General features: G+C 38.1%; 1 protein-coding gene across 3 annotated transcripts; it reads right to left on the minus strand.

Moving 5' to 3' along the window:
* Positions 1–21,574: 21,574 nt before the first annotated feature.
* Positions 21,575–37,998, minus strand: LOC104229041 (uncharacterized). 3 transcript variants are annotated; one of them, XR_011407504.1, is made up of 22 exons: positions 37,757–37,998; positions 35,114–35,212; positions 34,830–34,981; positions 32,367–32,439; positions 31,731–31,853; positions 31,213–31,321; positions 30,745–30,824; positions 30,537–30,618; positions 29,240–29,379; positions 29,011–29,121; positions 28,760–28,873; positions 28,533–28,622; positions 28,144–28,197; positions 27,890–27,964; positions 27,645–27,720; positions 27,353–27,452; positions 25,615–25,684; positions 24,574–24,644; positions 24,100–24,212; positions 23,697–23,939; positions 22,741–23,173; positions 21,575–21,672 (listed from the first exon to the last, which is right to left on the minus strand). XR_011407504.1 is itself a non-coding variant. In XM_009781612.2 (21 exons), the coding sequence occupies exons 1-21, from the start codon at positions 37,880–37,882 to the stop codon at positions 22,812–22,814; spliced, it is 2,457 nt and encodes an 818-aa protein (XP_009779914.1). In that variant the 5' UTR covers positions 37,883–37,998; the 3' UTR covers positions 22,593–22,811. The 3 variants fall into 3 exon arrangements, 2 of the variants coding, with proteins under 2 accessions (XP_009779914.1, XP_009779913.1); XM_009781612.2 differs by lacking the exon at positions 21,575–21,672 and having other exon boundaries at positions 22,593–23,167; XM_009781611.2 differs by lacking the exon at positions 21,575–21,672 and having other exon boundaries at positions 22,593–23,173.
* Between the last annotated feature and the right edge of the window lie 34,091 nt (positions 37,999–72,089).

Genomic DNA, 72,089 nt, shown 5'->3' on the forward strand with positions numbered 1-72,089 from the left:
TATAAAGATAGTGGAAAGAGTTTTGGGAGGTTTTGTCGATCTGTTGAATATCAAGCCAAGGACAGATATCATCGAGGCTCTAATACCGTTCTGGGACCCAACACGCAACGTGTTTCGTTTTGCTGACTTTGAACTTTCACCTACACTAGAGGAAGTCGCCGGATATGCGGGGTTGAATGGGAAACTAAGAGGGCAGTATTTACTTTCACCAAGACCAGTATCTCCGCACGCGTTCTTGGATTTACTAAGCATTAGTCGGAAGGTACAGAATGATGATTTGTCGAAGGGATGTTGTACTCTCCAATTCTTGTATCAACGGTACGGAATTCCTCAGGGTTTGGAAGAACCAAACCTCGGATTAACTCACACTGGGAACAGAATCAGGTGGGAAGCAAGACGTACTTTGGCATTTATCACAGCATTTCTGGGAATTGTGGTCTGTCCCCGCAAAGATAAAAAAATAGAGATAGGCCTTGTAGGGATGGCCGATGTTGCAATCAAAAGAACCGACAGTACTGTGGTTCCTTTGATTTTGTCTGAAATCTACCGAGCTTTAACTATATGCCGAGAAGGAGGCAAGTTCTTTCAGGGATGCAATCTGTTACTCCAGTTGTGGATGCAAGAACACCTCCATCACCGAGTGGGATACATGAACCACGGGTTGACTGAGAAAAACTGCATTAGCGGCTTTGAGAAACGAATGACAGGCGTCATATTTCCCGAAGGCGTCGAAGCATGGCTTGCACAATTGAGGTCAATAACAGCCGACCAAGTTGAATGGGCATTTGGGTGGTTGAATGATACTGAGGTAATATACATGGCGGCCGAGGAATGTCATGTTCTTTTGATGGGACTTCGTAGCATCCAACCATATGCTCCTCATCGGGTACTGCGCCAACTAGGAAGATTTCAGGTAATTCCCACTGATGAGGATCTAAGCAAGCACGCCATTGAGTTGAGTCCAGGAGTCGTGTTCCCCGAAGGAAAAATTAGAAAGTTGTGGCACGAATGTAGATTCCTTGAACCCAAGACTATGGTTCGAGAGCTGGCTAAGGGTGAGGTAGACCCAAAATACGATGTTTGGTTCGGGAAAAGGTTCCAGATTCGTCAGAGGCCTGCCAAAAGAGCTCACGTCCAACAATTTACGGATGATTCGCAGGAACAGTGGGGCTGGTTAGAGAGAGAGGAAGGCTACCGGGTTGAAATCCGGAAGCTGAAGCGACAAATTGAAAGACTTATGTTTGAAAACAACGTTCAGGTAGCCTCAGAGCAGGGTGAGAAGAACAAATTAGCCAAAGAAAACCAGGCACTGAAAGCCCGAATTCGCCAAGTCAGTAAGAGTGATAGCGACCGACAGAAACGTCGATCTGATGAAAGGTTGATAGCGGAATTGAGAAATCAAGTCAGCCAAAGCCGAGAAGACTTGGAGAGATCCCAGGCTTGTATAACAAGAATGCGGGTCAGGTGGGCTACAGTTACAACATCACGGAGAGAGCACCTATGGAAAGTAAAAAGGGACTATGAAATGAGTGTCGCGACATTGAGAGAGATAAACTCCATTCTCAATAATCGGGTCCTCAAACAAGCCCAGGATGCTAGAACATATAGAGAACACTACCATGAGTCGATAGCCCGGATGGAAGAACAAATGGAGAGGTTCCAAGAGCAGCTCATTGACAATACTCGAATATTGGGACTAAAGAATCAACGGATAGAACAGCTGTGCATAGAGAGGGATAGAATCAGGGGTAGGATCAATGATATAGGGCGCTATATCACCACAAAGTGCCTAACATGTGAAGAGATGCCTCGTGATGTCCTATTTGCCTCAATCATGGGTTATGTCCATCAGATCATGGAGGAACTAAAAAGCTTGCAAAGAAGCCTGGCCCCCAAGCCCGCGGAAAGGCCGAATGATGCCTCGCGGGCACCAAAATTCAAAGCTTTAATGTATCCCTAGTTCAATCTTGCACTTGTTTGTTTTTCGAGTCTGTTGTCTACCCATATGTTTTTTCCTTTTCTTCAAACATTCTCAAAAAAAAAAAAAAAAAAAAAAAAAATATATATATATATATATATATATATATATATATATATATATATATATATATAAAGTCTGTATTTTTTGTTTTTTCTGTGATGGCTTGTAATAGCATTATTTTTGAGTAATATAAAAAAAAATATATATATATATATTTGGTCTTATGGCACGAACTACGCTTGGTCTGATTCGTGCGGGGTCACGATACGTAGGCAATCTCTATAGGATTCGACCGTAATTAAAAAGAAAAAAAAAGAAGAAAAAAAAAAAAAAGAGGAAGAATATATATTTGTCAGAGCAAAAATAAGCCGGGATGATGCATGCGGATCGGAGCAAAAGCATGTTAGAAATGATTAACTGCCTAGGAGCATTGCATCCCCCTAACGTGCAATTACAATATCTGTTAAGACTCTACCACTGACAAGTTTGTTGTTTTTTCATACCAATATCAGTTAGTTGTTAGAGCGTACTGGCACCGTACCATTATCAGACAAGATCAAAAGGTCCTATACCAGAAAGTATGACTGGGTCAGACAACAGCGTTGAGTCAGAAAAAACGGCCAATCAGATGCTGAAAGAAGCCCTGGAGAAAATGGAAAAAATGAGGCTAGAAATGAATGAAATGCAGATAGCCTTAGCTAGAGCCCAGAAGGGGCAAGAATTACCCGTTACTCCTACCCTCCAACCAACACACACGCCGGAATACCCTTCTCCCGGTCCTTCAACAAGTTTCCCAAGCCATCATTATTATCAGGGAAGAGAGGCTTATGATTCCCAAGCTCCACCACCCACTCAAAACCCTCCTCCACCAAATGTTCCCGTCTTTGTGGCACCTCCCCCAGCCCCATTGCACAGATCATCTAGTGAGCCATTGTTTCAGGCTCACGATACACAATACTACCCCCCTGAACTCACATTCAAAGCACCCGAGCCACATACCTATAATCCCCACTTTGAGGTCCCGGCGGAGATTGAAAAGCCGGCTAAGAGCCCAGAGCAGGACGAGGTGATGCGGAAATTTAAAAGCCTGGAGCAATCCTTCAGGAACATACACGGGTTAGGTAACCAAGTCAGCGTGGCTTACAAGGATCTATGCCCTTTCCCTGACGTTCAATTACCAGCAGGGTTCAAAATGCCCAAGTTCGATTTATACGAAGGGCATGGTGATCCTATGGCACATCTACGAGGTTTTTGTAGCAAAATGAGGGGAGCAGGGGGCAAAGATGAGCTATTAATAGCTTACTTTGGCCAGAGTTTGAGCGGGTCGGCGTTAGAGTGGTATACAAGACAAGATCCGAGCAGGTGGTACACCTGGGATGACTTGGCACAGGCTTTCGCAGGACATTTCCAATACAACCTTGAGATAGTCCCAGACCGTCTCACATTGCTAAAGCTCGAGAAGAAACCCGGAGAGAGCTTCCGAGAATTTGGGTTCCGATGGAGAGAACAGGCAGCCAGAGTTGATCCCCCAATGAGAGAAGGAGAAATGGTGGATTACTTCTTACAAACTCTCGAGCCAACTTACTTTGGTCACTTGGTGACGTCAGTTGGCAAATCATTTAATGAAGTTGTGAAAATGGGAGGTATGATAGAAGAGGGACTTAAGTCTAATAAAATCCTGAGTTATTCGGCAATTAAGGCAACAACTCAGGCCATTCAGAGCGGCACGGGAGGTGCGCTAGGGAAGAAAAGGAGAGAGGAGGTCACGACATTAGAGGCCGACAATTGGTCCAGATCTAGAGGTCCTTCCCCTCATTACCAACCCAGACCCCATCGTCTAAACTACCCACACATTCCAAATTACCCTCCACAACCCTACTACCAACCACAAGAACAACATTTCACCGTCCATCAAGCCCAGACATACACCCAACCTCCGGTTCGCCCACAATGGCGCACGCCGGTTCCCCACAATACATACCCACCTCCACATAACACATACCCACCACCACAAAACACCTATCCACCACCAAGAGCCTACAGGAACCCTCCAGGGATGGGTTTCAGGGGAAATCCGGCCGCCAGAAATGAAAGATTGCAGAGGCAAAGAACTTTTACTGAGTTGGGGGAAACTTATATTGCCTTGTTCCACAAATTGAGGCAGTTGGGTTTATTAAATCCTGTTGAGCCTAGATTACCAAATCCCTTACCCCAAAATATGGATCACTCGGTAAGATGTGAATATTGTTCGGGAGCTCCCGGACATGATACCGAGAAATGTTGGAGGCTGAAACATGCAATACAAGATCTTATTGATACCAACAAGATCGAGGTACAGGCACCGGAGGCACCTAACATTAACCAGAACCCATTGCCAAAGCACCCTGAAGCCCACATGATCGAGCTTGTGCACGAAGTAGGGGAGCCGAAGAAACCCCCACAGACAGTGATGATGATCCGTGCCACTCCAAAAGAAAAATCGATCAATGAGGAAGCAGGGGTAAAGTTGAAAGGGGAAGATGTCAAGCCAGTGGTGATATTGGGGAAGAATCCATCTGCCGCTACAAGGAAACCAGAACCAGCCAAGTTGGTAATAACGGGAGCATCATCTACACCCGTGGTTGTTGTGAAAGGGGTCTGCAGGGAACTGGTCATCATAAAACCAGTAGTCCAAACACCAATGATTGATAGCAAGGCTGTGCCTTGGAAGTATGAAAAGGCAGTGGTGATGTACAAGGGACAACAAGTGGAGGAGAATAGTTGTGAGGCGCAGGGACTGACTCGATCAGGACGGTGTTTTGCTCCGGCGGAATTGAGAAGACCCAATCCAGCTGCAATAAAGAAACCTGTGTCAGAAGAAGAAGCTGAGGATTTCTTAAAGAAGATGAAAGTGCAGGATTACTCCGTGGTCGAACAGTTGAAGAAAACACCGGCCCAGATCTCACTGCTATCATTATTAATCCATTCGGATGAACATCGTCGGGCCCTGATGAAGATACTGAATGAAGCTCATGTGCCCAATGAAATTTCTGTAAATCACCTGGAAACGATTGCCAACAAAATTTTCGAGGTGAACAGGGTAACATTTTCAGATGATGATCTGCCAGTGGAGGGCACGGAGCATAATAAAGCTCTCTACCTAACTGTCAAATGTGAAGATTCGGCAGTTACTCGGGCATTAGTGGATAACGGCTCAAGTGCCAATATTTGTCCATTATCCACCCTGAACCAATTGAAGATCGACCACGGAAGAATCCAAAAGAATAGCATTTGCGTCCGAGGATTTGACGGAAATGGAACAGCCACCGTGGGGGATATTATACTTGAGTTGACCATCGGTCCAGTCCAGTTTACCATGGAATTCCAGGTATTAGATGCTACGGTATCTTATAACTTTCTGTTGGGACGTCCGTGGATCCATGCAGCCAAAGCAGTGCCATCCACCTTGCATCAGATGGTCAAGTTCGAGTGGGATAGACAAGAGGTCGTATTGCACGGCGAGGACACTGCGTGCACCGTAGGAGGCGCCATTGTACCCTTCATAGAGACTAATGATGACAAAGGTCCCTGGGTCTACCAGATTTTTGATGCAGTGTCGGCAAACAAGATCCCCGAGGGTGAAATCATTCAGCATCCTAGGATAGCTTCCGCAACGGTTATGATGGTTTCAGAAATGCTAGGTAATGGGTTTATGCCAGGAAAAGGCTTGGGAGCTGAACTTCAGGGAATTGTTCAACCTGTTTCCTTGCCCAAGAATTTGGAGACCTTTGGGTTGGGGTTCAAACCGACTGCGGCAGATGTAAAACGAGCTCGGAAAATGAAGAAGAAAGTTTGGTTTCTTCCCAAACCTGTGCCACGTCTCTCAAGATCTTTTGTTAGAGCAAGCGCCAAGGGGTCACCAGTCCCGAAAGTTCTCGGGCGATTGATTGGGATTGACGGGGATCTGAATCAGAGTTTCGAAAGATTGTTCACTAATGTCAATATGGTAGAAGTCGGAGAGGGTTCCAGTGGAACAGACATACAGTTTATGGGGCCTGAAGCCAAAACCAACAATTGGACGGTTACTCCTCTTCCTACTCGGGGAGAGTCCTGGTAGTAGGCTTTGATTTTTGCTTTTTTATTTTTCGGATTATTCAGGGTGTAATCCAAATCTCATTTTATCTTGTAAAAGTGTGAACCCTGTTATCCCGCATTTTAATAAAACTCTTTTCTTGTCTCATTTTAATTTTGTTTTATTCTTTTCTCTTTCTGAACAGTTCTCTTTTTACTGGTTCTAATGACATGGCATGCACGACGGATCTTCGACCTAGTCTAATAAATCAATCTGACTCTGATTTAATGATACAAGAGATCGATTATGAGTCTGAATATGATGAGGATAAAGCCTTCGAGGAAATAAACCGAGAACTATGCCAATTTGAAGAGAAACCCAAGCCTAATCTGAATGACACCGAGGCTGTAAATCTAGGGGATGCGGATAATGTCCGAGAAACCAAAATCAGCATCCACATTGAGCCTGGCATCAGGGAAGAATTAATCAAAGCACTCATTGAGTTTAAAGATATTTTTGCATGGTCATATGACGACATGCCGGGTTTAAGCACCAAGCTAGTGGTTCACAAATTGCCCATTGACCCGGCCTGTCTTCCTGTCAAGCAGAAACTGAGGAAGTTCAAAACAGATATGAGTGTGAAGATTAAAGAAGAAGTAACCAAGCAGCTGCAAGCAAAGGTTATTCGGGTCTCTCGATATCCTGATTGGTTGGCTAATGTAGTGCCAGTACCAAAGAAAGATGGGAAGATCAGGGTATGCGTCGACTACCGTAATCTGAACAGGGCAAGCCCAAAGGATAACTTTCCATTGCCCAATATCCATATCTTGATCGACAATTGCGCCGGGAAAGAAATCGGCTCCTTTGTGGATTGCTACGCTGGGTATCATCAGATTTTGATGGATGAAGAAGATGCAGAGAAAACAGCTTTCATTACGCCATGGGGGACTTATTGTTATCGGGTAATGCCATTCGGTTTGAAGAACGCTGGGGCAACGTACATGAGAGCAATGACTACTGTGTTCCATGATATGATACATAAAGAAATCGAAGTGTACGTAGATGATGTGATCATCAAATCCAAGCGTCAGGAAGACCACGTAGCAGACCTTAGGAAGTTTTTCCAAAGACTTCGAAGGTACGACATTAAGCTCAACCCAGCCAAATGTGCATTTGGTGTTCCATCTGGAAAGCTGTTAGGATTTATCGTCAGTCGGCGAGGCATTGAGTTGGATCCGTCAAAGATCAAATCCATCCAGGAATTGCCGCCACCGAGGAACAAAACAGAAGTAATGAGTCTGTTGGGAAGGTTGAACTATATCAGCAGATTCATCGCTCAGCTCACAACAACTTGTGAACCCATCTTTCGATTGTTGAGGAAAGATGCCGCGATAGAATGGACGGCAGAATGTCAGAAGGCATTTGACCAGATCAAAGGTTATTTATCTAATCCACCTGTATTGGTTCCACCTGAGTCGGGGAGGCCATTAATCCTTTATCTAACGGTCCTGGATCATTCGTTTGGTTGCGTGTTGGGTCAACACGACATCACAGGAAGAAAAGAGCAAGCCATCTATTATCTCAGCAAGAAGTTTACAGTCTATGAGAATAAGTACACTCAACTTGAGAAAACATGTTGTGCTCTAACTTGGGTAGCACAGAAGTTTAAGCATTATCTGTCGTCACATACTACATACCTTATTTCACGTCTGGATCCATTAAAGTATATTTTCCAGAAGCCTATGCCCACAGGAAGATTGGCAAAATGGCAGATATTACTCACAGAGTTCGACATTGTCTATGTGACGAGGACGGCCATGAAAGCTCAAGCATTGGCCGATCACTTAGCTGAGAATCCTATTGATGAAGAATACGAGCCTTTGAGGACGTATTTTCCTGATGAAGAAGTGATACATATAGAGGAGTTAGAACTGAATGAGGAGCCAGGGTGGAAGCTTTTCTTTGATGGGGCTGCTAATGCGAAAGGAGTTGGAGTAGGAGCAGTACTTATTTCAGAAACAGGACATCACTATCCTGTTACAGCTCAGCTACGTTTCTATTGTACTAACAACATGGCTGAATATGAGGCATGTATTTTGGGCCTACGATTGGCTGCAGACATGGATGTTCAGGACGTCTTGGTCTTGGGAGACTCGGACCTCCTAGTACATCAGATCCAGGGTGAATGGGAAACACGGGATTTGAAGCTTATACCATACCGACAATGTTTGCACGATTTGAGCAAGCGATTTCGATCAGTGGAGTTCAGACACATCCCGAGAGTTCACAATGAGGTTGCCGATGCTTTGGCCACTTTAGCATCGATGTTGCACCATCCAGACAAAATCCATGTTGACCCATTGTATATTCAGGTTCGTGATCAGCATGCCTACTGCAACATAATAGAAGAAGAAATGGATGGCGAGCCATGGTTTTATGATATCAAGGAATACCTCAGGATAGGAATATACCCGGAGCAGGCAACCGGAGATCAAAAGAGAGCCATTCGACGACTGGCAAATGGATTTTTCCTCAGTGGAGGAATGTTGTACAAAAGAACCCCAGATCTGGGATTGCTGAGATGTATTGATGCAGGTCAAGCCACGATAGTGATGACAGAGGTACATGCTGGAATCTGTGGGCCCCATATGAGCGGATATGTGTTGGCAAAGAAGATTCTGCGAGCGGGATATTATTGGCTCACTATGGAGCATGATTGTATCAGTTTCGTACGAAAATGCCATCAGTGTCAGATACACGGAGATCTGATTCATTCTCCACCAACGGAATTGCATACAATGTCCGCACCATGGCCATTTGTAGCATGGGGCATGGATGTCATTGGGCCTATCGAGCCGGCAGCTTCGAACGGTCACAGGTTCATTCTGGTAGCCATCGATTATTTCACTAAGTGGGTTGAAGCCAAAACTTTTAAGTCTGTAACCAAGAAGGCAGTGGTGGATTTCGTCCATTCCCATATCATTTGTAGATTTGGGATCCCAAATATAATAATCACGGACAATGGTGCTAATCTTAACAGCAACTTGATGAGAGAAGTATGTGAACAGTTTAAGATTACACACCGTAATTCCACTCCGTATCGGCCCAAGGCGAATGGAGCAGTTGAGGCAGCCAACAAAAATATAAAAAAGATATTGAGGAAAATGATTGAAGGATCCAGACAATGGCATGAAAAGCTACCATTTGCGTTGTTAGGATACCGCACTACTGTTCGTACTTCAATAGGTGCGACTCCTTATTTGTTGGTATACGGAACCGAAGCAGTAATACCAGCAGAAGTTGAAATTCCTTCCCTTCGAATTATCGCTGAGGCCGGGATTGACGATGATGAATGGGTCAAAACCCGACTAGAGCAGCTGAGTTTAATGGATGAAAAAAGATTGGCAGCAGTATGTCATGGCCAGTTGTATCAAAAGAGAATGGCAAGAGCATACAATAAGAAGGTGCGCCCCAGAAAATTTGAAGTAGGGCAACAAGTATTGAAACGGATCCTCCCACATCAGATTGAGGCAAAAGGCAAGTTCGCCCCGAATTGGCAAGGGCCGTATATTGTGACCAGAGTATTATCCAATGGCGCTTTACGTCTGATGGATGTTGAAGGAAGATGCGTCGACATGGCTATCAATTCTGATGCAGTCAAAAGATATTATGTGTAATTTCTTTTGTTGTTTATTTGTTTGTTTGTACTTAGTGCTTATCGGATAATGAAATGACGGAGGCAATTCTTTCTTCTATCCAAACACTTTTAACCTTTGCTTTACCCCTTTGAGCCATACTTATCTTTTTATACCCCTCTCTTGGAATCATTAATGAAAAATGTATGAAAAAAAAAACTTTTTGAAGGTCGCAAGAAAACAAAGGAGTCAGTGAACTACGTTCGACCTGATTCCTCAAAGAGGATACGTAGGCGCCTCACGGCTCGGTCATAAGGTAATAAAATAAAAAAAAAAATAAAAAAAAAAATCAAAAGAAAAATCCCCAAGTAAGAAAACTGGGGCAGAAATTATGTTTCTAAATTTTGAAAAAAAAAAAGTTTGATTCCAAGAGTTGTAATACTTTACCCATCAAAGTTATTTTGAATTTTATATCCTTTTCTTCTAAAACCTATATTGATATCCAAAAAAGACCTCCCGATCAGTATCCGAGAGGTGTTAAGATAGGCAAATGAAAACCAAGAATAAAACATCGGTCCCTGACTGAATGAGGATCATGAATTGAAAGAATTTATAGCCAAAAGAATTCCCGGCAGAGATAAATCTTATCGGCAACACTCCAATCCCAAGCTGAGAAAATAAGATGAGAGAGTCTTATCGGCGAAAACCTTCACAGGCGCCATAAGGCGACGTAAGCTGAGAAATACAAAATGAGAGAGTCTTATCGGTGAAAACCTTCACAGGCACCATAAGGCGACGGGAGTTGTGAGAAATGAGAGAGCCTTGTTAGTGAAAACCCCGCGAAGGGCACTATAAGGCGACAAGATAGATTGACGGAAAAGATCCGTATTTTGCGAAGAATTGGGCACCTATTTATCCCCAGCAAGTGAAGACATCAGAAAGTTTGATCGACACAAATAGACTGGGTTGATTAATCCGGAATGCACAACATGATCATTGGAATCGGTTGTATCACCCAGATAAGTTCATTTTTTTTGTTCAGAAAGATTTTCTCATTTTTCTATCTTTTCATTTCGTTGTTTAAAAGAATTTTTCTAGAAATTTATGTTTTAAGGAAGGTCTTTCAGAGCTTACTACCAGTTGCCAAAATGGTACAACATAAAAAGTGAAAAGGTCAGGCAAGAGACAAGGCAATAAGGCAAAAGACGTGGGTTGCTAGGCCGAATAATACTGTCCTAAAATGGCAAGGAAAGTACGGGGAAGAGCCGAAAAAAAAAATGTTGAGGAAATTGTAAGCCTAGTTCCAAGACGATCCCCAGAGTACTCCGACCGAATATCGACCAAGCTACGAGGTGGTCGGACAACACAGAAGGGGAAGGGAAGAAGGGAAAATTCATCTTCGGCAAAATAACCTCCAGAAATTTTTGAGATACAAAATGGTGAAGGGATAAATGGAAAAACCATCCCCAGCAGAATGTTATCCCCAGCAAATAACATCATCCCCAACAAGTTTTGAGAACGCCGAACAAGAATAAGGGAAAGGGAACAATCATCCCCATCAGGAGTGACATGACCATTCGCCATATTTCAAAAAAAAAAAAAAAAAAAAAAAAAAAACTAACTAAATTTTCTTTGATTTGAACAGGAAAATAAAGTGTTGATGATGGCCTAAAAATACGCCATAAGAGAGATCGCCAGAATTGGGGCATAAAATTTTCTGCCACAAGTGGAAATTTTCTCGGAGAATAGAGGAAACAAATTCAAATTATTCTTTTTCAGTTCTAGGTCGCCCACCAGTAAAATGCGGGAATACTTTCTGTTCTAGGTCGCCCACCAGTAAAATGCGGGAATACATTTCAGTTCTAGGTCGCCCACCAGTAAAATGCGGGAATACATTTCAGTTCTAGGTCGCCCACCAGTATAATGCGGGAATACTTTTAAGTTCTAGGTCACCCACCAGTATAATGCGGGAATACTTTTCTGTTCTAGGTCGCCCACCAGTATAATGCGGGCATACATTTCAGTTTTCCATTTCTAGGTCACCCACCAGTATAATGCGGGTATACATTTATGTTTTCATTTCATGTTCTAGGTCACCCACCAGTATAATGCGGGAATACTTTTCTGTTCTAGGTCGCCCACCAGTAAAATGCGGGAATACATTTCAGTTCTAGGTCGTCCACCAGTATAATGCGGGCATACATTTCATAATTTTGCATTGAAGCAACTTTTTAGTCTTGTATTACAGAGTTTGGAATCAGTAACCCCACCAGAAGGCGGAAGGTTACAACAGGAATCCCCAGCAATAAACAATAAAATTCCCCAGCACCGGGAAGCAGAAGGTTGCAACAAGGGGTCCCAGCATAAACTCAAGTCCATGTGTCAAAAGGAAGAAAAGCATCGGAAGAAAAGCACCGAAAGAAATGCAAGCAGACAAGGAAGCAAGGCAACAAAAATAAATTGTACTCTAGCCTAGCTTCTTGTTTTTTTAAGCACGGTGTAACAAGGAGATCGGTAAGCAATAATAATAGCATGCAACAACAGTAACATTGCAGTCCAACGGTAGTCCCAGCTACCAAAATTTCCCGAACTACATTGACCTGATTCCTGTTTAGCCCAGGATATGTAGGAAACCTTTGAAGCAAAGGTTCGGTCAAATCTTTTTCAAAAAAAATGCTTCAACGGAGTACGCGAATGGGCAAAAATCGCTCGCTTTATCTTTGCACGAAAACCCTTCGTGTATCCGGGCAAAGAGGGGCAGCTGTAAGCACGTGATTTTTGCCCTATATGAGAATTACTCCCAAAAAATTCAAAAATAAAATGATTTTTCTTGGTGTGCCATTTTGTGATATTTTGTGACATTTTGAATAATTATTTGTATTTGTCTGTGCGTGTTTATTTGATAAATTAATAAAAAATACAAAAATATGTCGCATTTTGCATGTAGGATTTAATTCTATAGTTGTTAGTAATTAAATTTGTTTTACAAAAATTTAAAAATTACAAAAATAAGCATCGTTTGCATTTTTAGCATTTAATGTCCAAATATACAATTTTATGCTTAATTAATACTTAATTGTGCGTTAATTGTTATTGGGAGTTAATTTGCGCTTTTATAACTTAATTTAATTCTTAATAATAGTTTAAGTATTTTTATAATTTAGTTTTAGAGAAATAAAAGAAGAAAAGAAAGCAAAAATATAAAGAAAGTCGGAATTAGGCCTCTTCTTCAATTTCAAGCCACAAGCCCAAAAAATGGCCCAATCTTCCCTACGACCCAGTCCATTTCGAACTGGGTCGACCCAGTCCATAACCCAAAAGACTCAAACCCCATTTGTCTTTCATTTTTACAAAACAAAAACAAAACAAAAAAAAAATAAGAGAAGAAAACCCTAAAAGACCTAAGTCATCCGCCCCCCCCCCACCTTTGCTTCTTCTTCTCCAAGTTTCTCCCTAGCATCAATGGCTTCCCTTCCATCCTCCTCACTGCACACACACACATGTCGTCTCCAAGCTGCCCTCCCATGAACGACCTCAAAAACCACCAACGCGACTTCATCCTTCTCGCCGTGTCGCGTCGTTTTTTTACTGTTGCTGCACCCTTTTCTCGACACATCTGCTGCTTCAGTGATTGCCATGGCCGTGCTTTAGTTCCTGGACAACTACGCAGTCGATGCCTTGTCGCCGCTACAGCTCCGCTCGTTGCCATGGCTGCTGTCGCGACTGCGTCTTCTCTTCGTCGCCGGTTGTCGCAGCTACTCCCTCCATCGTGCTGCTGTCGATGCTGCTGCTTCTGTTTCAATCAAATGACCAAACGAACACAGCCATGGACGAGCTTCGACGTCGACCATGTCGTCGTCCATGGCTGTCCGCGACGTGTTGCTGCCTTCGCTGCCGGATTGCTGCTGCCGATGCCGTGTTGCCGCTGCTGCTGCCACTGCTGCCCGTTTTCTTCTTCGCAGCTGCTCCATCGCGGCTGACCATGGACGAGCTTGCTCGTCGCTGCTGCGTTTTCTTCATCTTTCACTGATGCTTGTTGCTTCGTCGTCTTCAAGTCCGTTTATGTCCAAGTTTCGTTGGTTTCGTTTAGAGTTCGTTCGATGTTCGTCATTGGTCATTTACGGTTAGTTGTTCTAAGTTTATTTTCATCCATAATTTGTTTGATATTTTCAGATTTGAAATTAGTATAAGTTTGTTTCATTTTTCATATTTATTTTTAGATAAAAATGGTTAGTTTAATTATATTGTTGATAGATTTGAATTGAAGATTCAATTAAATTATTTTTTCAGTTTGAGAAGATTTAGTTTTAATATAGAAAAGTGTTAGCTTAAATCGTTTAAATCCGTTGATTGTTGTTAATATAGATTTAATTCGTGTTTCATCTTGTTTGAAGTTCGTTTTTAATTCAGTGATTTAATGTGAAGTTATGTTTTGGTTTTAATTTTTGGATCATGCATATTTGTTATAATTTTGTTGGATTTAATTTAAAAAAGATTAATTGATTATTTGAAGATTAGTAATTTGAATATGTTTATTTGTTTTGTTTAAGTTTAATTCGAAGTTGAATAAAGCTTGTTTGTTATTGTTGTTAAAGTAGATTCATTCATGTTCCTACTTTGTTTGGATGATCTTGAATCCGAATTTTATATAGTTTGATTTCTTGTTTACCATTTATGATTATTGCTTGAATTGTTCTCATAATCTTGTTTAAAGTTTAATATAAGAATTGTTTGTTGTAATGTTGTTAGAGTTGATGTTAAGTTCAATATTATTGAATTTAAGAATCTGAATATACTTGTTTGATTGTTGTTGTTGTTTAAATCCGAAAAATAGGTTTGTTGTTGCCAAAAATATTGTTCAATCAAATTTTGGTTGTTCTTGGTTGTTCAATTTATGTTCATATGATTTGTTGTTGAAATGTTGTTAAAATCATGTTCATGTGATATTGTTGTTATGATGTTCATCCATGTTCATATTGTTGTTTGAACATTGTTAGAAATTGATCATATTGACTATATTTTGGTTATGTTTGATTAAATGATGTGTTATAGCTGATGGGTAGTTTGGTAAATTTGTAATACGATCAGGGGTAGTTTGGTAATTTCAGTAAGGTTGGAAGGGGTAGTTTAGGAATTGTACATTTTGAAATTGTTTATTTGAAGCATGGGGGACAAAATGAAATGGGGTGGGTTGTGATATGATTATTTAATATAAAGGGGGGACAAGATTTAAATTAAAGGGGAATCTTGCATTATTTTAAATAAAGCATGGGGGACAAAATATAATGGGGTGGTGTGATATATTTATTTAATGTAATGGGGATGAGTGGGAAGATAATGGGTTTGGTAGAGAAAGGGATTGATTTGAATTGATTTATGGGATGGGATATATATATGTGAAGTCTTGAACATAAGAAAGAGGACAGACAGAAAAAAAGAGATTGACAAAAAAAAGGCTGAACATTTATTCCGAAAAAAAAAAACATTGAAACTCTCAAGAAAAGAAAAAACATACAAAGAAAAAAAAATTTGAAAATTAGAAGAGAAAGTAGTACACACCTGAGAAATATTCTGGTATACAGGTGTAGAAATTAAGGGTTGAAGATTAACTAGCCTTTCAAAAATCTGAAAATTTCCTTTGGTTTCTGTCCATTATTTTCGGCATTCCTGGATTTTATTTTGAATTTTTCAAAGCTGTCACTGGGATTTTCGTTGACTGGTTATTGCTGGTTATTGTTGCTGTTGCTGTGTTACGTATTACGTTGCTGACTTTCTTCTTCTTATATTGACAATATCAGGTACACAACTGTAATTTTGGCATTTTGTAAGCTGAAATGAAGAATGGAGTGTTAAATTTTTAATTTAGTTTAATTTAATTTTTGTATTGTATTTAGGTTATTCATGTATTATTATTCTGTAAATCACTGTCATCGGCATAACTAGGCATATTATAGCGACATATTAAATAACGCCTTTACCAGATTATTAGGAAATATATTTAAGCCTGATTATTAATTAAAACTGTTTAATAAAAAAAATAGAAGAAATAACGTAAAAATGGCGTTATTGAATCAGTTTGGCAAAAAATTAACTAAGTTCCTTATGCAGAAGGTTTTTCATCAACGATAAGTTAATCCGAATCATGTAGTTAATTTCAGTTATAACATGAATTAGTTTGCAAACAAGTATTAGGACATGATGAATTAAAACAAAGTTAGTTAATGTTAAATTGTTTAAATTTTTAGAAATATGATTTAGTACTCAAGTTTTTATTTTTATTTCTTTCAATTTTCAGTATTTGCAAATAATTAGTTTCAATAAGCTTAAGTCTTACTAATAATTTGAATTTTAATCCAACTATGGGATAATTAGTTTTTTTTATTTTTTTTTTATTTTTTTACTTTCCGATAATTCCATGTTGTATCTATGATTATAATTTTATTATTTTCTGCTAATATTTGTTTTTCCCTTCTATTTAATATGTCATTTTCAAGAATGTAGATATTGATTTTATATTTATAAAAAACTTAGTAATAATAAAAAGGTAGTCATTAGGGATACTATTAAAGGAGTTCGCTAAAAATAAATAGATGTAAATAATACAAATGTATAGGATTCTCCATTCTCATTTATTTATTTAATTATTAAAAAAAAAATTACTTAGAATTAGGGATGGATTGTTTAGTGAATTTCACTTCCTTCCCCAAAGATGATGACGCGTTAGACTCTTTAGGCGCGATTTAATTAATTTTACCTTCTTAAACTCGGATGCGCATTTCATGCGACCCAAATCTAAATCCTAAAACATCAAATAAAATATGTTTCGTATTGTGGGTGCATTTCATGTGACACAATCCAAAGATATGTTTTAAGCGATGTTCACATTCCTAAAAAAAATAATAATTATAATAATAAAGCGGTAAAAAGATAAAATTTGCACATGGTTCATAATTGTATTAAAAATCAGATAAATAAGCCGAATATAACAGTTGAGCGACCGTGCTAGAACCACGGAACTCGGGAATGCCTAACACCTTCTCCCGGGTTAACAGAATTCCTTATCCGGATTTCTGGTACGCAGACTGTAATATAGAGTCATTCTTTTCCTCGATTCGGGATTAAAATTGGTGACTTGGGACACCCTAAATCTCCCAAGTGGCGACTCTGAAATAATTAAACCAATCCCGTTTCGACTGTCCTTTAATTGGAAAAAACTCCCTACGCCCTTCGCGGGGTCGGAAAAAGAGGTGTGACACCAAATAGAAGGATGTGAACATGGCTTTGATGTGATATTAGATGACTCTGAGATTGGAATATTAGGATCTGGGTTTGCTGAAGATATGAAGGATTTGAGAGCAGGAGTTGAAGGTGTATCAGGCACTTTGACAGGTGGTGGTATCTTGGCAGGTTGAAGTATGTAAAGTCCATCCTTCTCCTTACTAATCCCCCTTACCCTGCCATTGTAGAGGTCCTGAAAAATGCATAATTCAGGAAAGAATAATGCACAACACTTCAGTTCTTTAGTTAGCTTTGAGACAGATAACAAGTTGTATTTGAAGTTAGGAACATAAAGGACATTATAAAGTTCTAGGTCATTAGAAAGAGTTAATGATCCTGTGTGAGTTACAGAAATAGTGTTACCATTAGGCAAATATACTTTACTAGAATTAGAGGCAATAGAGTGGGATTCAGTTAAGATGTCCAAGCTAGAAACCGTATGATTCGAAGCTCCGGTATCGATAACCCAGGAATTAGTTTCAGAACCTACAAATAGGCATGTATTAAGGAGATCAACTATACCTGTCATGTTTGCTTTTGCATCTGTTGTTGAAGGTTCTTTGTCAATTAGCTTCAGCAGTTGGTGATACTGTTCTGGAGTGAAAAATGGTATGTTGATGGGCCCTCCTGATAAACCATCTACTGAACTAGTTCCTTCAGATTCAGCAATGCAACTCACATTATTAGCTGTAGGTCCCCTGCTTCCTCCTGAATTTTCCTTGTCAAAAGTTCTCCTTTTGTTAAACTTGTTGTTAGATGGATCCTACCAGCTTATAACAATTTTCTTTTTGTGACCCCTCATATGACAATAGTCACATTACAATGCACTATTTCCATTATTTTTTCTGAACCTGTTACTTTGAATAGAGGCTAATGTTGTAGAATCATTCAAATCAAGTTGTTGCAAGGCTGGTGCTACCTGAGATATCATGTTTGATTGCACTCTGTGACTTTTATTCTGCATTATCATATTGTATGCCTGATTGAGAGTGAGAACATGGGCAGTTAATAGAACTTGACTCCTTGCCTGTGCATATATCTCATTTAAGCCCATCAGAAATTGTACTAGTCTTTGATGCTCCATGTGTTCAGCATATTCCTTATGCTTGGTACTGTCACATGGCAATGGTACCATTGACCAATACCCATCCCATACACATTTCAGTTTTGAGTAATATTCTGAAACTGATAAACTTCCTTGATTGGTGGTAAAAATTTCTCAGAGAAGTTGATAAACTCTAGTTAGATTTTTCTTATCAAACCTTTCCTTTAAATCTGTCCAAACACTACAGGCATTGGTTGAGTACATTATACCATTGGCTAGCTCTTTAGACACTGAATTGGTTATCCAGGATAACACAAAAGCATTGCACCTCTCCCATTCATGCTCTAAATCACCACTATACTGTTCTTTCCGATACTTTCCATCTATAAACCCTAGCTTATTTTTGGCTAATAAAGCTACTCGCATAGAATTGCTCCAAGCTATATAGTTTTCTATTCCTGTTAGTTATTGAGGAATAAGTACGCTACCTGGACTGTCTGAGGGATGCAAGTACAAAGGATGCCTGGGATGAATGTCCGTGAATTTTTCTCCATCGTCCTTCCCGGTCTCAGTAGTTGTGTTCGTCATCGTCTAGGCTTGAATCAGTGATTTGAAGGTTGAATCTGCATCAATCTTCAAGGAAAACTTTTCACTTTCTCGGAATTCACAAGTTCTGAAATCAATCGTAAAACCTAGGTAGATTCCCCAAATTTCCGACGAATACTCTTAAATTTTCACTTCTCTGACAATATTGAGTGAATTTATCTATACTAATCTTAGATTCTTCAAAGGATCGGATCAAAAAACGTCATAGATCTATGACTCTGATACCATGTTGAAAGGAGAATAGGATCTGATCCTTGAGCTAAGATGGGAAGAACAGAGAATAGAGAAAGAGAGAGAGAGTGGAAAGTTCTAGAGAAGTTTTCTGTTATTGCCTCATACCAAACGTGTGACCTTTTACATTTAAATATCTTTTATTCTAACTAACTCTAACACATGTATAATTAACTATCAACACTAAGCTAACACTAATCAACTATGTACAAACATCATTGCTTATGTACAACTCTACACTTCACATACTAATTTCAACATATATGTTCTCTATAATAGTACTTCACTATAACAGTCAAAGTATCGGAAATAAACGAGGTTGTCGTTGTAGAGAAGTTTGATTGTATTTTACTTTTTCTATTTTCATTCTGAATATGCCTATAGTTTTCTAGCTTTCCTTCGTCTTGTTTTATGCTTAAATATACATAAATACTGCGATTTGGACATTTGCTGTTTAATGCAAAATGATTTGTCAGGTAATTAGTGATTTATTATCTGATAAACTTGCCTTAAATTAGCTGCTTCACTTAAGACCCCTTTTTATTAGTTGACAGTAGCCTCATGGCATCTCTGTCCTATACTAAAAACATTTTGGTTTGATTTTCATCTGTGTCTATAAAATGAATAAGGTTGTTTTAGTTTTTTAAACGATTCACTTATCGGACGAAAGAAAATCAATACTAATTTTTTAAGAGTTAAGTTGTGTGCGCTGAAAGTATATAAGTTTCTTACATCATCATGTTAAGTTGAGCAATAACAACGTAACATGTCAACTGAATATTAAAAAAAGGGTTAAATTATTGATTGTAGTGTAATTTATTTTTTTTTGCGCCGTTAATATACATACCTTAAACCCAATATGAATAGGTGTCTATTCATCTACCTCTATAAATGATTTGATTTCCTAGTATATAAAAGTAGGTGTTTTGGGTACATTAGTGTATCAAGATCAGAAATTTCATGGATTTGGTTTATTAGGATGATAAAATGCATTAGCATTCAAATATTACGACTTGGCATGTTACAGATATTGATATCAAATCGGATATTGATCTCCCTAATTGTTTAACGATTTGGACAACCAATTTTTTTCCTTTTCTATTTAGCTAGCTCTTTCTTTTTTCACTTTGTTCTCGTTGGATTTTTGATTCACTTGGATTAGTTTTGATTTAATGGGTGCATGTGATTCATACACTTCACTTGTGTGTAATATTTGAGAGAACTCCAAAAATATGCAAAATGCATATATGAAGAACGACTTACATCTGTTCTAAAATGCGACTTATAAATCATGTTAGGAATGAGACTTATTATTGTTATTATTATTATGCATAATGGGAGTAGGAATGCTAATGCATATGAAAATTGTATACACACTATGAATGAGACTTATACCTGAATGTGATTTATAGATCACATCAAGTATGCGACTTATAAGTCTCGTTCTGCGAGTTATAAGTCGCATTTTACTTGTTGATGGTACTTCTGAAATTCCGACACTTATTAAGCTCAGCCAAAGAAACTCCTGCACATTATATTTGAACTTGGGATTCGACTTCATTAGTATTTTAAACCAAAAAATCCTCAGTGATTTTTAAAAAGTTAATAATTTTGTGCCTGTATCAGAGTTTAAAGATATTCCAAACTCGAATTAATGAGTAAGTTTATCTACATATTACTATTACCTCAATCAAATATATGCATTTCGAACTCTGTGAACTGCTAATAATGAACACACTGAGAATGAAATGAACAGATGCATGGAAGAGGCTAAAATTTCCATGCTTAAGCATTTGAAACACTCGGGAGGATGTCAACAGACGCCATGCGCGGAGTTCGGGAAAAGGCCGGACCACAAGGGTGTATTGTACGCTTAAAAATTAGAACCTTCTTAACTAATATTTGTGAGGACAAATGGGGGTAAATTGGTTTTGTGACTTTTTATAAACTTGTTTTTAGTTTTATGACCTTACTTCTTTTATTTACACATGGGAGATTTACTTTTATATATAAGAGATATGTCATTACACATAAAAGATTTGAAAAGATCATATCTTTAATTTTAAAATCATAAAGGGGCATGATATACAAATAGCTCGGAAAATTGGTTGTAAAGATTATACGTGCTTTTGGCTTAAAAAGTAAACAAACAATAAACCAACAACAGACAAACATGTGAAAGGCAACAGGTACTCGCTAGAATAATTAAGATGCATGCGAGTTAAGGGCGAGGAAGGGCCGCATTGTAAGAGGTGTGATATAGGCAGCCTACTTTGATGGTGATTGGTTTCATGGTTCGAACACGTACCTATAGGCAGGGGCGAAGCCACCTTTTATTGACCACCCTTCACCAAAATATTACAAAAAATTACACTATATATAAGTAAAATATTGATTTTAGATATATAAAATATATATTAAACACCCTTAGTCAGGAATTTTTTTTTAGTTCTTTCAAGTCTTAACACCCTTGGAAACATTTCTGGCTTCGCCACTGCCTATAGGTCACACAGAGACATCTTTTCCGTTACTCCAAAATTCCCATCGTCACTATTATGAAAAAATAAAAAATAAAAAGGACTAGAAGAGTTCAAGAAACAAGTGTGAATTTCACCAGTCATTCAAACATAAGTCTTATTTTGCATTCAAGGCTCAAAAAAAAAGTTTATTTCAATGATGGTGGCTGTGTTCATCAAATCCAAGACACTGAATGAAGATAGAACAGAAATAGCCGACTAGCAAACAAGGGCAGCAACAACATGCCACTAAGGGATCATCATCTGGCCTGTTTCCTTTAGCTCTGTAGGGAAGATTGTAATTATAACCACCCATCTTCTTGTTCCCCCTGAATAAACAAAAGAACTATTGATTATTCATTATTCTACGAGTTTAGTTATATGTTGTAAGAAATTTTTACACTATCACGTTACCTTACGGGTAACATCTTTTGTTTTCAATATTTTAAATTTCACATTTTAAGAAGATTTACCAGTAGATATTTTTTGAATAATTAGATAGTATAAAAAATTCCTTACACTGACCAATATATATAACTTAAACTCATAATTATCATCAATGAACAAAAGATCAAAGAAATCAACAAATGAGCATATAACATACCTTGTGATATGAGCTTCCTCTTTCTTTGCCTAATTTCTTTGGAAATCTTACTCTATTTAAATAAAGCAAAGATTGAGAATTACCTATGGGGGGGGGGGGGGGGGCAGTTATCAAATGCTTAGCTGGTAGGAATATTGTTCCTAGTTGAACTGCAAAATAAAATGTGAGACTTGTTCTTTTGCAAGTAGTAGTTGAGCTATTTTAACATTTTGCAATTTTGGCTAGCCTGGTTTTTTTTTTATCCGTTAAAAACAGTCTATTCCAATTGGACTAAATAATAAGAATAGCATTCACATGGGTGGTTGAGTTTGAATTGGAAATTAAAAATTGCAATAAGCTTTGGTTAGTAGAATACATCGTTCATTCACACTTAAAGTTTTAGCAGCCATTTTGTCAATACATGGTTGAAGTTGAAAAAGGGAATATTTTAAGTTGGAATTGATAAAAAAATATGTAGAAGTTGACGCATTGTTTACATCCTTTTCTTCCCCTGTCTAAACCCTAAAGTCTAACTTTTCAGAAAGTTCATATTTACTGAATGTACAATGAGCACCCCAACTTAAGGTACTTTAACATTTAGTTGATAACTTGATATTGTTCGAGTATATTGTTAATACACTCTTACTTTACGTTGCAACTGATAAAAAAATACAAAATTTTGCTAATTCAAATTGAAATCGCATGTAATGACTTCCGCGAGCTACAATGAATTTGCGTAAAAAATACAGTGTTCAAACTAAGGGAAAAAATAAATACAACTCTCAATTATATTTCAGTTACAACTTTTACTCACCTGATGAGGGTAAAATTTACAGGACTCGTGAACTCTTCATTCAGTGTTGAGCCTAGTTTTGATTTTGTAATCTACATTCCAGATGATGTTCGGTTTATTCTTTGGGCACCCAATTTAGGAACCGTAGGTTTGTTTCCTCGGCCTCGGCCAATTGAAGGTCTGGCTTTAGCAGTTGGTACAGGAGCTGCAATAGCAGCCCAAGGATCATTATCATCAAGTGCTCCGCCTTTTTTCACATTCAAAGGCTTCGATGAAGGAGCTGGGGCAGCTATGGCACCCCACGGGTCATCATCATCAACTGGTCTACTTGCTCTAGAGCTTGATGGCTGAGAACTAGTTCTTGGAGCAGGAGCAGAAGCAGGTACAGATCCCCACAGGTCATCGTCTTCATTTTTGGTTACCTTTGGTGTGATGCTTCCTCGCAAACCTGTAACTGAAATATCATAAAGACTCAGGAAAGAAAAACAATATAGAAATTAGACCGATCTAATAGCCGCATAAGTAATTTGTTTCAAGTTTTTTCCTAGTTTTGTTACTTGTAATGGATTGCCATTTTTTTGAAGGGGAAAAGAGGATTTCGAGATTTAGTTAAATGTGAGTCTCTGATGGGCATTATCACTGATGATACAATGAAGACTTCTAGCAGTGATAGAATCTCCTTGTTCATCACCCTTATCCAATTTGAATTTACTTTGTATATGTGTGTGATCTTCCTGAGCCGAAGGTCTATTGGAAACAGTCTTTCTGCCCCATCGGGGTAGGGGTAAGGTCTGCGTACATACTACCTTCCCCAGACCCCACTTTGTGAGATTTTAGTGGGTCGTTGTTGTTGTTGTTGTTTGTATATGTGTGTGTATCTTTCAGTTATACATGTAAATGAACCGTGACTTCCCTGCTTACTGTCCAGGAACGTAAGCGTCTACTGGAACACATAGTTTAATAGACATCGTCATTACCTTGCGATTTTGGTTGAGAGACGGGACGTCTTTGAGCGGCTTGGATATTTGCTAGAGAGGGAGACGGTTTTGGCTCTTCGTGGGGCTCGATGTCATCCCAACCATCTTTATCATTGTCATGACCTTCATGAATTCCATTTTCAAGTTCTCCCCATCCATCAGTTGATGTTGGGGATAATGGCACAGGCTGATCTGTCATATCGTTGCTAGAATTTACATGAATTGGTGTTATACCCGAACTATCTGCAAATGTTTATTATTTGGAGAAAACGAATATCAAGTTGGAGATGAGTTCATCCTCGTAGGCATATGATTAATATTTGAACAAAGCAACACTTAATCATTCATTATCAACCAACTCCCGAAGCAAAATGCAAAATAAATGAATTTGTAAGATGCGTACTTGAGCTAGCATCGGGGGCTGCAGAAGTAAGAGGCACAGTTGAACTAGCTGGAGCATTTGGACTCTGCTCAGAGGATTTACCGCCTTTAAGAGTCAACGAGCTCATAGCCCAACTGCAATATGAGATTCAGGCCATATTATTGAAAACTTACAGGAATTTGAAAAACTGAAGAATGAAAAGGGTAAACGATATAGCTCCCCAATGTATGCATACTTCAACAATTCTTCACAATATTCTTTAGTATTAGTTCAAAGATGGCAATATTTTAATGCTTTTTAACACCCTCTAAATTTTCACATCATGACAAGTTAACGGAAATTCTGAGATAACAAATTCAGATAAAGCTTAGCGAACGAATGGAACTGACGATAAAAATGATTATGTTGCAGCTGCTTGCCGAAATGCAACATATAGCAATTATTTTACAATAGCAGCAAAATGACCACATAAAAATTGCTCAAATCTTTATATACCCTAGCAAACTCGCATTTCCAGGCATTGAAGAAGTTCCCATGCTTGCGGTGCTGGTATCTCCAGTGCTAGTCTAGAGAGGACAAAACACAAATGAGAGCAGAACATGCACAGGGGGAGAGAAAAAGAGCACAACTAAGAGCACACGTCATACTTATTCATACTTATAAGTTATAGGTATGACATGACATGCCGAATACCACAAAATTTTAAGGAAACGTTTGGTATGTAAATACATTTTATCTGTCTCAACAATCTTTCTTATATATACATATATATAAAAGAGGGTGAGCACCCAGTTGTGAACTATGAACAGAAAAAGTACATGCTCCCTCCGGCCTATGTTCCATTTTATATGATGCTTTCTTTTTTGGTCTGTTCTGAAAAGATTGACACATTTCCACAATTGGGTACTCTTTAATTTTTTATGTTTCCATTTTACCCTTAAAGGCATGCTCTTATATGAATGACGTGGCATGCTGAAAGCCAGAAAATTGTATGAGAACTTTTGGAATGTTAATATATTTACGTGACAAAAGTATATCCTTCATTCTTAATGGCTCCAATATCAGTCCATCACTACATTTTATACAAAATACAGCGAAGGGCGTAAATGTTCATTTCTAATCCGACATAAAAATATGCGTGTTGAGTATTCCGAAATACGAAAAAATTCATGAGAAGCTACTTAATTATAAAGTTAATAAGCCGGGAAGGGCACCCAAGAAGTGGCAGAACTCTACTTCCTGCTCATCAGTTTATGGTCATTAACAAGAAAGAAAGACACAGCTTCTTTTAACAGGACTAGAGTATAGTCATGCCACATATCATCCAAGTTTTATAATGTCAAAGTGGAAAAGAAGCTTCTTCTTTTTTCCTTCTCTTTTCAGTTATGCCAAATAATCCCCAAGTTTTATGAAAAGGTGAAAACAATTTTTCTCAAGCTGCAACACAACATCACAAAAATCAAGCTTTTCAACTCAAGGCTAAATCTGGAACATCTAATGTGCAAGTGAATATTTTTTAAAAGAATACATTAATACCTTCTCATGGTGCTGCTTGACTAATTGCAAAAACTGATCAACTGCTTGGAATGCGTTTGATTGAACATCACTGTTCATTGAAAAGAAACAAGTGATGAAAGAGCATATATGCGCAGAGATAATCAGAACAACTTTTCCAACCAAGCATAACAACTAATCCGCTACAAACAACAAAGCGACTCAAACACAAAAGCACAGAAACTAAGAACAAAACCCAGCCAAACAAACAAAATGCATTATCTTGGATTCCATTTTGGAAGGGGAAAGATTCCAAACAAACAGTACAAATGGCAGATATGTGGATTACCACGGTCTTCTATCTGTAAATTGAGTTTGACATTCGCACTATGACGAGCAATAGGCTCCACAAAATAATGAAACCTAAAGTTTCTAACAACTACAAACATTCTTACTTTTTGAAAGATTTAAAGATTTAGAAATGCAAATAAATTATCCAGACAGCGAAGGAACTCATAATATTTGAAACCATTAACATGCAATGCTTGATAGCTGAATCTGTCAGCCTAGCATCCATCGAACTAACAACCATGAGGATTCCGGCACTCATAGCTGTCCGATAGCCTAAACTGAGGCCTACTATTACCAATCAAAAAAAAATAAGGCCTACTACTAACACGAAAGTTCAATTCATCTAAATCACAGAGGACCAACGGCATGGAGTCCAAGTGCATTGACGCTAATCTATTTGCTAATGCAAGCTCCTTAACTGTGATTGTATCAGTAACAGCAAAGCTTAAAAACTTCTTAATTTTTATAAGAGCTAAAGTAATCCCAGAAAGTGGCACTTTCTGAATATTGGAAAGAAACGAGTTCAAACGCAGCAAAATGGATAGTGACGATTCATATAGCTGACCCCAACTAGTGATTGAGGCATAGTTGTAAAGTAATCCCGGAAAGAAATGTTCTCAAAACTAGCATAAACTGATTCCATGTGAAATCAGATATCCTACGTCCTTGTCAAGGACAAGTCAGTGTTATCAAAGGTGAAAAGCGCAAAAAAGCTCTAAGGTCCGTTGGGGCTTTAAGCGCAAAGCTCAACTAAAGCGTGGGCTTTAACGAAAAAAGGCGCAACTGGAGAAAAGTAAAAATTATATATATGTAGTCCAAGACCAATAACTATAAGCATGAATAACACATATACAAACAGAAAAATTGAAAAAGAATTACGATAAAATGAAATATCAATTGTCCAGTGTTGCCTTTTCAAGATGCACTCATTGGCAAGAAAAAGTATGCCTTAAGAGCCTTGATGCGACACTGAAGCGCCCTCAAAGCAAGGCGAAGCGTTCAACATGTTTTGAGCCTCGCTTCAAGGCTTAAGCGTGCTTTAAGCGCGCCTTTGACAACACTGGATTTGATAAGTATCTTTGTAGCCCTAGAGCATTTTAGTCAATGGGTGAAGTAGTTCAAGATCTTTGTAAATTCATCTAAGGGTCTTTATATACCAATGTGAGATTTGATATTATATAACAGTTTCCTGCAAGTATAACTCGACCTAGTTTCAAGTATGGACTTTAATGGGGACTTGAGGGTGTAAAAGCATGAATAACAAAAGTTGACTATGATACTATATGAAAGAACCTGAGCATCTAATGGAAGAGCTTAAAGCGCAATATGTGGAGTAACCAAGACTTTTATGAACCCATTTGGATGTCCTTATAAATCTAGTGTGGAACATAACCACACAGCAGTAAATGCAACTTTAAGAAAAGAATACCTGTCGGGATCAATGGTAAGTACAACTATATTGGGTAAAATGCGGGTTGCAATCTCAGTCACATCATAGTAAGAGCTGGTAGCACACAAAGCCATGACACCTGCCACAATATTAAAATTTACATCCATCATTACTGAGAGAGGAACAAGGATTAAAAAGGGAAGAGAAAGCAGAGACAACCAAAGGAATCTGGAAAAGATCAATAAAGAATCTCTGGAAAAAATTAAACTCAAAAATATTATCATTAGCTTGTCAAAGAAAAAGGTTGAATGCAAAGCATATATGGTGCTACCTGCTGCTCGGGCAGGTGAAAATGTATCGCGCAAGGCACGAACAGTGAACGCATTTATTAGCACCCTTTTCCTTGTCTGCAGGCAGAAAATTCCATTAAAATTATCATGTTAGAAGTAAAACACATCTTGGGATGGATAAGATCTATTTTAAACTCCTTCATCAGTAAAAAGCCAGTAGGCATTTGAAATATTGTCACTTATTTAAATTCTGGAGCGGTATGAGAATCAAGACACAGTTCCTTACTCCCTCATTAAGGTAACTGGCAATATTTCCAAGCAATATAGTAGTGTTTGTTCTAATTGCCGCTTCTTCATCAACCTACATACACCACATATAGAAGAGCAAAAACTAAGAAGCAAATAAATAAGCCTGGACAAGAAGAATAAACTTTGCATTATGACACATGCCTGTTGCTTGAACAGATATTTCAAACACTATGAAGCAACGAATTAAAGCACAAAAAGGAAGACTAGCAGTTTTCCCTGTACGCTTCACACCTGTAGTTTAGAGAGATATTTCAACAAAGATCCCGATATCGTGCGATGTGAGAGCTGCAATAAATTTTGGAAATACATTAGTTAGCGTGATACTAGGAATTAACAGTAACACTATATGGAACTACTCAACCACTATGAAGCACGATATTGTTCACAGATGACCAATCTAAGAAACAATAAGCACTATAGCATAACATGTAAATGCTAAGAAATTTATCAGTGCATATAGAACATCAGTAATCAGACTTCCAGAAAGTCAAAACATAAGTACAGTGGCATGTTCTAGTTCAAGTATACAGTTAAGCGCAGCACAGCTAGGTCAACTTACTGGATATTTGTGCTTATATGCTAGAACAAAAGTGCAAGACCTATATGCAGGATGTACACACCTTAGGAGCCAAAACAAGCATAGATTTGAGTGTCAACTCCCGAAGAAAAGCAGATGTGTCAGAGAACCCAGTAGCCACATGAGCATAAACCTGATTAAAAGCTTTGTCAGGAAATTTGACCATCAAAGTGCAAAGAATTTCTTACTTATTAAGGGTGTCCCTTCAAGTAAGAATAATTCTGCTCTTGGAAAAAAAAATAAGCCATAATTCATCTAATACTTCCACACCTGCTCAACAACTTGTGCAGATAATGACTCCCCATATTGATCAATGTGCTGCAGAAGACCAACTCGGATAGCCCGATCATTGGAGGCAAAAAGTTTTATGATCGTAGGCAGTACCTATTATAGATGCACACGGTTCAAATTATAAGTTAAAACAGAAACGTAACACCAAAAAGATGGGATCACTGTGCTGGATGTAAAAAGTACATAATGTTGGGAAAAGGGAAAAGGGAAGAGCGAGAAAAAAGTTCAACCTTGACACTGAACTCATCTGTTGAAAGCCAAGAACCCATTTTCAACAGCGCCGTTAAAGCAGGAGCAGCAGCTGAACCAAATTCTAATGCAGAAGCCAGCAGAGGAAGTAACTGCAAAGAGAAGATATTATATTTCCTCTATTAATTAATTCATTTATTTATTTTGAGTAAATTTTTCTATTTGCTTTATTTAACAAACTCGAATTTTTTATGGAAGAAAAAAGGTCACCTTCTTCAGCACGATTTCTCGAGGAAGTTGCTCTGCTAGATTTGGAAGCTTACGGAAGAAAGTGTCCTTTTCTACACTATCCTTAAGATTAAGTATTTCCATGAATTGAATGGTCTCCACCAACTTATTGTGGAAATATTCTGCCAATGCATGATTAGCACCTTTAGTGGAGATCCAGTAAGTGAAAGATACATTGGACAGAGTAGAAATACTACCGCTTCAAGTCAGGTAAAAAGAGAAGAAACAAGACTAGATAATCCAGGGTGATAAACTGATAATTAGAAAACCCTAGAAGAGTAAAAGCAAGAATATGCCATGAAAAATGAGCAATGGAAGCACCACCAGATTAATAAGAGGGACTCAAGCATTAGCTCCACATAATGAATTCCACAAAGTGAGGTCAAAATGGCTTGATCTGATTCAGATAGATTAAAGTTCATAGAAGACATACAACCCTATGGAGGGTACAGAAAACTAGGGAACGTAAGATATACACAAGGATATATATATATATATAAAATTATATATATGTATGACGAATGTCTAAGTTATAATTCAACTTTCATTTAGTTCTGCCAAAAGGCTACCTGTTTGATTCATCCTGATTCACCAAGCAAGAGGTGCATCAATATAAATTAATAAACTAGCATGCAACCAGGTATAAGATAAAGTTATAGAAGGCAAAGCCTTTGTGAGGGGTAAATATACCAAATTAGACTAGACCAGAAATTACAAAAGCAAAATACAGAAAATTGACATGATTATCTTCATTGGAGTAGACATCAATTGGAGGCTAAGACTGTCATGATTAGCATGTTACAGAATCCCGAATCATTCTGACATACGAATATATCACAATAAATAAAACTGGTTCATAAAAGCAACGAGAGATAATGACCTCTTCTTGTTCATGGGTTGTAGGAAGATAAGGAGGAAAAAGAAAATCGTAAAATAGTACAAAAAACACATTAAAAAAGCTTTGCCTGAATTATCCTAGATGAGCAATGATTAGCTATTTGTGGAGAGTAAAACCCACTTCAGCATCGAGTCCTTCGATTGAAACATGGACCACAGGCAGATGGTGATAAAATACATTTTCAAACATACATTGAGCTCATATCTGCTACTAGAAGACTAGAACTTATTGAAATTAATACCCACAATCACTAAATTCAATGAGAAAACAACAGTTTAACAGTAGAATATGAGATGAGTATTAATCATATGATGTACGGAGCTTGGACAGCTTGAGAACATAAATAAGATACAAAAAATAAAATTGAACAAGAAATATTACCACTATTTTCAAGAAGCTTTGATGAATTCAACCTGCGAGCAGGCATAGAGCTCAAGAGACGCTGATAATCTGGAAGTAGAGACTGTGAGACAGGAAAATAAGCCAATTGCAAATGAAATGAATTTTTCAAAATGCACTGGAAGATAAGAAGAGTATAACCAGACAGGTGCTAAAGAGAAGAAATCAATCAATGAATTTTGCAGCACACCTTTGGAATAGAAGCAGTATTGCGCAGCTCCTCTGTTTTGCTCAACTTGGTACCAGAAAACAGTTCATAGATAAGACAGCCTAGCAATTTCACAGCATCAAAAGATTAATTTGCAGTTGAAAAAGAACATTTAAGAACTCTGGAGCATTTGATAGATAAGCGAAAAGCTCTCTTGTCCATTTTGCATCCAGAAAATGGTGACTCCATAATAAATACTCAAGCATCAGAACAATGATAATATCTAAGAAAGGTACAGCAGAAGCAATCATGTCATGAGCCGAGGAAATGCTGAATGTTTAAAGCATTTTAGTTTTTTCTACGCTCTTGGTAGCATGGTAAGGTTCATAACTGCAACCTATATTCCAATATCAGAAAAGTGGAACCTCAGAAAGTAGAGAGCCAAAACTTTTTAGTTTTATCATTCTATTACCATTCAATAATAATGACAATTAATCAGAAAATACTTGCCCAAACCCCAAGAATCTGTGGCCCAAGGTGGAGATTTTCTGATTGTCGTCCAATCAGACTTCAGCAGTTCCATTGATTTGTATTGTGCACCAATAAGCCAATCATATTGCTGCACACAAATAAACACAGAATGAACTTGAATTGCTGTGTGACAACGGAAAAAATGAAAACAACAGTGAAGAATGAGATACTGAAGAATAGCATCAACCAATCAATCAACTGCACCTCAATCCCAAATCAGTTGACTCGACTGTATGAATCCTCTAAGGAAAATACAGTTATGCTAAAAGAGGAATTAAAAGAAAAACTTTCAAGGATAATTAGTTCATCATGTGGTATGCTTGAAGAAACAGAAATTAGGTTTCTATTTATCCTATCTTTTCTTTCAATGCTATATGCAGAGATCCAATAAAATTTTTGAGTTGCCCACCCTGTGATTAAGAGTTAAAGACGAGGTTTGGTATGGCATAAAAAGTGAAAGGAATGTTGCAGTGAGTTAATTCAGAATCACAGTTTACCAGCATTGGTCCAACAGAAGATTCATTGTGTCCATCAAACTCAGAAAGTACATCAAAGGCGTGCAACTTCCAGTCCAGAGTTTGTGTGACAACAACACTAGCCAGACAAACATTCCCATGAACCTGCACTAGTAAAAATGCAACTCAAAATAATCCATCAAATATTCAAGTGATCCAGTAAAGTTTGCAAGCAGAAGATTAATTAAATGACCTCAAAAGCTACCAGTAAGAAAAAAGAAACAGATACATCAAATAAACACAATTAATATCGCCTAATCACTATGTCCAAAGGATCAAATCCAAGTCTAGTTTAATTAGATGAAGCTTTCACCACGGATGAAAGAATAATATTTCAGGCTTCATGAGGCCTTGAAGAGCTCTTCAGCATTTGGATGCATCAAGGAATGTATAATAAAGCTAAGGATCCAACTTGTATCATAACCTCAATGTACAGCGTAAATACTCAACATGGCTCAAGCATTTAGATATTCATAAGAAGCATCAATAAACAGATCCCTGCTGTAATATTTTACCTTTATCCTAATATCAGAACTTCCACTTTCTCAGAAAGTAGCTCCCATAGATGCACTCCTTCGATATAGGGAACGAATGAAATTTAATCAAAAGCATACTTACAAGTTTGCAATCGTTATTTAAGAAGCTCACAGCTTTGGCTATTCGATGCAACCCCCAGGCATAATATTCGTCCCTGCCGTCATCAAATAAGGTATAAATTAAAACATAAGTTCTGAAAACTACAGCATAGCTTCAAAGACAGGACGCTAAAGTAATATCTAGATACACCAAGGAATTGCAAAAGGAAGGAGAGCCCAGTAATTCAATTTGAGATATAGAAGAAATGACATTGATTGGAACTTTTAATGAATGTTTAATTTGTCATTGCCTCATTGTATCTTTTCTCTCCTACCATATTACTATTATGCCATGCCTAGGCCCAATCATCTCCCTTACTCATGCTACATAGTTCACAAACTGGATAGTAAATAATGGATGGTTTTCTGGGGAAAGGGCTAGATCTTATGGAGTAAGCCGGTGGAAGGGAGAGGTTAATCATATAATTCTGGCTTGAAAGACTCTTTCTACTTTCTAGACCTCAAATTGCAAGGTTCTTCTGAAGCCTTTTTTTTATATTTTAGTTTGTGATTTTGCATCAGTTTTCTCTTCCTGCCGACCAGGTAATGTTAAGCTCAATTTTCTTAGTTGCCTAGTACCTTCAGCCTTCAAGAGCTGAAATTTTGTGACAATGGTTTAATTATTTGGCAAGATTCTGGTCGTGAATTACTAGAATTTGGTTTTTGAAACCAACAGTGTACCCACCCTTTCAACGTGTCCCTTCAAAAGAAAATAAGCAGAGCAAAAACAAGATAGATCAACATGATATGACATGGTAAAGAGATGCCCTTTCTTGAAAGAACCAATTTTCGAGGGGAGTGAGGAGAACTAAATAACTAGGTCTAATCTCCAATTTTCTATTGAAATATTCCTTCTATGGCTGAAAGAGAGTTGATTCCGGTTTATTTCTGCCCCTTCTTCCTCCTCCTTGGTTTTGGACTAACTCCCTCCCTCCCTCCCTCTCTTGCAGATGCTGTTTGGTTCAGCTCCAGATAAAACTGAGACACTTGCATCATGGACCATTGACGAAAGAGTTAACGAGTGTGTCTCACTTAGCTGTCTTTAAAGGTATTCTTCTTCTATACCACAGAAGCTTAGGAGTAATAAGAACCTTGTGGAAATGTTGCTTAATCAATATGACAATGACCAACAAGCCCTAACAATAAACGGAAAACAACAAATCTAGGATTAGATGACGTTTTTTTTTTCTAATAGGACTACCAATTGATGGTAAAGAGCAGTAGTTGGCAGATCAGAAATGCCGATAGTTGTTAGGACGAGATCCACTGGACTAGGATGAAGATGGGAACCTAAAAAATGGCAATTCAGCGTTAACTTGGTTGAGAATGGGATCCAGGATACACGACTTTTCGCGGCCACAAAGACATAAATCAGACAGACGAGAGTGGAAACATTTCTAGAAACATTCTACCAGGTAACATTTTTGCTCTTCTTACCTGATTGTGCTTAAAGTTACTAAAAATATTTACATTGGTGAATAAAAAAGAGTCCTCGTTTGGGTGCAGTTAATTTTTAAATTAAAGATAAAGAAACTCGGCTGGTAACTAAATGCTCAATTGCCCCGAGCGAGGTTTGCGAATTTGGTAGCTATTAATGTTGGTCAATTCTCCTTTTATGCTTAGCTACATGTTAATTTCTCTAACAGCTTGACTCGAAATCACCAAATGCAGGTATTATGGTTGACAAAAAGTTTGTCATCCTATTGAATTTGGTTTTTACATATGCAGCCATGTTGTATTTCAGATCAAGTGTTAATCATTTGTTTAGTATGTAAGTTGTTAATTTTGGATTTAAGTACATATAGCATTACAAGTCTTTATTTGGAAGAAAGCTCTACATGAGTTCTAGCAAAGGGGGGCTTTCATTTAGATGTTCTTGATTCATGTCAATGAGTTAACATTATTGGATTTGTAGGGAACTACCCGTCCTGCACACTAACATTTTTTGGGATAAGAACAAGTTTAGTGCTGACGAGATGCAGTGTTTAACAAACAGCATTTATTATACGTGAGGAATTCTGGATCTCAACTAATGGCATTTCCAAAAGTTGTTTTCTACTTGTTTGATTCTATGAGAGTTTCTTAGTGATGGTCGGATTAATTGAAGGTCTGCTTGTTGCACCCTAATCCACACATCACGTGATGCGCTATTACTACTAGACCGAAGTCTTCGGGCCGTTCTTCAGAAAAAGAAATTGATGCCTTATAATGGACTATAGATGCCAAATTCTGGAAAATAAATATGAAAGCACACTAATTTCAGGTTGCACCTCTGGAAGCTATGAAATATTATATGCAATAAAAGTTGAAGATTATACATTTGACACAACAGCTGCTCAAAATTCAAAAATTACATGCTACTATTATTGTAATTCAAGTAAGTCATGTAATCAATCTGTTTAAGCATAGAATGTTAAGAAGTCAATGAGCCTTGGTAAATTCATACCTCTGGGTACCTTTTAATCCTAATTCCTTAAGCTTTTCAGAGAGTGGCATGACAGGTTCAGTAACAATATAGATGGTAACCTTAGTAGTAGAACCATCAAAATTTTCAGCTTCAGTGCTGTGAAGAAATGACAAAATATTTGGATGCCTAACCTGAAAAAACAAAAGGAGAAAAAGTTAGCATGAAGGACTCCAATAATTAGAATAGAACTATGTCCTTAAGCTAAATATGAGAAGTAATACTCTGATTACAAACTCTTAATTTACAAACAATAATTAGCTTACTGTACGAAGTCTCTTTACTCCATTCCGACCAGCAGCTAGATGTCCATCATTTGTGTTACTTCCTGAGAGAGCAAATATTGACACAGGAGTCCCATCATCCTGTTTGAAGAGAGAAGCCAAATGAATTACTTGATGTCAACCAACTAATTTGCACACTGGAAAACTGAAAAAGAAAAAAGCCAAAATAGCACAAGGCTAGCGGTAAGATGTCTACATTAAATAACTGTATGATACATCTTACACTTTATCGATTTTTAATGTTTAAGATGGACCCCCCCCCCCCCCATAATTACAGTCACAAACCTGTCCATAGAAGGATTATTATTTTGTAGTTCCGTGGCAAGGATTCTACTGCATAAACCACATCTACCATCCCTTCCTATTCTTCTTTCATTATGTTTTATTCTCTCATTATGATTTTCTCACTATGAAGCATACACTTAATAAATTGCTTCAGAATATTGAGTAATCAGAACAAGGTCATTCAATTATTTTATGATAGGAAATTTATGAAAATTTAATTAGCATGAAAAGGGCCATAAGGAAATCAAGGAATTGAGAATTTTTGTATGAAATGTGCAATATTTATATGACACACCTAGCGGCAAGTGCAAGTCTAGCTAAGTCATAGGAAGTGTCCTACTGCAATTGAACAGTTGTTCTATGTTTAATGTTGTGAGTCTCTCCCACCTGGATAATTTCACACTTATTTAAATTGATCTTTAGTCTGGATAGTGCAAACTGCTTGCAAACACAGTGGCACTTGTCTCAAATATGTTAATTGAGATTCATTATCGAAAAACACTAGAGTATCATTTGTAAATAGTAAGTGTGAGACTTGAACAACTTCATCAAAAAAGTGTGAGACTTGAACTATCCTGCATGCTACTGACTATAAAGCCCTTCAAATAGTCTTCTACTACAACTCTATCCATCATCTCGGGCCTCTATCACCAAGACGAATAGTTTATGAGAATAGGGGCTTCTTGAATGGGACAGCTTTTCTGGATGTCCCAAAAATAAGGCTTCCAACTCTATATTATAGCTTTCACACCCTCCATCTGACGGTCCTCATTCTCCCACTTGGCAAGCTGCTACTATGAACAACAAAGTAAAGGATTCTTCTAGAAACTGTCTAGGTTCTCCCTGTGAAAATTCCTTCTTTGCTATCCTCTTCATAGCTTCCTTTCATGAACTTTTTCTTTACTTGGACCATTTCATTTCTCGATTCCCTCGATTGGCTGCTTTTTTCAACGAAGGGCATTCCTCTTCACGACGGAGACACTGGACATGGTGTTTGCTCTTCGACAGAACCATATCTCCCCGGAGCAAATTCCTAGTCAAAACTTCGCCAATCTATTTGAATCACGAAGGCGCAAGAAAACTCAAGCACTAACGGATATGGGCAGCCACAGTACATGTCAAAGTCTCAAATCGGACTCTCATGGGATGAGAGGTCTCTTTATATGGCTAGGGAAATCCTCAGCTCTTGATCTAGCTATTGTGGTTGAGTTAGGCTCCTCCCTTTCTTATCATGGTATCGGAGCTAGACACATCCCAATTTATTACTTACCCAATGTTGGACCCCTATTTTATATTATCCACGCTCCAGATGTCCAGTCCTGAGCGCGTGAGGGGTGTCAAAGTCTCACGGGATGGGAGGTCTCTTTGTATGACTTGGGCAATCCTCATCTCTTGAGCTAACTTCTAGGGTTGAATTTGGCCCAAAGCTCATTTCTTTATCAATACACATACCAACAATAAATATAGCAAGGCAAAGATCAAAAACACCAAATTTTTACGTGAATATCTCTTCAATGTGAAGAGTAAAAAACATGGGATCAAAACTCACTACTTAAAAATCTCTTACAATGTAGTAAAATTGAACAAGTTCAATGTGAAGAGTAAAAAAACATGGGATCAAAACTCCACTACTTAAAAGATCTCTTGCAATGTAGTACCCAGTATAATCTCACGGGTGGGGTCTGGGGAGGGTAGTGAGTACGCAGACCTTACCCCTACCTGGAGAGGTAGAGAGGTTGTTTCCGATGGACCGGACCCTCGGCTCAAGAAAAGGTGGAAAGGAAGAATAGGGGAGAAGAAGAGGAGGAAAGAGGGGGGAGAAACCCGATAAGCAAAGAGGAGAGAACAAGTAAGCAGCTATGTACTACTTAAAAGATCTCTTGCAATGTAGTAAATTTGAACAAGTAAGCAGCTAAGTACAGTACTACTTAAAAGATCTCTTAAAATGTAGTAAAATTTAAATGAGTGCGTTGACGAGTCCTTATCACACGATCTAATATATAAAAAGCCTCTCTATATCAACCATCCTCTACAACAGCATTTCAACAGCCAATTTTTTTTTTTGGATCCGATTTTTAATTGTGGGATAATATGTTGTTGTTGTTGGATCCGATTTTTAATGTTATGTTTATATTATGTGTTTTCTATAACAGCAGTTCGTTATAGTAGCCAAAAAATGTCCAGACAAACTATGTCATTTTAGAGAGGTTTGATTGTACTATCAACAATAAACAACACATATCATCGCAGCAAATTGAAAACAGAAAAGCTAAGCCATTTTTTCAGCTAGGATAAGAAAATAAATCAAAAGTACGTCGAGACAATTTTTGTGTATCGAACCTTGGAGGTGCCACGATAGTGAACCCAAGAGCCCCAAGCAGAGGAATAAGGTTCGCCGATATTATAGGGCAGATCTTTGAGGCCTGTTCCAGATCCGCTGACGACGCCTTTCAGGAAATTGAACATCGTAGAATCTCAGCGATCTCCGATCACCGACGAGGAGACGGGACCGGAAAATAACGACGATTGATATTCTGTTACACACACACACACACAATACGCGGCACAAATGGGAACTGGAGTGATAGCTTGATATTTGTGTGCTTCGCGGTCTACTACAGCCTTTTGTCCCTTGCCCAAAGCAGACCATTTAACCCGTACTGTGAAAAAATAATGTGAAGCATTTCTTTTCAATAAAAATAATATTTAACTTAAAACTTTTTATATATTAAGAAATAATTAAAAATATTTTTTATATATTAAGAAATAATTTAACTTAAAAATTTTTATTTTACCATTAGTAAAATAATTTATAGTCGAATAAATATTTATAATGTATTTTATACTATAAATTTAAAAATCTCTCTTTCTCGAATTCCGTGGTCAATCAAAATACATCACGTAATTTAAATTACTATCATAGCAAAAATGTATATAGATATAAATATTGTGGCTGCCTTTAAAATTACACTTAGTTCTCTTATATAATGAAAAAGTACTACAAAAAGGTAATCATGATACAAGAATTTTTGAGTAACTTTCTCTATAGTAGTTGATACTTTGTGGGGGAACATTAGTCAATATAACAAAAAGGATAGGACTGGAGTCCAACATTTTAAAAGGCGAGGGCGTGAGGCGAGGCGTTTTATCTCTTACGAGGCGAGGCGTAAGCCCTGAGACATGGGGCGTAAGTCTCACGGATCTTTAAATTTTACTAATTTCAAGAATTTTAAAATAGTATAAAATAAAAAATAATTATAAAAATTACGTTAAATCATAAAATTATAACAAATAATATATTTAAAATATTTATAAAGTATAATTCAACTATAAATAATATAAAAAGTATAACATATATCATAATATGCAAATTAGCTGCAACGTCATTACAACTCAAACATCAAAAGTTATGTATTCGATACGAAATCTTATATGTATCTCTTAAGGAGTAATGAATCTTGAAAAAAAAAATCGATATTATAATTTGATATTTTTCTAAATACTCCTTTTATTTATTATTCTTTATATTTGAAGGAGAATTAATATAAAAATATAATTCACAATTTCAATATGATTCTCTAGCGTCATTTATTTTTAAGTTTCAACAAGTTAATAAAGTGACACATAATTCATCATATAATACCATGATAACTAATTATTTGTAAATAGTTACTAGCTAAAACTGAGCTATTAAATTAATAAGTATTGTATCTCGTAAACGTGAAAAAAAATATTTAAAAAAATTATGGACTATTATACCGTAAAGACATAACAAAAGTTAATAAATAAATACTTTTTAAATGAAAGATTTATTTAAAATTAACTATATAGCAGTCCTAGTGGATAACGTACAATAATTTTTATTTTAATCATGACATAAAATACTCTCAATTTAATGATTTATGATTAAGAAAAAAGTAATTTTGAATAGTCAACGATTTATTAAAAAAATGAGAATTTACAAGGTTAGTTACATACAATTGCATAATGTTCTATTAGGCGAGCCCAGTGCGCTAAGCGTTGGGCGTGTTCAGGGCGTAAGTCCCAATGGCAGAGGCGTAAATTTCACGAAACTAAGTCTCACACATAAACCCAAGGACGTTTTACGAGTTCTAATTTTGTCTTTTAAAACAGAGGACTGGAAAAAGGTAAAAGAAAAAGGTCATTACATATTCAATATACTGTTAGCTATTGCAAATGAATTTACCTTATTTCTGCCGACAATTTAAAGATATTTTAGGTTCGGGTCATTTTAATACTTAGGATGTGAACAATTGTAACACGTGTGTTTATATATACGAATATATTTTCTTAAGATAACTTACTGTGTTTAATCAGTTGAAGACACAATTAAAAGTGATTCTTGAGGGGCGATTTGCACAAATAGAATCATTCGGTGCTGCTATTTAAATTTTGACCTCGTTAGAAAAAGTATTAGAAAAATAACCTTTGGCTAGAATTTTAAGCACTTCTGGCCATCACCGAAATTTTTCATATGATGATCACCAGAGTTTGCCACAAAAACTAGCAACCATTAAAAAAATTATATGATAATCATCAAAATTTACCACAAAATCGGACGAATCGCTAGGATTTTTCAACACTATCGCTTAAAATCGTAACGATTACTATACCAATCGGTTAAGGAAAATTGTGGCAATTGCAAGGAGCCCCCATCTGGCGTAATTTCATCACTATTAGAAGTCTAAGTAGACGTTTGGACATAGAAATTGTAATTTTTGAAAAAAGTAATATTTGAAGTTAAGTTGAAAATCGTATTTGGAATTTGAAATTATGAGCCCGTTTGGACATAAAAAAGAAATTTACTTTTTTCAAAAGAATTTCACTTTTTTCAAAATCAGTATTTGGCCATAAAATTTTCAATTTTTATTTGAAGATGAATTTGAAATTTTTTGAAAAGTTGAAAAACTCCAAAAGCTATTTTTCAAAATTTTCATTCAGATCACTCACAAAACTTCAAAAATAATCTAAAATTATATTCATGTCTAAACACAACTCTAATTTTCAAACACCACTTTCACTTGAAAAAAAGTTTCACTTATTTTTGGAATTTACATTTCTTATGTCCAAACGCCCACTATGTTTGGACATGCATTTCATTTGAAAAAATGTTGCAACTTTATGAGCGGAGAAAAAAATCTAAAATTTTTGAAAAAATGGTCAAAATTACTTTTGGTTTTTGAAAAACTCATTTTTGAAAAATTTCCAAAAAATTACAAAATTTTATGGACAAACACATTTTAAAAAACAATTTTGAAAAATAAATAAATTATGGACAAACGGGGCCTAACAGCTTGTTTGGATGGTTGTTACGTATCGTTTCATAATGTATCGTATCGTATTGTATTGTATTGTATTGTACTGTATCGTTTGATGAATACATATTTGGATGGATTGTGTCATTTTATCGTCGTTTCATGGTATCACGCATCAGTAATATGATGAATAAACTTGCAATATTATAAAGAAAAATGATTATACGGTATATAAAAAGGTAGGATAAATGATAAAATAAAATTATTTAATACTAATGAAGGGTGAGATTGAGAGAAAAACCCAAGAAAACGATGCGTCCACACCAAATCGGTCGTTACATAAAGTGACATATTTCATCGTTACGTGTGAGCACGTGATTTTTGTCTTGCGCGACAATCGCTCCAAAAGAATTAAAATAATAATAATAATAATAATAATAATAACAAATGGTCCTGCTGTACAAATTTGGATTTTTACATGGCACTTTGTTAATTATTTATGATTTTTGCCCATTTTTATTAAAACAAAATACAAAATGTATGTGTCGTGCGTAATTTGAACCGTAATCCGATTGTTAAATAGGAGATCACAAAAATACGCATTTCTTTTGTCCTGATTTGTTGCCTTGTTTAATTTTACCTACTTTTAACATTTTATACGCATGAAATAAATATGTTAAGTGTTAATTAATGGTGTCTAGTTTTATTTAATTAGGTTGTGTATTTAAGAAATTAGAAATAAAGAAAAAAAGGGGGAAATTTTGTTTTAAAATGAATTTGGGCTACAAACATTATAAAATCTGAAGCCCAAGTGAATGGCCCAATCCACCAGTCCGCACAGCCCACCCCCAGGCCGCAAAACGACGTAGTTTAACACCAAAACTACGTCGTTTCAATGCCAATCCATCCCAACCATTCAAACCAAGCTGATCCAACGGTCCGGATCTCTCACCCATAACCCCATTTGCCCGACCCGTTACCCGAACCAACTTTGACCCCAACACCTGAAACGACACCGTTTCCTGCGAGCTGAAGGATCCTGGCCCTTCATCGTGCCTCATCCAACGGCTGAGATCCATTTACCCACTCCATATATAAGCTTCCCCTCATACCCCACCCCCTATCCAAATACCCCTGCCTTTCATCATCTTCACAAGAACCCCGGAACCCTAGAGCCGCCCCCATCTCCCTTCACCAGAAACCCGACGGCATGAACGCCGGTGACCACATCCTTAACACCATAGAACCCCCTTGCCATCCTGAACCTAGATCTTTTAACCATTTAGCTCGAATCCCTCCCCACCTTCTCGAATCTTCATTTGAAGATTCGAGTCAAAACTCGATCTACACCGATCGGCCCTAAATTCATACCAGACACTCCCCAGACCCCCTCGTGACCAAACCATGCTTGGTTTGGTCCGAATCTGACCAGGGAAGCATGAATCCCAGATCTGATTTTTGGAACCATAGGGTTCCTCGTCGATGGTCCGTGTCTTGTTCAAGCCGAAGAGATTAAGGTCTAATGGACCTTAATCGAAGTGTTTCTCATCTGAGAAACACTTCGATTAAAGTCCGTTCAGCCTTAAGAAAGGTCTGTTCGAGTCCAAGCTAGGGTCTTTTGATTTTTCGGATTTTAAGGTGAGTTTTGCTTTCTTTTCTTTATTTGTTTTAGTCCATGTGATTGTTCTAAAGGCTGTTCATGTTTCGTGAAATCTGTGTTTTGAGTTCGATCAACTGTGTCCTATCCACCTTGCCTGAACCTTTGTTGTTTGATTGAGTTTCTTCTTCTACTTGTTCTGATAATGTGTATGTATGTATTTGTTGTGCAATTAGTTGAATTTCAAATTTGAACTGATTAACTGATTCCTCGGATACAATTCTGTTTAGTCAATACAATTCGAATCATGTGTCCTATACTGTTAAATGTCTGATTTTGGTTTCGATTGTATGTGTTATAACTAATATAGTCGAGTCGACATGTGTCGTCAATTAGTTTCAACTGTCTGAACAAAATAAATCGATTTGCTTCTGTTAAACATTGCCTGAATCAATTAAGAACTAAGTTTAGTTACTTATAGTTGTTAATGTGATTTCAGAAACCTAAGGTTTGGTCTGTAATTGCAATCTGAATTGATGGCATGTGCACTTGTGCACAACATGTGCATAAATGCCCTTTTTGAATTAAAATAGTTTGACAACATGTTTGTCAGATTATATTCCTGCTGCCCATGTTTGCTTTTAGTAAATAAAATGGGAAAGAGAACTGTCAGGGAATGTCATGGGAGGGTTTTATTTTTAAGTAATTAAGTGAAAAAAAAAACAGATCACATGGGAGGTTTGTATACTAAAAGGTTTGAGTGGAAACTGAAAAAGAGAGAGAGCACATGAGAGGGTGTTTGGGTGATTGATGAACAAGTTGTTAAAGGGCAGACTTTAGGCTTATAAAAGAAGAGGACTTCCATCAGTTTTAGAGATAAGAGAACAGGGAGATAGAGAGAGGGGACTCAGATTGAACATTGAGAGCTGAGTTTTGGAAAAGAGAAAACACTGAGAAAGAATTCTTTTTGATAGCTCAAATAGATTTCAAGACTGAAAATTGACATTGAATTTTGAAAAGAAAGGAGATAGGGAGAAGGATATCACAAAAATCAGAAACTGTTTTTCTTCCTGCTGTTTGTTCGATCCTTAGTTGGTTCAACCTGTTCAAATAAGTTCTTATTTCCTCTCAAGTATCAGCTAGGTTTTGTTGTTTGGTTCATATTGGTTGCTTTCTCTTGGAATTGGATTGTCTGAATTCTGATTCCACTCCCCTGCTTATTGCTGTCATTTTGCTGCCTCTTCCCATTGGCTATAGTTGCATCTTGCACTGGGATTTGTTCTGTTACTATCTGCTGTTACTGCTGCTGTTTGGTGTATGCTACTATATGTCTAACTGACTTCCCTGCTTCTTCGTTGTAAGCATTTCCAGGTACACATTTCAAGCCTCCATATTTGTGTAACCGATTGTAACAATGAAAAGCATGAATCGAAAAGTCTGAAGGAATTATAATCATCTGTTTGTTCTATTTACAACCCTTTATAAATGTTGTTAAGTTATGTAAATTTTCGTTTGTAGTTCAATAGAGAATATATTAGCAAGTGTGTATTTAATCGAAGCTCATGCCGATCTAAACCACGATATGTAATTCATTTAATAGTATACCGGATGTAACTATAATTCATGGCATACGCAACCATTAGTGTGATTGTTAATTCATACTCGTTCTTCAGCATGTTTTGAATATGTAGGGTGAATGGTCCGTTCAATTTCGCAGAAAATACAATACAGTTTTAGATTCTCGAGTTTCAGCTTCATTAGGCAGTTTATAGGATGAGTTTCAAATATCATTAGTCGCATCTTCTAATAAGTGGTTTTAATTAATCCTGACTAAATGAGTTAAAGTTAAGGAGCTCTTGTAGTAGTCGTAGCATTTCATCAATCTTGTATATAATTCTTCTATCAAATTAAAAGCATGTTTCATGAGGTACAACGTTTCTTCACCCTGTAAATAATTAATCAGACGATTAACAAAAATCTGGATTTGGCCAAAGCATATAATTGAATTAGTATGCATCTTTTCTTCTATTTTTATAGATAAACACATTTAGAAATGTAGTCGCTTTAGGATGTTCCTTCTAAAATAATGAGACGAGCCTCGCCAAATAAAAATGTAAATTGCGGGGCCCTCAATAATTAACCATAATAAATATTTAGAATTCAGGACTGGCCGTTTAGTGAATTTCATGGCCTTCCTCAAAATAATAACGCGTTTAGACTTTTTAGGCGCGGCTCAATTAATTTAACCTTCTTAAACACGGGTGCACATTGATGTGACCCAAATCCCAATCTCAACGGAGTCAAAATGTGTCGACGATCACGGGTGCATTGATTGTGACATGGTTCGAGATGCATTTTCGCGACGTTGCAATTCTATAAAACTAAATGATAATAATAAAAGCGGTTTAAACTTAATAAAGCACATGAGTCACAACATGTATTTAAATCAGATAATTAGCCATTATAACAATTTAAGCGACCGTGCTAGAACCACGGGATTCGAGGGTGCCTAACACCTTCCCTCGGGTCAACATAATTCCTTACTTAGAATCTCTGGTTCGCAGACTTCATTTGGAAAAGTCGAAAATTTCCTCGATTTGGGATTCAAGATAAACCGGTGACTTGGGGCACCAAAAGTCAAACCTTTCCCAAGTGGCGACTCTGAATTAAATAAATAATCCCATTTCGAATATTGTCACTTAAATTGGAAAAACTCCCCCCCCGCGCATTTAACCCTTCGGTGGCGGGCGCGCAAAAAGGAGGTGTGACAGCTCTGGCGACTCTGCTGTGGATTAATTAACCCAGAACCACTGGTTCAGGGTTCAAGAATTCGAGCTTAGAATAATTGTTATATTTGGCTTTATTATCTGATCTTTATTACATGTTTTTGCATAACGTGCTAAATGTTGTCTTTTACCACTTTGATATTATCCGAACTGTATATAAACTGTGCCGAAACCCTTCTCTTCTTACCTCCGGGGAGAAGCTCGCTAGTCGAGACTCCCTATTCTGTTAGTGTCAATACCTGAAATAAGAAAGAGGTCGGACAAGTTACAAAGCCGGACGATCTCGCGGGTCCCCGGTACGTAGCCCCCTCCTCGACTCGAGTTGTCCGCTCGGGTACACAGTCTAGAACAAATACCCAGGTTATAAACCTAGTATAACGAAACTTCATGCCGGATCCCTAGTAGGAACGCTTATTTGCATCATGTTGCATTTGACTTAGGGGACTCAACACAGGGGTTGGGTCCGTCTAGGACAGGCAACCTGAAATAAAAAGACCATCCTGCTGCATCCTATTTGTTTTGCGCATTTATTTGCTTCAGTTCCGCATGCTGACCGGTTTTTAAAAAAAAAATAAAAAAGAAAAATAGCAGCGTAGGGAGATAATTACTTCTTTTGTAAAAAACCAATGTCCGAGTAGTGTCGAAACCTCGCCGGAATTCCTTCTAAAATATATATATAAAAAAAAAGAATGTCTTCTAGTTTGATTTTTAAAAAGAAAAAAAAAATAATATAAAAATTTTCTTTTTATCATTTTTCAAAATCAAAAAAAAGAGAAGGTATTTATTTAAAAGTAAAAAAAAAAAAACGGAAAATTCATAACTCAAAAAATGTTGTTTCTTTCGTAGTACCCTTTTATAAAATCAGACTAATAGTCCAAATATTTCCTAAAAAAATATATATTTTTTCTTTAGTCTTTATCTCTTTTCAAAATATAATAAAAAAAAATATTCTCGTTTTCTAGGTTTATTTGATTTTCTCTATTCACGATAGCCCAAACTACGCCGGTTTGATTCTCACCGGATGTGAGATACGTAGGCAACCCTCGTCGGGTTCAACCCCATTTTGCTAAAATAGCCAAAATCAATAATGAAAAAAAGAGGAAATATGTCAAATTTTAAAAAAGAGTCATAAATAAGTCAGGTGATGTTGTTTTATCATAAATAGCCGAATGTTTCCGAAAAGGGACGCCGGAAGGCTGACTTTGCATGAACAGCCACCTTTGGGTCTTGTTTAGCATTTTTATCCAGTTGACCCACACAGTTTTAAAATCTTCGTCCCCAAAGTGTTTAAAAGCCGTGTTCAAAACTTGATCCCCTTTGTAAAATATTTTGGAGTCAAGTCATTTTTGTTAAAATCACCTTAATAAATGTGCAGGATGAGCACGATGCAAAATGAACATTTTTCAATAATGACCAAAATCCCTGTCAAGTTACGGCTATGGTGGAATGATCTAGGTGTTGAAGGACAAAATGAGGTCAAGAAATATCTGAAAAGTCTTGTGGGTCTGTTGGAAATCCAGCCTCGGGGAGATATCATAAGGGCTTTGATTACCTACTGGGACCCGGCGCACAATGTTTTCCATTTCTCTGATTTTGAACTCACCCCGACTTTGGAAGAAATGGCTGGGTACATCGGGAATGCTGAACTTCCGTTAAGACAAAAATACTTGGTCGCCCCAAGAGTCGTCACGGTACATCGGTTCCTAGATTCATTGAAGATACCCAGAACAGTCCACAACCCGGATCTGGCAGCCGGATTTTGTACTCCATGCTTCATATATGATAGGTACGGTCATGAGGGGGGATTCAATAATCCAATCAACAAACTGTGCAGCAAAGGTGTTCGTCAGAAGTGGGACAAGCACAGACGGGTAGCGTTCATAATGATGTTCCTGGGCCTTCTGGTATTTCCAAGGAAAGACGGAAACATTGATTTGAAGATATCCGGGGTCGTCAGCACTTTACTCACGCAAAATGACAGTACTCTCGCGCCTATGGTGGTATCTGACATCTTTCGAGCTCTTACAGTTTGTAAAGCTGGGGGAAATTTCTTCGAAGGTTGTAACTTGCTCCTACAGATATGGATGACCGAGCACCTCTGCCATCATTCCGAGATTTTGAGCCATGGTTCCCCGGCAAAGACCTGCATAGAAGAATCTTACACGAGAACCAAAGAGATCAGTTTGCCCAAAGGAGTCCTGGCATGGACCTCGTTCTTTCAAGCTCTTACGGGCAGCCAAATACAATGGACGCTAGGATGGTTGCCTGTTGATGAGATCCTATATATGTCGGCAGCTAAGACTCATTTCTTACTGATGGGGCTTAAGAGCATTCAACCTTACGCACCCTGCCGAGTTTTGAGACAGTTCGGAAGATGCCAGACAGTACCTCATGAGGAAGATCTTAGCACTCAAGCAGTTGAGATAAGTCCTAACGGACAATTCCCAGAAGCAAAGATTCGCCAAATCTGGAGTGAGTGTCAATATTTGAAATCAGATACTTGCGTGCGGGATCGAGCCAAAGGAGAGACGGCGCCAGGTTACCTTGCATGGTATAGAAGGGAATTTGAGCATGAAAGGCCGGCTAAGAGACCCCACATCCGGAATTTCACCGAATCATCGCAAAGGCAGTGGGATTGGTTAGCAAAGGAAAGAGGCTATTGCGCCGAAATCAGCAGGTTAAAGCAACAAGTAGAAGGCTTGAAATATGAGCACAACGTGCAAGCTGCTACCAATCTGGGAGAGCGGAACAGGTTAATTCAGGAAAACGAAATGCTCAGAGCCCAGATCAAACAGATAAGGGTGGATGCGGATAAACAACCAAGGCGTCGATCAGACGAGCAGCTGATAAAAAGGCTAAAAAGTGAAATCAGGGAATGGCAAGATGGTCTGGAGAAATCTAAAACGTCATAGCCGAGTTCAGGGAACAGTGGGATACAAGAGCAGATAAGCATCGTCGATACCTGCAGCAGAGTCGCCAGAGCTGTCGCACCTCCTTTTCGCCGCGCCCGCAGGGCGCGTGGGGAGTTTTCTCCAATTGAAGGACAGTCGAAACGGGATTTGTTTATTTGTTTTAGAGTCGCCACCTGGGAATTTTAAGGCGTCCCAAGTCACCAATTATAATCCCTGAATCGAGGAGAATATGACTCTGTTTATTATTCTGCGAACCAGAAATCCTGAGTAAGGAATTCTGTTAATCCGGAAGAAGGTGTTAGGCATTTCCGGATTCCGTGGTTCTAGCACGGTCGCTTAACTGTTTTTATTATTGGCTTAATTACCTTGATTTTATTAAATACATTGATGTTACATGTTTTTACTACCGCTTATTGATGACCCTTCTTTGAATCGAATTACGCGTACGTATATTCGTGTTAAAAAAAATTGCGGACTTGTGTCACGCGTACGTGTACACAATAACTTTTTATAATATATTTATTAAGCAATCATTTTTCGAAATTGTGTTGGATCAAGAATATTTGTTTTTCTTGAATAATGAACCGTACATCTCGGGTTTTTATGAAATTGATTTAACGCCTTTTGGAAAAATCCTTTTATTAAATATTCGTTCGAAATTGCGCGTACGCATAATCCGAATTTTTGCTTTTAAAAATATAATCAGGGTACGCGAACGTATCCCTAATTGTGCAAAATATTCGTAATGATATTAGGGATTTTCCACAAATTGTTTATTATATCTATACATTTTTATGTGAAAATCATGATAAATTCCCATTTAAGGTGCCCTTAAATTCTTTGAAAAGAATTTACAATTTATTAAATGTTGACCGTTGATTATATTTTCCGAATATAAGTTATATTCATTCCAACTATTCAATTTCAAAGGATAGAATAAAAATATGATTAATATTATTTAAAAAAAAACAAATATGACATATATATATATATATATATATATATATATATATATATATATATATCAAAGAATAAATTGCATATAAAACTGAAAATGAATGATTCATAAAGGAAGGAAATATTTTCCAATTTTTTTTTCATGATTTACTTAATGCAAATTCTATTTCTAATTACCATTGATATCAAGTGTTGCAATTGGTACTTATACATCTCGTTTCATTCTCATATACTCGCTTTTAATCTAATAAGCCTAATTATTTGATCAATTTGTCTTATGAAGGTAGATAGGTATCGAGTTTATAAGAAAGGAATTATTATACAAGTTAATTCAATAAAATTACCTTACATGCAACTTAACTGTATATCGTAAACATTCATAACATTTTAACATTGTAACAAGCTACATCATATCACCTTTCGCCAACGTTTATACACACATCTATTATCTTATAAAAATATACCAACAACACCATCTTAACCTTATTTAACAATAAATATCACTACTGTAATTTTCTTGGCACTTCTACATCACTTCTTGCTTAACTAACAACAAAATTAAATAATGACCAACATTCATGCCATATTCCCTACTTTGACAATTTAATATGATTAAACTAATGAGATAATGAGCTAATATTATTACAAATCTTTATACGAACTTTCAAAGTAAGACAATTAGCTCATAGCTATCAAATTGAATTCACTACTAATTAACTAACATAAAACAAAAATGAAATTTAAATTGATGAACTTGGACAAATAGAAAACAGAATTTCAATTCAAACTTCATTGATGAGTCATGTTGAATCTCTTTCCAACTTAAAATTTAAAAGACATGTACCTGGTATTGGAAAACAAGAGAAGATGAAGCTGAGAAGCAGCAACAGTAGTAACAATGTAGCACAACAACGACAGTCCAGCAACACAGGAATAGACCAGTAACAGTAGGAATAGTAGTAAACCCAGGAGACTATAAACGACTCCAAGTATAGAGAAGAAGTAAAAGGCAGGAAGGTTCTGACTATTTCAGATCTTAAGCGAGGCAATGAAACAGTAACTATTCTTTTCAACTTCAAAACTCTCCAAAATGAATTCTGTCCCTGTATATTCAGTGTATCCAGAATGTATATCGGGTGTATACTTCTCACTCCGCCCCCTCTTTTTTTCTTCTCTCTATCTAGTTTTTCCTCTTTTTTTTCCACCCCTTCTTCCTAAATTTTCTCTTCTATTTATAGCAAAATTTTCGAAATTTTCAGATTTGTTTTTTTATTATTTTATTATTTTTTTAATTAAAAGAAATCCCACTTACAAATTGCTTTTATTTTTTTAGAAAAAGAAATCCCACCTTTATTTACTTTTATTTTTAAAATTCCAACTTTAATTACTTTATCTTATTTAAAATCCCACTTTTTATTTTTTTTTAAAAGAGAATCTCACTTTATTTAACTTTTCTTTAAAAAACAAACCACTATCTTTTCTTTTTCTTTTAAAAATGCTACTTTCAATTACTTTAAATTTTTTTAAATTTTCAGATACCTTTATATTTATTTTTTAATTCCAACCTTCTTTTACTTTTAATTTTTTTTTTAAAAAACTTTTTATTTTTTTTTAAAATTTTCTACATTCTTTTACTTTTTTTTTAAAAAAAATCATTCCCCAAATTATTATATATGTTTTTTTTTTAAAATAAAAATAATAAATAAAATAAAATATTTTCGGATTTTTTTATATATATAAAAAAACAAAAAATAAAACTATTAATAGTGATAATTCACCTTTTATTTTTTATTTTTTTGGTTTTGTTTTGTGTTGGACAAAAATGAAGATGGGGTGTTGGGTTAATGGAGCGGACCGGGTCGACCCGGTTTGAAACGGACCGGGTCATGGGGAAAGTTGGGCAATTATTTGGGCCTGTGGTTTGAAATTGAAGAAGTGGCCCAATCCGATTTTTCTTTGTATTTTTGTTCTCTTTTCTTCTTTTATTTTTCTAAAACTAAATTATAAAAGTACTTAAATTATTATTAAGAACTAAATTAAGTTATAAAAGCGCAAATTAACTTCCAATAACAATTAACGCACAATTAAGTAATAATTAAGCATAAAATTGTTCATTTGGACATTAAATGCTAAAAATGCAAAAGATGCCTATTTTTGTATTTTTTTATTAATTTAACAAATAAACATGTATAGACAAACATACAAATAGTTACACAAAATATCACAAAAATTGCACACCAAGAAAAATTATTTTATTTTTTGAATTTTTTGGGAGTAATTCTCATATAGGGCAAAAATCACGTGCTTACAGCTGCCCCTCTTTGCCCGAAGACACGAAGGGTTTTCGTGCAAAGATAAAGCGAGCGATTTTTGCCCATCCGAGTACTCCGTGTGAAGCATTTTTTTTTTTTTTGAAAAAGATTTGACCGAACCTTTGCTTCAAAGGTTTCCTACATATCCTGGGCTAAACAGGAATCAGGTCAATGTAGTTCGGGAAGTTTTGGTAGCTGGGACTACCGTGGGACTGTGATGTTACTGCTGCTTCGTGCTGTTTTTACTGCTTGCTGACCTCCTTATTACACCTTACTGTAAAGGAAATACAAAATTAAACTAGACTATGGTACATGAATTATAAAATCTTATCTAGATCATGCTCTCGCGTTTCTTGTTGTCTTGATATCTTGGTGACTCTTGGGCATTGGTCTTATTCCGTATTCCTTTTGGAACTCTTGTTGTTTCTTGTTGGGGATCTTGTTGGACTCCTCTGTTTTATTGATTCTAAGTGTGCTCCTTTTTCATATGAGCGGGCTTTTGATTTCAACACTTCAATTGCATTTCCTCGTTCTTCAGGTGGGTGCCTCGACTGCTTCTTTTCTTTCTTCATCCTCATTTTCCAGGTGGACGCCTGATTTCTTCTTCTTTTCTCATCCTCATTCTCCAGGTGGACGCCTGACTTCTTCAATTCTCATCCTCATTCTCCAGGTGGACGCCTGACTTCTTCTTTTCTCATCCTCATTCTCCAGGTGGACGCCTGATTTCTTCTTTAATTCTCATCCTCATTCTCCAGGTGGACGCCTGACTTCTTCTTTTTCTCATCCTCATTCTCCAGGTGGACGCCTGACTTCTTTAATTCTCATCCTCATTCTCCAGGTGGACGCCTGATTTCTTCTTTTCTCATCCTCATTCTCCAGGTGGACGCCTGACTTCTTTAATTCTCATCCTCATTCTCCAGGTGGACGCCTGACTTCTTCTTTTTCTCATCCTCATTCTCCAGGTGGACGCCTGACTTCTTTAATTCTCATCCTCATTCTCCAGGTGGACGCCTGATTTCTTTAATTCTCATCCTCATTCTCCAGGTGGACGCCTGACTTCTTCTTTTCTCATCCTCATTCTCCAGGTGGACGCCTGATTTCTTCTTTTCTCATCCTCATTCTCCAGGTGGACGCCTGACTTCTTTAATTCTCATCCTCATTCTCCAGGTGGACGCCTGACTTCTTTTAATTCTCATCCTCATTCTCCAGGTGGACGCCTGACTTCTTTAATTCTCATCCTCATTCTCCAGGTGGACGCCTGACTTCTTCTTTTCTCATCCTCATTCTCCAGGTGGACGCCTGACTTCTTTAATTCTCATCCTCATTCTCCAGGTGGACGCCTGATTTCTTCTTTTCTCATCCTCATTCTCCAGGTGGACGCCTGACTTCGTTAATTCTCATCCTCATTCTCCAGGTGGACGCCTGACTTCTTTTAATTCTCATCCTCATTCTCCAGGTGGACGCCTGACTTCTTCTTTTTCTCATCCTCATTTTCCAGGTGGACGCCTGACTTCTTCTTTTTCTTTACCAGGTATTTCCTGACACAAATATTGTTTTTGCCCCTGTTTTAAATCAAAGAAAACTTCGTTAGTTTAAAGCAGGGTGGTTGGCTGTGGTATTCTTGCAGATGGTGATGTTTCTCTTCGTCTCTCTTTATTGCCTTGGAATGATTGAAAAGACTGTTTTGTCTTTGTAATTGATCCTTGACTATAGGATTCCCCTCTGTGTGTTTTCCTTCAAAACCTTTCAACTGTAATCATGTGCCTCTTCTGACTTTGCTGATCCACTTTTGATTTCATCTTTCTTACACCCGTATTTTATCTCCCACCTTTCGTGGCTGTATTTTGTAACCTTGAATCTTGGTAGTATACCTTGACATTCCTTCTTATTTGTTTGGAATAAAACTTATCTCAAAGCTTGGAGAAAGTAAGATTATTAGTAACGAAATACGCTGATTTCGACAATTATAGAATGAAAAGAAAAATCCAATTTTTTGGATGACTGTTGGAAAAGGAATAAAGGACTTATCTGATTGGAATTACTGGCACCAATGATCAGGGTATGCATTTCGGATTAATCAACCCAGTCTTTTAATCCATCTCCTCTCAATTGTCTCAAGGAGTTTTCACCGATAAATTTTCCTCGTTTTTCACTTCTTCACTTCCTTTTCGCCTTATGGTGCCTGTGTGGGTTTTCACCTATAAGACTCTCTCATTTTACTTTTCTCTCAACCTCCGTCGCCTTATGGTGCCCGTGTGGGTTTTCACCTATAAGACTCTCTCATTTTACTTTCTTTCCTTGTTTGTACCAGAGTGTTATGAACCACTTCATTTGCTTGCCTCAGCATTTTTCTAAGATTGATCGAAAGGTCTTTTTGGTATTAAGGTTAGGAATGGAAAAGGTATTAAAAGCTAAATAGCTTTGGTATGGGTTTAAAATTACAACTCTTGGAATCTTTTCTTATTTCCAATACAATTCCTGCCCCAGTTTCTTGATTGGGGTCTCTTAATATTTCTTTTCCGTGCACATTGTGCATGTTGTGCACCCTATGACCGAGCCGTGAGGCGCCTACGTATCCTTCTTTGAGGAATCAGGTCAAACGTAGTTCACTACATAATAGTGAAGATTTTGATCATTTTTTTTATTGATTCCAAGAGAGGGTAGGAAAGAAACAAGTATGGCTCAAAGGGGAAGCAAATGGTATAGTGTTTGGATAGCAGAATAAATTGCCTTTGTCATTTCAATCTTCGAAATAGTGCTAAATACAAACATTCAAAAAGTTATGCATAATATCTCTTTACCGCGTCAGAATTGATCGCCATATCTATGCATTTGCCTTCAATATCTGTTAAACATAGTGCACCATTCGATAATACTCTGGTCACAATGAATGGTCCTTGCCAATTCGGAGCAAATTTGCCTCTTGCTTCAACCTGATGTGGAAGAATACGCTTCAGCACATGCTGACCTACTTCAAACTTCCGGGGACGCACCTTTTTGTTGTATGCTCTTTCTATTCTTCTTTGATATAATTGACCATGGCATACTGCGGTCAATCGTTTTTCGTCAATCAAGTTTAACTGTTCTAGACGGGTTTTGACCCATTCATCATCATCAATCTTTGCTTCGGCGATGATCCGAAGGGAAGGAATCTCAATTTCTGCAGGAATTACTGCTTCAGTGCCGTATACCAACAAATAAGGAGTTGCTCCTACTGAAGTGCGAACAGTAGTGCGGTATCCCAATAATGCAAATGGTAATTTTTCATGCCATTGTTTTGAACCTTCTACCATTTTCCGAAGTATCTTCTTTATGTTTTTGTTGGCTGCTTCTACTGCTCCATTAGCCTTGGGCCGATATGGGGTAGAGTTACGATGTGTAATCTTAAACTGTTGACATACTTCTTTCATTAAGTTGCTGTTGAGATTAGCACCGTTATCTGTGATGATCACCTTCGGGATTCCGAATCGACATATGATATTTGAGTGGACAAAATCGACCACAGCTTTCTTGGTTACTGATTTGAATGTCTTGGCCTCAACCCATTTGGTAAAATAATCAATAGCTACCAGAATGAATCTGTGTCCATTGGATGCTGCCGGCTCAATTGGACCAATCACATCCATGCCCCAAGCAACGAAAGGCCATGGTGCCGACATTGTGTGCAACTCGGATGGTGGAGAATGAATCAAATCTCCGTGTATTTGGCATTGATGACACTTGCGTACAAAACTGATACAATCTCTCTCCATGGTAAGCCAATAGTAACCAGCTCGGAGGATTTTCTTTGCCAACACATATCCACTCATGTGGGGTCCGCAAACTCCTGAATGTACTTCAGACATGACAGCTGTAGCTTGTCTGGCATCTATGCATCTTAACAATCCAAGATCTGGTGTTCTTTTATACAAAACTCCTCCGCTCAAGAAGAATCCATTTGCTAATCGCCTAATGGTCCTCTTTTGATCTCTTGTGGCTTGTGCGGGATATATTCCCATTCTGATATACTCCTTGATGTCGTGGAACCATGGTTCACCATCAAATTCTTCTTCAACCATATTGCAATAAGCGTGTTGATCGTGGACTTGAATATGTATCGGATCTACATAAGCTTTGTCCGGATGGTGCAACATTGATGCCAGGGTAGCCAATGCATCGGCTACCTCATTATGGATTCTTGGAATATGTCGGAATTCCACTGATTGAAACCGCTGACAAAGATCATGTAGACATTGTCGGTATGGTATGAGCTTCAAGTCTCGGGTTTCCCATTCTCCTTGAATTTGATGTACCAAAAGATCCGAATCTCCCATGACTAAGATTTCTTGGATACCCATGTCTGCAGCTAGCCTTAACCCCAAAATGCAAGCTTCATATTCAGCCATATTATTGGTGCAATAAAATCGCAATTGAGCCGTAACAGGATAGTGACGCCCTGTTTCAGAAATGATTACAGCTCCTATTCCGACTCCTTTCATGTTGGCGGCTCCATCAAAGAAAAGTTTCCAGCCAGGTTTTTCGATTTGTTCCACCTCGTCGATATGCATTGTTTCTTCATCAGGAAAATAAGTCTTCAACGGCTCATATTCCTCATCGACCGGGTTTTCGGCTAAATGATCGGCCAGTGCTTGAGCCTTCATTGCAGTTCTAGTCACATAGATGATGTCGAATTCCGTGAGCAATATCTGCCACTTTGCAAGTCTTCCCGTTGGCATAGGCTTTTGAAAAATGTATTTCAAGGGATCCAAACGAGAAATGAGGTAAGTAGTGTAGGATGACAAATAGTGTTTCAATTTTTGAGCTACCCATGTTAGGGCGCAACATGTCTTTTCCAGATGAGTATACTTAACCTCATAAGCTGTGAACTTCTTGCTAAGGTAGTAGATGGCCTGTTCTTTTCTGCCAGTGAGGTCATGCTGCCCCAATACACAACCAAATGAATTTTCCAAAACCGTCAAGTAAAGAATCAAAGGTCTTCCTGGCTCTGGCGGGACCAACACGGGTGGGTTTGATAAGTACCCTTTTATTTTATCGAACGCTTCCTGACACTCATCGGTCCATTTGACTGCAGCATCCTTTTTTAACAATTTGAAAATTGGCTCGCAGGTTGTTGTGAGCTGAGCAATAAACCTGCTGATATAATTTAACCTTCCCAACAAACTCATTACTTCAGTTTTGTTTCTTGGGGGTGGCAGTTCTTGGATGGCTTTGATCTTTGACGGATCTAGCTCAATGCCTCGTCGACTGACTATGAATCCCAGCAACTTTCCGGATGGAACTCCAAATGCGCACTTGGCAGGGTTAAGCTTGAGGTTGTACCTGCGAAGTCTTAACAATCCACGAAAGACCCTATATCATGCTTGGCACAATTGTCGATCAAAATATGGATATTGGGTAATGGGAAATTATCCTTTGGACTTGCTTTGTTGAGATTGCGATAGTCGACGCATACTCTAATTTTGCCGTCTTTCTTTGGTACAGGAACGATATTAGCCAACCAAACAGGATATCGAGTGACTCGAATGACCTTTGCTTCCAATTGTTTGGTGATTTCTTCCTTAATTCTCATACTCATCTCAGGCTTGAATTTTCTCAGCCTCTGCTTGACAGGAGGCACTGTTGGATCGGTGGGCAATTTGTGGACCACTAAATCAGTGCTCAAGCCCGGCATGTCGTCATACGACCATGCAAAAACATCTTTGAATTCTATGAGTGCTTTAATTAACTCCTCTCGGATCTTTGGCTCCAGATGGACACTTATTTTAGTTTCTCGGATATTACTCGTGTCCCCTATATTGATGTCCTCGGTATCACTCAAGTTAGGTTTGATTTTTTCCTCAAAGTGAATTAACTCTTTACTAATCTCTTCAAAAACCTCATCTTCATCATATTCTGATTCATAATCACAATATATTTCTTGAATTATTATTTCGGAACCAGATTGATTTTTAAGACTGGGCTGAGGATTCCTCATGCATGCCATATCACTAGAGCCAGCGTAAAAGGAACTGTATAGGAAAGAAGAAAAAGAAAAGAAAACTATCAGGAACGATAATAAAAAGGAAACTGCTTTTTATTGGATGATGAAAGATAACAAGGTTTGCACACTTCAAACAAACTGTAAGATAAACTTTGGGATTACAACCTTGAAATAACCCAAACAAACTGAAAGAAAATCAAAATAAACTACCAAGACTCCTTTCGAATTGGGAGAGGAGTGGCTTTCCAATTATTGAGCTTTGTTTCTGGTCCAACGAATTGAACTTCTGCGTTGCTACACCCTTCTCCGCCTTCCAACATATTCACATCACTAAACAATTTCTCGAACCTTTCAATTAATTCTTCCTCAGGATTGACCTGGGATTTAGGAATTGTTGTTATCGGGCGATTTTTAGCACCGGTCTTGACAAAAGACTTCGACAGCTGTGGTACTGGTTTTGGAAGAAACCATGCTTGGTGTTTCAACTTCCTGGCCCTTATCACGTCATTGGCGGTAGGTGTGAACCCTAAACCGAATGTTCCCCAGTTCTCGGGGAGAGATACTGGTTGTACAATTCCTTGCAGAGATAAGCCCAGACCTTTGCCGGGTATAAAGCCATTCTTCAGCATTTCATAAGCTACCATGACTGATGCAGAGGATATCTTTGGATTCGAAAGGTGTTTCCCCTCTGGAATTTTCTCTACCGACACCGTGTCGGACACTTGGTATACCCATGGTCCTTGGTCAATTTCTGTTCTCTCGACCGGTACAATGGTGCTGTTGTGAGCATTTAAACTTTCTTCTCCATACACGACTACTTCTTGATGATCCCATTCAAACTTGACAGCCTGATGTAGTGTTGACGGGACTGCTTTAGCAGCATGGATCCATGGTCGACCCAACAACAAGTTGTAAGAAACAGTCATGTCCAACACTTGAAATTCCATGGTGAATTCAACTGGCCCTATAGTTAGTTCCAATACTATGTCGCCAAATGAATCTCTGCTTCCACCGTCAAATCCTCGTACGCAGATACTATTCTTTTGGATCCTCTCCTCTTTAATTTTTAATTTGTTTAAAGTGGAGAGAGGGCATATGTTTGCACTGGACCCATTGTCAACCAATACCCGGGTTACTACGGAGTTTTCACATTTCACGGTGAGGTAAAGAGCTCTATTATGCTCGGTACCTTCCGCAGGCAATTCATCATCGGCAAATGTAATTCTGTTTGTCTCAAAGATTCTGTTGGCTATTTTTCCCAAATGATTTACAGAGATCTTTTCAGGAACATGAGCTTCATTCAGGATTTTCATCAACGCCAGACGGTGTTCCTCTGAATGGATCAGTAATGACAACAATGAAATTTGAGCGGGGGTCTTCTTTAATTGATCCACAACAGAATAATCATGGAGTTTCATTTTTCTTAAAAACTCCTCCGCCTCTTCTTCCGTCACAGCTCTCTTTGTTGGCATTGGATTGTTTTTAGTTTTTCTCAGCTCTTCGGGAGTAAAACATCTTCCCGAACGAGTCAAGCCTTGCACCTCACACACTTCTTCCTTGATTTCTTTGCCCTTGTACATTACGGTCATCCGTTCATAGTTCCATGGGATGGTTTTGTTGTTGATGATCGGCAGCTGGATTACAGGTGCAATAATAACCCGATCTGTACGTGCTCCTTCCACGAATACAACGGGTTTGTTAGCAACCCCTGGTACTATCACTTTTGGCCTTTCTTGTTTTGCGGCAACTTTGCTCGATGATCCCTCATCGACTATCATAGACGGTTCATCACCATTTTTGTTCTGCTTAGACACCGGCTTCTCCTCCATTAACTGCTTATCTGGCTTGGTTTCATGAGACTTGATCATCATGACAGTTTGTGACGGCTTCTTTGTCTCCCCATTAGCTTGTATGATTTCTATCATGTTAGCCTCTTGATGGGCTGGCATTGGATTTCTATTGATATTTGGAGCTTCGGGGTTTTGAACCTCGATTTTATTAGTATCAATCAGCTCTTGTATTGCATTTTTCAAATGCCAACATTTCTCCGTATCATGGCCTGGTGCACCGGAGCAATATTCACAGCTAATGGTGTAATCCAGATTCTTTGGAGGAGGATTGGGTAGTTTGGATTGTATTGGTCTCAGCATGTCTAGCTGTCTCAGCCTGTGGAACAGACTAGTGTAAGACTCTCCCAATGGAGTGTAAGTTTTCTTTTTCTGTTCCCTTTCTCCCCTGAATGCTGGCCTAGGCCTGAAACCTGGTCCGGGATAGGCTCGTGGGTAAGTATTTGGTGTGACAGGAGCACGCCAATTGGTGTGAACAGGTGGCTGATTGTATGCTTGAGCATGGTTAATGGCAAAATGAGGCTCTGAAGAGTGATAGTAGTGTTGGGATGAATCATGGTGGTAAGCTGATTGGCGAGGTCGTTGTTGATTATAGTAAAGCGGTGAACCTCTGGGTCCCGGCCAAATTCCTGAATCAACTACGGTTGCCTCCTCCCTCTTCTTTCTTCCGATTCCTCCTACCCCGCCTTGAATAGCTTGAGTAGTTGCCTTAATTGCTGAATAAGCTCATGATTTTATTTGTCTTGAGGCCTTCTTCCACCATACCTCCCATCTTCACTACCTCGTTGAATGATTTTCCAACCGCTGAAACCAAGTGGGCATAGTAAGTTGGTTCCAAGGCTTGGAGGAAGTAGTCTACCATTTCGCTCTCCTTCATAGGAGGATCCACTCTTGCTGCCTGTTCTCTCCACCGAAAACCATACTCTCTGAAACTTTCATTGTGTTTCTTCTCAAATTTGGTCAAAGATAATCGATCTGGGATGATTTCCAGATTGTATTGGAAATGGTATGCGAATGCCTGTGCCAGGTCATCCCAGGTGTACCATCTTCCATGGTCCTGGCGTGTATACCACTCCAAAGCTGATCCACTTAGACTTTGACTGAAGTAAGCCATCAATAATTCATCCTTTCCCCCAGCTCCTCGCATCTTGCTACAGAAACCCCTTAAGTGGGCTACTGGGTCGCCGTGCCCGCTGTATAGGTCAAATTTGGGCATCTTGAAGCCAACTGGCAATTGTACATTAGGGAATAAGCATAAATCTTTGTATGCTACACTGACTTGCCCACCTAATCCCCGCATGTCTCGGAACGACTGTTCTAGACTTTTGACCTTCCTGAACATCTCTTCTTGTTCAGCATTTTTGGCTGGCTTGTCAATTTCGGTTGGGAGATCAAACCGAGGAGCAGTTGAATTGATTTCGGAGGCTTTGAAGGTGGGCTCCGGGGGGTAATATTGGTTGTCTTGGGCCTGAAATGTCGGCTCACTAGGAGATTTGTGAAATGTAGCAGGGGGAGGTGCTACGAAAACAGGAGTCATAGGTGGAGGAAGGTACGGAACTGGTTTTGGAGGTGGAGACTGTGGTGTCTGAGAGGTGGTGCCTCGGTAGTGCTGATAAATGGGGAAACTTGGGGATAATTCAGTGGTGATATTATCCTGAGTTTGGATCATTGATGGAGCAGGGTTATTTGGGTAAGATGGGGGTAACTGTCCTGTAGACCAAGCTTGGTACATTTCAGCCATTTGCTGCTTGAGCTTAAGCATCTCTTCTTTCATTTTCCCGACATCCATCTCTTCTATCTCCATACCTGTGTCAACATCTGGGATAGACATACTTTCGGGTATTGGTCCTTTTGATCTTGTGTGATAGTGATAATATGCCAGTATACTCTTTAGAAAAACTAACTGGTTGAATTCTGAAAATGAACAAACTTGTTAGTCTTGAGAGTTTAACACATATATAATCACACGTTGAGATGCAATGCTCCTAGACAAATAATTCCTTTCTATTATGCATTCGCTCGGTTGCTTGTGTCGTCCCAGCTTTCTTGAAATTGAAAAATTGTCATTCGCTTTTATTTACTACATATATCTTTATCGTGGTGGTCGAATCTTAGAGATTGCCTACGTATCATGCCGAACATGAATCAGACCTTGCGTAGTTCAGAACTAAAGTCAATCACGTTTATTTATTACACAAAGATGGAATTACATTTGAAAACTTTAAGAAAATAGCTTGAAACACACACACTTAAATCAAAATAAAAGATACAATTCATAACATCTCACAACATGCCCCACTTTCCACTTTTGTTCTCTAATATTGGATTATCTGCTCAATGTGGGGCTTGACCTGGATGGCCTCCCAGCGTACGATACATCCTTTCCAACTCCATTGCTAGATGACGAGCAAAAGTGGGCGCATGCTCTGTAAACCTTTCATAATCCATTCCTTGGCAGTTTACATAACTTTGAGATGTGAAGACTGCCAGGTCGTGGATTTGTGCCCTGAAACCTTGGAGACGTTGGTCTTGATCTTGCAATTGCTGCTGACGAGTGGTGGCTATATCTCTGACACGGTTCTCACGATCTAGAGCTGATTCTAACAAAGCTCGGAGTCTGGCCTGCTCTAATCTTGCTTGCGCTCTTTCCTTGTCGAGGTCTGCTTGTTGGTGTTCTTTGTTGCATCTTCTTGCCTCTTCTAGTTGTGCACGAAGCTGGTCTTCTGATCGCATCCAATAGTCTTTTTCCTTATTGAATTGTGCCTTGTCTTTTTCGGACTGCCTATCTTGGCGTTCCTTGTTAGATCTGGCTTCTTCGTTTAATTGTTGGATCTTTTCTTTTGCTTTGCTCAATGCCCTTTCATTTTCCGCAAGAATGAAATCATAATCTTGCATTCTTTCAAAGAGATTGGCGATGGTTTTTTGATCCTTCCAGCTCCTCTTTGGCGTTTCAGAAATCCTTTTCATTTTTTGGAATCGAGCATGAAGATTTTCATTCTCACAAGATAGACTCTTTTTCTCGCCTTCGGCTTCTTGTTCTTGCAAATCTTTCTCCAAACTGAGGCTTCTTAGATTTTCTTTTAGGGCATGGATAGTTGCTTTGTACCCTTTTTCTTTTTCTCCCCAGATCAACCGCTCTTGGATTTTATCATTGAAGTTTTGAACATGGGGTCTTTTTGTTGGCCTTTTTAGCTCAGGTTCTGGTACATCATCCACGCGAGACCGTTTTTCGAACCACCTTGCATATCCAGGATTCATCTCACCCTTTGTAGTGTCTGGGACTTGAGTATCACTTTTCAAGTATCGACATCCATTCCACATCTGCTGAAGTAGAGCTTCGGGAATAGTGGCTTCTGGGTGTAATTCGATTACTTGCATACTCAAATCTTCATCATCAGGAACTATTTGATATCTCCCTAGTTGCCTTAAGACTCTTAGTGGTGCATATGGCTGAATGCTTCTTAATCCCAATAGTAGTAGATAACTATTTGAGGTTGACATATGTATTACTTCCCTCATCGGGAGCCATCCCAGAGTCCATTCAATTTGATTTGCCGTTAAAGCCTTTAGATGAGATACCCATGCTTCTATCCCTTCTGGAGCTTGATAATTTTTTGTTCTTTCCTCATAGCTCTCGATGCAATTATCATTTTTTGACCCATATTGTATGATCTTGGGCTGTTGTTGGAGATGCTCCATCACCCACATTTGCAACAAAATTTTGCATCCTTCGAAGACCGTTGCTCCTGATTTACATAAAGTCAGAGCCCGATAAATATCTGATAGAATGATGGGGACAAGGGTGTGATTTTCTTTGGTGGTAAGGATTTGCACAACTTTTGCGGTGCGAATATCAATTGTTCGCTCTTTATTTGGGAAAACCATGACTCCTAGAAAAGCCACCATGAAAGCAAATCGACGGTGAATCTGCCAAGTGTCTTTGTTTTGTTTATTAGTAAGGCCTTTTTCATGAATTTCAAACCCATCTGACTTTCCGAACCTTGAATACAAAAAGTTGAAGGAACAACATCCATTGATGACATTGCTTTTCCTGATTTGACTGCTGATGTTCAAAAGACCGAAGAATCGATGTACTGAAGGAGCCTTTGTGAATATCAAGCTTTGATTTCTTAAACTTCCGTCAAAACCAACATAGCCAGCTATCTCCTCTAATGTAGGAGTAAGCTCGAAGTCAGAGAAACGAAAAACATTGTGAACAGGATCCCAGAAAGTTACTAATGCCTTAATCAGATCATCCCTAGGCTCAACTTTCATAATGTCCGTGAGATTTCCCAAATGTTTGACGACCCATCTTTGACCGTCTTCGCCTAAATCATACCACCACATTTGAAGCTGACATAGAAATTCCTCCGTACTTGTGGATGAGGGGCTTTGTGTAGTGCTCATTTTGTATCTGAAATTTAATTTTAATAAAGTCAAAATTTATACTAAAAATCATTTTCGAAATTTTTTCTTTTATTTATTAAATATCTTTATTTCAAAACTATATTTTTTCGAAATTTTTAAAGCAACCCATTTTATTCCTTTCTTCTTACCAAGCTTTTATTTAAGCTGGTCAACAAGCATGTTTGAGGCGAATAAATGCACAAATAACAAGTAGGATGCATCATGATGGTCTTTTAATTTTGGGTTCACCTGTCCTAGACAGACCCAACCCCTGTGTTGAGTCTCCAAGGCCAAATGCATATGATGCAAATATTCGTTCCTACTAGGGATCCGGTACATGGCTGAGTTATTCTAAGTGTAAAACCTTAGGTTGATTGTTCTAAACCTGGCTTACCCAAACGGACAGTTTGAGCCGAAGTGGGGTAACGTACCGGGAGCACGAAAGTCTGCCCGGCCTAGTTACTTGTCCCAACTCCGTCTTATTTGGTATGACTTTAACAGAAAGGTGGGTCACGCGCACGTGTACACCATAAATTCAGAAGACTCAGAAAGAAGGGGGTTTCGTAGCAGTTGTATATATTCACAATTCAAATAATATTAAAGCGGTAAAAAAAACATTTAGCATATTAGCATATAAACAGTTGAAAATTATATAGTAAGTAAAGCCAATAAAAACAGATATTTTAAGCTCGAATTCTTTAAACCCTGAACCAATGGTTCTGGGTTCGTTCCCCAGCAGAGTCGCCAGAGCTGTCGCACCTCCTTTTCGCCGCGCCCGCAGGGCGCGTGGGGAGTTTTCTCCAATTGAAGGACAGTCGAAACGGGATTTGTTTATTTGTTTTAGAGTCGCCACCTGGGAATTTTAAGGCGTCCCAAGTCACCAATTATAATCCCTGAATCGAGGAGAATATGACTCTGTTTATTATTCTGCGAACCAGAAATCCTGAGTAAGGAATTCTGTTAATCCGGAAGAAGGTGTTAGGCATTTCCGGATTCCGTGGTTCTAGCACGGTCGCTTAACTGTTTTTATTATTGGCTTAATTACCTTGATTTTATTAAATACATTGATGTTACATGTTTTTACTACCGCTTATTGATGACCCTTCTTTGAATCGAATTACGCGTACGTATATTCGTGTTAAAAAAAATTGCGGACTTGTGTCACGCGTACGTGTACACAATAACTTTTTATAATATATTTATTAAGCAATCATTTTTCGAAATTGTGTTGGATCAAGAATATTTGTTTTTCTTGAATAATGAACCGTACATCTCGGGTTTTTATGAAATTGATTTAACGCCTTTTGGAAAAATCCTTTTATTAAATATTCGTTCGAAATTGCGCGTACGCATAATCCGAATTTTTGCTTTTAAAAATATAATCAGGGTACGCGAACGTATCCCTAATTGTGCAAAATATTCGTAATGATATTAGGGATTTTCCACAAATTGTTTATTATATCTATACATTTTTATGTGAAAATCATGATAAATTCCCATTTAAGGTGCCCTTAAATTCTTTGAAAAGAATTTACAATTTATTAAATGTTGACCGTTGATTATATTTTCCGAATATAAGTTATATTCATTCCAACTATTCAATTTCAAAGGATAGAATAAAAATATGATTAATATTATTTAAAAAAAACAAATATGACATATATATATATATATATATATATATATATATATATATATATCAAAGAATAAATTGCATATAAAACTGAAAATGAATGATTCATAAAGGAAGGAAATATTTTCCAAATTTTTTTTTCATGATTTACTTAATGCAAATTCTATTTCTAATTACCATTGATATCAAGTGTTGCAATTGGTACTTATACATCTCGTTTCATTCTCATATACTCGCTTTTAATCTAATAAGCCTAATTATTTGATCAATTTGTCTTATGAAGGTAGATAGGTATCGAGTTTATAAGAAAGGAATTATTATACAAGTTAATTCAATAAAATTACCTTACATGCAACTTAACTGTATATCGTAAACATTCATAACATTTTAACATTGTAACAAGCTACATCATATCACCTTTCGCCAACGTTTATACACACATCTATTATCTTATAAAAATATACCAACAACACCATCTTAACCTTATTTAACAATAAATATCACTACTGTAATTTTCTTGGCACTTCTACATCACTTCTTGCTTAACTAACAACAAAATTAAATAATGACCAACATTCATGCCATATTCCCTACTTTGACAATTTAATATGATTAAACTAATGAGATAATGAGCTAATATTATTACAAATCTTTATACGAACTTTCAAAGTAAGACAATTAGCTCATAGCTATCAAATTGAATTCACTACTAATTAACTAACATAAAACAAAAATGAAATTTAAATTGATGAACTTGGACAAATAGAAAACAGAATTTCAATTCAAACTTCATTGATGAGTCATGTTGAATCTCTTTCCAACTTAAAATTTAAAAGACATGTACCTGGTATTGGAAAACAAGAGAAGATGAAGCTGAGAAGCAGCAACAGTAGTAACAATGTAGCACAACAACGACAGTCCAGCAACACAGGAATAGACCAGTAACAGTAGGAATAGTAGTAAACCCAGGAGACTATAAACGACTCCAAGTATAGAGAAGAAGTAAAAGGCAGGAAGGTTCTGACTATTTCAGATCTTAAGCGAGGCAATGAAACAGTAACTATTCTTTTCAACTTCAAAACTCTCCAAAATGAATTCTGTCCCTGTATATTCAGTGTATCCAGAATGTATATCGGGTGTATACTTCTCACTCCGCCCCCTCTTTTTTTCTTCTCTCTATCTAGTTTTTCCTCTCTTTTTTTCCACCCTTCTTCCTAAATTTTCTCTTCTATTTATAGCAAAATTTTCGAAATTTTCAGATTTATTTTTTTATTATTTTATTATTTTTTTAATTAAAAGAAATCCCACTTACAAATTGCTTTTATTTTTTTAGAAAAAGAAATCCCACCTTTATTTACTTTTATTTTTAAAATTCCAACTTTAATTACTTTATCTTATTTAAAATCCCACTTTTTATTTTTTTTAAAAGAGAATCTCACTTTATTTAACTTTTCTTTAAAAAACAAACCACTATCTTTTCTTTTTCTTTTAAAAATGCTACTTTCAATTACTTTAAATTTTTTAAATTTTCAGATACCTTTATATTTATTTTTTAATTCCAACCTTCTTTTACTTTTAAATTTTTTTAAAAATTTTCTACTTTTTTTTAAATTTTCTACATTCTTTTACTTTTTTTTAAAAAAAACATTCCCGAAATTATTATATATGTTTTTTTAAAAAAAATAAAAAATAAAAATAAAAAAAATAAAATAAAATATTTTCGGATTTTTTTATATATAAAAAAAACAAAAAATAAAACTATTAATAGTGATAATTCACCTTTTATTTTTTATTTTTTTGGTTTTGTTTTGTGTTGGACAAAAATGAAGATGGGGTGTTGGGTTAATGGAGCGGACCGGGTCGACCCGGTTTGAAACGGACCGGGTCATGGGGAAAGTTGGGCAATTATTTGGGCCTGTGGTTTGAAATTGAAGAAGTGGCCCAATCCGATTTTTCTTTGTATTTTTGTTCTCTTTTCTTCTTTTATTTTTCTAAAACTAAATTATAAAAGTACTTAAATTATTATTAAGAACTAAATTAAGTTATAAAAGCGCAAATTAACTTCCAATAACAATTAACGCACAATTAAGTAATAATTAAGCATAAAATTGTTCATTTGGACATTAAATGCTAAAAATGCAAAAGATGCCTATTTTTGTATTTTTTTATTAATTTAACAAATAAACATGTATAGACAAACATACAAATAGTTACACAAAATATCACAAAAATTGCACACCAAGAAAAATTATTTTATTTTTTGAATTTTTTGGGAGTAATTCTCATATAGGGCAAAAATCACGTGCTTACAGCGACCACGAGAAAACTGTTGCTAAAATAAAGAGAGAGATGGCTGCACTTGAGATCAAAGCAGTTAATCAGGCCAAGGATTTCCAAATTGAGAGCAGATACTGGTACGACTCAATAGCCCAGATGAAGTTGGAAGTACGACGACTGAAGCATCAGCATATACAGGATGCTCAAGTCTTCAAGATATGCAGCGATCAGATAAAACGCCTACTCGTAGAGAAGAAGCAAACCAGAGATAGGATCAAGGCCATTGCCCATGCCATCACCAGACGATGTCTACGATGTGAGAACATGTCCAGCGTTACTATCCTCTCGGCAGTAATGGGTCATGTCAAGCAGACTATGCACGAGCTGGAGCAACTTGAGAGGGGTCTCACGCCTAGGATCGCGGCGAGGCCGAACGATGCCCCGCGGACACCAATTTTCAAAACCATAATGCACTCATAAGTCAAATCTGTATCTTAGCATCTTCTGCCTGTTTTTCCCATCAGGGTGATTTTTAGTCTATTTTGAGTCTAGGTTTATTTTCGAAGTTTGCTTTTTCTTTTGCAAAATGTAGTTTGTAATAGACCATTTCAACAATAAAGAGGTTGCTTCTTTTACGCTCATTTGTGTTTTTCGAACTACGTAATGATCTGATTCACGTAGACATCGTGATATGTAGGCAATCCTCATCGGATCCGGTCGCATTTCTTTTATTGCAAAATAAAAAAAACATAAAAGAAAAACAAAAAAAAAAGAGAAGAAAAGAAAAAAAAAGGAAAAAAAAACTAATGCCGGAATGACGCATGCTCTCGTAGCAAACATATAGTAATCCACTTAACTGTATAGGTGCATCATGCCCAACGTAAGATTAACTATCTGTTATTTGCTGCAAATTAACCGTGCGTTGTCGTTGAGTCCAGGGTTTTTTGGAAAGACGGTTGGTTTGGTGAAAGTCTGGCCTCGCACTCATACTTCACGAGGTCAAGGAGAAGTGTTCAACTACCTGTTGTTAGAACCAGAAGCAGTACTCACACTTACTTCACCAGGTCAAAAGGAAGTGTGGAAATGTCTTCAGAAATTCCATTGCAAACAATCCCTGTTTCCGAGGAGAGCTCGATCTCAGCCGTCCTCACACCTGAATCCGCAACTGCGGAGGAAAATAGAATCCTACGGCTCCGCATGTTGGAAATGCTGGACGACTGGAACAATGGGAAAGAACCGCCAAGTGTCGTCCCCGGATTCCCTGAATTATTCTCCAGGTCAAGTGGGACTTCTAATGTCCCCATAAATTATCCTGCTACCCCATTCGGGTACCCAGCCACCTCAGCCTTCTCTGCTGGATCGCCTTCTGAGCCTCATCCCCGAATGTCAGCCACCGATGCAAGCGTGAACATCTTTACTACATCACCTTGCCCGATTACGGCACAGCCTGCCACGTACAAGCCAAGCTTTGACTCATCCTCTTTTACATTCCAAGCACCATCATTCTCAATGGAACCAACTAGGTTCGCTACCAGCACTAATCCTCTACCGCCTCAGTGCGAGCTTGCACCCGGGCAGGATCAGAACCCCAGAATTGCAGAACAAAATGAGATTGCCAAGAGAATGAGAAGCCTTGAACAAAGTTTGAAGAATATGCAAGGATTGAGCGGGCAGAAGAGCGTCTCTTACGCCGACCTATGCATGTTCCCTCACGTGCACCTGCCAGCGGGTTTCAAGACCCCGAAGTTCGAGAAATACGATGGGCACGGTGACCCCATTGCACATCTTAAGAAATACTGCAACCAATTGCGGGGAGCCGGCGGAAAAGAAGAACTGCTAATGGCATATTTTGGGGAAAGTCTAGTAGGGATAGCCTCGGAATGGTATATGGACCAGGAAATGTCTCGATGGCATATATGGGATGATCTCGCCAGAGATTTTGTGAAACAATTCCAGTATAACATCGACATTGCGCCAGACCGAAATTCGCTGTCGAATTTGAAGAAGAAACCTTCAGAAAGCTTCAGGGAATATGCTATTAAGTGGCGTGAACAGGCGTCAAGAGTGAAGCCTCCCATGGATGAAGTGGAAATGGTCACTACTTTTCTCCAGGCTCAAGAGTCTGACTATTTCCAAAACATGATGTCAGCCATGGGTAAGCCATTCGCGGAAGCGATCAAGATTGGAGAGATGGTAGAAAGTGGTCTGAAAACAGGTAGGATTTTGAGTCAAGCAGCCATAAGGGCAACCTACCAGGCCGTCCAAAGCGGGTCCGGAGGAATGACCAGAGGGAAGAAGAAAGAAGAAACGACTATGGCAGCCTCGGAAGCAAGGGAGTATCGTCATCCCAGGCCCCGTTTTCCGGAAAGAACCCCACAACACTACTACCCCCACTCAAATTTGGCATATGCTCATCAACCTTATATGGTCATGAATGCCCAGCCTTATGCCCATCCACCACAACAAGCCAACCGAGGCCCAGCTCCACCTCCCAGAAATCAGCCTCCTTACCGCAACCACTATAACCCACAACCCCCGCAGAATAACTTCCGCCCTCAAGAGCCACCTCGACGGCGGACTTTCACGCCCATCGGTGAACAATACTCTACTTTGTTCCCGAAGCTAGTCCAATTGGGTTTCTTGCAACCAATCCCTCAAACAAGGCAAAACCCGACGTCACCTTCTTACAAAGCTGGAGTCAGATGCGCCTATCATTCAGGGGCCGAGGGACATGATACAAATGACTGCTGGTCGTTGAAAAGAGTGGTCGAGAATTTGATAGAGCAAGGGAAAATAGTGCTAAGGGACGAAGAGATCCCAAATGTGACTAACAATCCATTGCCTGCTCACAATAATGGGCCGCTGATCGGAATGATTTGCGAAGACAAAGAATTCGACCCTGCTCTGAAAGCCATAATTGCCATTGTCGACACGGGGAAGAGGCCCGAAACAGACCAGAAACCAGGAAAGGGGGAGGAGGCCAAGGCTATAAAGAAAGAGCTTGAAAAGAAGGTGGAGAAGAAAGTGGTACCGGTAGAGGATGGAGTTCTTTACATACCACGAGGTCGAGCTGAGAAGATGCAGAACTTCGCAATCAAAAAGACAAAACCTATGTATGTGCCGAAAGGGGCCTATGTGGTCCGGGGGACGATTCAACCACCTCGGCTGAATGAGCCAGTGGTTATCGGACGCGTGCCACAAAAGCCAATGACCAACCCGTCCACAGTACCGTGGAATTATCAAAAGACTTTGGTAATGTACAAAGGTAAAGAGGTCATGGGAGAACTTCCAGAAAATACTTTCATTGGAAGGTATTCAAATACCCGAGAGCTGAACAACGCCACACAAAGGCGCTTCCCACCAAAGAAGCCAGTAAGCGTTGAAGAAGCGGAAGTGTTCTTCCAACAAATGAAAATTCCTGATTACGAAGTGATAGATCAGCTGCGCAAGTACCCTGAGCAAGTGTCCATGCTGTCATTGTTGATGAGGTCGACCGAACATCAAAAGATCTTACTGAAGACCCTGAATGAAGCATATGTGCCAGTTGAAACCTCGGTGGAACAACTAGAGCGGATGACAGAAAGATTCTTCGCCGTCAACCAAATCTCTTTCAGCAAGAATGATTTACCCCCAGAAGGAGCGACACACAACAAGGCTTTGCATCTAACAGTTAAATGCGAAGACTATTATGTCAAGCGGGTAATGTTGGATGGGGGTTCAGGTGTTGACAATTGCCCGTTCTCCACGCTACAAAGAATGGAAATTGGGACCGGAAGAATCCGACCCAACAATGTCTACGTAAGGGCTTTCGACGGCATCAAGAGAGATACCATGGGAGAAATAGACCTGTTGTTGGTCATAGGACCAGTCGAATTTCAAGTAACCTTCCAGGTACTTGACATGGATACATCCTACAATTTTCTCCTTGGCAGACCTTGGATCCATGCGGCAGGAGCTGTGCCTTCCACTCTTCACCAGATGGTGAAGTTTGAGTACGAAGACCGAGAGATCGTGGTCCATGGAGAAGATGAGCATGCTATCTATCGTGACCCATCCATCCCATATCTTGAACCAAGAGAAGGGAGCGAACATACGGTCTATCAAGCTTTCGAGATTGTACTGGCAGAGCAGCACGAAGAGGGAATACCCTGCCCCCAGCCTTTCTTGTCTAACGCCTCGGTTATGGTGGCCAAAGAGATGATCCGGCACGGATTTAGGCCAGGGAAGGGGCTTGGACGAACCCTTCAGGGAATAACAGAACCCATTACCTTGCCAGTCACCAAGAAACCTTTTGGACTAGGTTTCAAACCTACTCCGGCAGACGAAGAGTGGGCAAAGAAAAGGAAAAACGAGGGTTGGAAGTTACCTCGACCATTGCCGGATTTATATGCAACTTTCATCAGGCCAAGGTACGCTGAAGAAGAAGATGATGAGGTCTTCACAGCTGAGGAAATCGAGGAGATATGTGGGGCGATGAGGGAAATGCTCTACGAGGTCCACATGGTTCAACCAAGTGAAAGCACAAGCACTGCTGAGATGCTGTACATGGGGCCGAACGCCCAACTTCAAAACTGGGAGGCCACGCTGTTCCCGACTAGACGGAAGTCTGGGTAGACCTGTCCTGCCACCTTTCCTGTGTCACAAGTTATCTCCAGGACATAACTTGAACGTTTTCTTCTTTTCAATTGT

This window comes from Nicotiana sylvestris, chromosome 5, assembly GCF_000393655.2.
Source record: "Nicotiana sylvestris chromosome 5, ASM39365v2, whole genome shotgun sequence".
NCBI lineage: Eukaryota > Viridiplantae > Streptophyta > Magnoliopsida > Solanales > Solanaceae > Nicotiana > Nicotiana sylvestris.

Excerpts from the sequence above, each read along its gene's own strand:
- LOC104229041 (XM_009781611.2), bottom strand. The coding sequence starts at position 37,882 with ATGTTCAATTTCCTGAAAGGCGTCGTCAGCGGATCTGGAACAGGCCTC. Across the intron at positions 28,198-28,532 it reads TGCTTGTTTTGGCTCCTAAG|CTCTCACATCGCACGATATC; the intron begins GTGTGTACATCC and ends AATTTATTGCAG. Across the intron at positions 25,685-27,352 it reads CTTACCATTGATCCCGACAG|TGATGTTCAATCAAACGCAT; the intron begins GTATTCTTTTCT and ends TTCAATGAACAG.